This window comes from Quercus suber, unplaced genomic scaffold, assembly GCF_002906115.3.
Source record: "Quercus suber isolate HL8 unplaced genomic scaffold, Cork oak 2.0 scaffold_25, whole genome shotgun sequence".
NCBI classification, from domain to species: domain Eukaryota; kingdom Viridiplantae; phylum Streptophyta; class Magnoliopsida; order Fagales; family Fagaceae; genus Quercus; species Quercus suber.
This window is the reverse complement of record NW_027069490.1, coordinates 231,482-303,570: the sequence shown is the minus strand read 5'-3', so window position 1 is coordinate 303,570 and position 72,089 is coordinate 231,482. Positions and strand designations below refer to the sequence as shown.

The window sequence follows — 72,089 nt, the reverse complement described above, 5'->3', positions numbered from 1 at the left end:
ATTGCAAATTGTACATATGGCAATCATACATAGATGTCATTTCTATGTATATAATTCACACTTCTCAACGTGCTTCTTGTTGCCATATAAATTATTGGGATATGGAAGCCAGTTTTACCATGTTGTTTGTAATATTAAATGGATTTGACATGGCTCAGTCATCCATATAATCAGCTTACAGATGCTTCATATGAGAATAATGGACCAGTTGAATATTCTGATACTTGGAAAAAGGTTTGGCCCTTGTGTTGTATGATATCCATCTGATATACTAGGATTTCTAGGGATGCATGCTTATCAATGTGTTGTCCTCTTGCCTTTCATGTTATACATTTTCTCTGTTATTATTTATTCCCAAAACAGTGATAGGAGTTCAATATTTGTTTTTAAGTTTCTAAATTGTCTTGATGAAAGCTACATCCTTTAAAATTTTGAGCTCACCCTCTTTATATATGTTGCATTCTTCAGGTTATGCAATGGAGGTGAACTGTTAGATAGGATACTTTCAAGGTGCTCTTATTCTTACTAAATATTTTCTTGCATACCATAAAGTGGGAAAAAGATACGCCATATCTGCCTGTTATATAGCATTTTGACTGGCTGAGTTTCCATTTTTGTTTTCTAGGGGTGGAAAATACTCAGAAGAAGATGCCAGAGTGGTTATGGTTCAGATTTTAAGTGTAGTTGCCTACTGTCACCTTCAAGGTGTTGTTCACCGTGATCTGAAGCCGGAGGTAATTGACTCAAAAAGATTGTAAGTTATTTAAACCGTTACATTAGGGAAAAAAGAAAACAAAAGATGTCCTCTTTTTTGGAGTTTTCTCAGCTACGGATGCTTTGAATTCCTTGTTTCGCGCTTACCAAAAAAGGAAAATGTGTCANGTTTTTTTTTTTTTTTTTTTTTTTTTTTTTTTTTTTTTTTTTTTTTTTTTTTTTTTTTTTTTTTTTTTTTTTTTTTTTCTTTTTTTGCCTTTTGGCATTACCTATTTGTATCCAAGGTTTTGACAGTAGGTCTGATTGTGCCCTGGTTCCAAAACTACCCAGTCAGAAGCTTTCAAATCAGGTCTAGTAACCTTGGCTGTAGTGCTGGTATATCAAGGCTGACCTAGATTGAGCTTACCAGCCTGCTTATCTTATAGGCTTGAAGCTTCCAAGATTATTTAAAATAGATAGTGTTGTAAAATACACGCAAAATAATAAAATAGCAAGCACCACAACACACAAAAATTAATGTGGTTTAGCTAAATCCAAGCCTCATCTACAGGCATTACAACCACACCTAAACTTTCACAAAAGCTCTCAAACATAGACTAACCCAAAACCCTAATGGACTCAAGGTGCTCTCAAACGAACACACTAGATGAAGCTTAGTTTCTAACTCTCTCTCTCTAGACAAAGCTTGTCTTTTAACTCTCTCACACTCAACAAACTTAACTAGCAAACCTTCTTACTTCTTTTCTTTTCAATGTGGGAACTACTAGTTTTTAATGGAATTAGTGCACTTCATTATTTTTTAGTTGATGTGGGATTCCAAGAACAATAAGGAATTCTCTATACTTCTATCATTGGCTGGACTTAACAGATAGTCATTATAATTTGATTGGTTGACCAAACCAATTTATTGTAACTTGTAAGGTTGGGCAGGATGAGCCTAAAATATACAACTGTTGTTCCAACCAATTAAATTAATGAGCAACATGCGCCCCTTCATCTGGAATTTGTGATTAAATTATATATTCATCCATGGAGCCATGAATGGAGTTAATACCGTTTACATAATTTACTTGATATGAACATTGGATACGTTGGGAGTAGTAAATATGTGAAGTTTTGCCATTGTGACAGGCTCTTGCAAAGACATTAACTGTAGCTCAGCTTGCTTATCTGCGGGAACAATTCATATTATTAGGTCCTAACAAAAATGGATTCATCTCCATGCAGAACTTTAAGATGGTCAGCTCTTTTCCTAATCTTATCTTTTCTTATTTTAATACTCTATGGAGCCATTATAAATATTGGTGGATTTAGCAGGGTATGGTAAAGAACTCCACTGATGCAATGAAGGATTCACGGGCCCTAGATTATGCCAACATGGTAATGCTGTAAAAAAATCATTAGTTTGTTACTACTGATTTCCTTAATTTAATTAATGTATTTCCTAAAAAAATATGTAATGATAAGAGTGGTGGCTGATTGTCTACTAGTTTATGTTACAGATTAGTTCTATTCAGTACAGAAAAATGGATTTTGAAGAATTTTGTTCGGCTGCCATAAGTGTGCATCAGCTGGAAGGAATGGAGAGCTGGGAACAACATGCAAGGCGTGCATATGAGCTGTTTGAGAAGGATGGGAACAGACCAATTATGATAGAGGAACTTGCTTCTGTATGCTCTTTTTCTCTCTCCTACATGTATTTCTAGTATATATAGAACAATGTGTGTAGAGTTGCCATCTGGTCCCCGCCACCAATCCCGACTTTCCCTTTTTATTTAGCCCAAATAGTTTTTTGGGGCTGGGATTTTTATTTTATTTTATTTTAATTATGACTGTTTCAAAGAGCATGAAAACAATTTTATTTTAGTTTAGTTTCATATAGAAATCACTTGCATTTACTGTTGGTCAATTGTATTTTGTTCTAGATCCTATTACCTAATTAGGTTAATAGTATTTTACCATTTTTGTAATTCAATATATTGGGCTTGGCCCAAGTCAATTAGAGTTAGGGTTTATCCCTAGTAGTTTATATAAGCTTGCTATTTTACTCCAATGGGGACAAACTGACTTGATTAATGAAATTTCTGTTGGAATTTTCCGATAGCTTGGTGATTCCAAGCAAACCTAGCTGGGGAAGCCTATAATTTAGGTAGCTCTAGGTGGTGAAGTCTAGGGTTTGTCTTGTTATTTTTCTTGAACCCCTACACATATATGTTTTGCAAACCTTGTGTTGCTTCAATGACTTGACTATATAACTACTTCAGTTTCTCATTCAAACGTTGTTCCACTCCTCACCAACTGATCCAAACTTAGTAAAACTAAGAAACATTTTTTCCTTCCAAAATCATCACTCTAATAATTTTCTTCAATTATTTTTTCCAGGAACTTGGACTTAGCCCATCAGTACCTGTTCATGTGGTTCTCCAGGACTGGATAAGACACTCAGATGGCAAGCTTAGTTTCTTGGGGTTTGTCAGACTTCTCCACGGGGTCTCTTCCCGCTCATTTCAGAGGGCTTGAAATTGAACTGTGCTACACGTAATTTTTCCCATACTCACTTTTCTTGACCTGAAGTGTCTCAAGGTGACAAACTGCAAGCTTGAATTCTGAGAACTGCCCTAAATGAGCCAGTGATTTGAATTAGTCAAGTGGTGGGATGCTGCAAGCCATAAAACTGTAGCTGCTGTTGCATTTGATGCTGGTGAAACCATGTGCAACATGTTTCTCATATAATTTTTTTCTTCCCACTTATATAAGGCCCCTTTTTTTTTCTTTTTCTTTTTTTAAATGATTGGTGCTGTTGAAATTTAGAGAAATGTACAGATGAGGATAGATTTAAGAATGTATGTAGAATTAGCAGACTGCTTAATAACTGATGTGAGTTTTGTTGTCTTCAGGGTTTATCCCTCGAGTACCCAATGCACTTGATTTCCTAATAAATTCTTCCTGTGATTTACTTGCAACTTTTAGTTTAACCGTCATGTCCTTCTTCGTGGTGACAGCAGGGTGACCAGTTAGTTGATATCAATTATGTACTAATAATAAAGAAAATATTGCTTATTTTCCTTGGGTCTTTTAACTATAAAACTGATGAAAAACAAAAGGAATTATTGTGGCATTAAAGTGTAGCTCGAATTGTTATATTTAAAGGAACTTGTCATTTGAAATCCCCCAATAGTTTGTGTTCACATTCTCTTGTTCAGTTCCTTATATTAGGGACAACTTTGGGAGGTAGTTTAGTAGTTAGAAGCCCTTACAACTCATCACACCTACGAATATGGGAGATCTGGGAGTTATGGTTCATGTAGTAGCATGCACCATTAGTGCCTAGGTGGCCTCATGCCGGGTTACAATGTCATGAAAATAAGCAAGCCTAAGTTCATTTATCGCTTAAAAAGTGAAGATTTGGTTTCATTTATTGGTGTGTCAAATTTCGTGGGGGAGCTTTGTATCATTGCCTTAAAAGACTTTCACCTAGCTTAAATATAATAATTACAAAACTCTTTTTTTATAGATAAAATAGGAGATGATATATTATGGAAACAAAAAACAGATCAAGTTTAATTACATCATGAGAGGTGTATTGCCCTCAGGATTATCTACAAAAAAAGGAGGACAGACATTACAGCATGTTGAACAAAAGTAACGCTTTGAGTGTATTCTCTTATTCTTTCTACTTGATTTGTTCCACTCTTAGCCAAAAGATCTGCAACCCCATTAGCTTCAAGGTAGATATGTTGCAGCTTAACGTCCCACTGTCTCCCTAGCGGGTCCCTGCTGCAATAAAAAACAACCATGGACATTCCAACAGAGGGTTTGGATTGAGATTTGAGAAGTTAGAAGCTGAATAACAAGGGTAGAATCAGTTTCCAAGTAAATAAATCTAAAACCCAATTCCCAAGCCATGAGAAGACCATATCTAACCACCCAAAGTTGTGCAATGTTGTTGGATGTAATGCCCAAATTAATAGAAAAACCTTTTAACCACTTACCATTATGATCTCGAATGACACCACCTGCTCGTGCTTTACCTGGGTTAGTCGTAGCACTATCATCCGTATTTAAAGTGACATAAAGAAGATGCGGAGGATTCCATTGAATTGTTTCCTTAAACCCGCAAAGACGCCTTAAATTCATGGAGAACAAGTACATATGAAAAATCCATAATTCATTAAAATAAAATCAAGCTTACAACAATCTTTAATTACATAAAAGAAGGCTATAACAAAACATTTAAGTTCACAAAGAATAGAAAATATCTCAAAGAACATCAATACATCACAAAGCTCTCTTAAGTTCACAAAGAACAAACAAGCACCTCCTAAAAATACGATTCTCCTTTTATTTATTTATTTTTGATAATCAAATACGACTCTCCTTAAAGGTTAAAAACAATGCCTACTTCCATCACATCAGAGAAGCTATTCAATTAATTGGAAACAGGTGACGAATTTGCAGACACATTCAACACGTCAAGCATAGGGGAAATTTTGCAACTTCCAAGCATTTTCTACCAAATTATATGCAACCATTTTCGTTGTAACAATTATAGGAATTGGGTTAATAATGACAGTAATGCTAGGACCACAACATTTTTTTTTTTTTGAGGAACCAACCCGTAAAGTTTTTGATTATGAAATACCGGTTAAATCAGCCTGAAATACAAAAACAGCAGGTAGGGGAATAGACTCCATCCACACAACATGGTCTAAAACTTGAATAGCACATCTAGCTAAACTATAAGCAACTTTATTACGTATGAGATTAAAGTAATTTATTACAGCCGGTAAAAGACTTAACATCCTCAATCAGTAAACCAATGGGAGACAAGGACTGAACTTCAGCGGATAAGGCTTGAAAGATCAACCATGAATCCCCTTCCAACACTACATTAGCAATCCCAATTTCTGCTGCAAATTCCAGCGCCCTGGTTGCTGCAAAAGCTTCAATTTCTGCTGCTTGATACACCCGTGGCACCTGCTGAGAAAGAGATGCAATAGCCAAGTCACGTGAGTCCCAAATAACAAATCCAATCCCGGACTTATTCTCCGAATCAAATGTGGCACCATCGTAGTTGATTTTAAACAAATCAGTAGAGGGAGGCTGCCAGGATACATGAGAACGAGGTTGTGGTGGAATTGCAGCGGGCTGGACTGCACTAAGTTCGTTGTATCTGTACTTTGTCATTGGTGCAATTTGTGATACGTCACAGTGGGGTTGATTGAGTCGAACTTATGGCCTGTTTGGAAGTTTAGAGAGGGAGGAGAGTAGAGAAGAGGAGAGTAGTGGGGAGAAGAGTAGAGGGGAATAGTTCCCCTCCACCTTGTTTAGATGTTTTTAAAATTAGTAAGAGGGAAATGAGTAATTAGTCATTCCCCTTGTTTGGATGTTTTAAAAATTAGGATAGAGAGAAGAGGAAATGATTAAAATAGATAAATTTACTCATATTTGAAAATAGACTTGCAACATTGGTCTATGATTAATTTAGAAAGGATAAATTAGGGAATTTAATTGGACAATAATTTACCTACTCTACTCTCCCTCCAAATTTCTCCAATTTGGGGGAATTAAAAAATGAGGGGTTAGAGGGAGTTGAAACTCCTCCAAACTCTCACAAACCCCTCCCCATCATTCCTTAAAAAACTTCCAAACAATATAATTGAATTACTCTCCCTCCCTTTACTCTACTCTCCCTCATTTTTTAAACATCCAAACAAGCCATTAGTTTCGCTGTGTCCAGATCGACCAAGCCACCATGGGGAAGAGTTCTGGATTTTGGTGATGTTGAAGTATCCAGGACAGCAGCTCTTTGAAGTCTAAAAAGCTATGATTTCGATGGAAGCCCCATAACTCCGATTCTAGACTTTATCCAGCTTGGAGCACGACCACATTGCATGTAAGGGAGACTTGGCATGTTCTTAACAACGATCACAGGTGGAGCTTGTGATAATAGTTCGCCGCAACAGATTTTCTTTACTAGGCAGAGAGTTGCGGCATGCTCTCCATATGTGGTTCTTTACCTTGTTAGGAGTATGTAAGGACCACAATCCCTTACACAGTTGAGTTTCTTGGGATGATGGTGTTCTCTGTGGTACAAGCTCAGCTTCTACCTTTAAAAAGCGATATCTTGACATGTATACTGTCCATCTTGAGTTAGAGGCCAATAGAGTTTGTCTTCTGCTTCAACACGAGATATGGGGATGCTCTTGATGATATCGGCCTCTTGGGGAACAAAGAGTCCATCCAGCAAGTCATTGTTCTATTGTCTTGTCTCAGTATCCAACAGAACATCAACAACCAGTGAGGAGATCATGGGTGGATGTTTAACAAGCAGCCATCTGTGACTTCATATTTGAATGGATTTTCCATTACCAACACGCCACCTTGCTCCCCTTAAAATAACATCATGACCATGTAGGATGCTTTTCCATGCGTAAGAGCCCGACCTTGAATCTGCTGCTTCCATAATGGTGCATTGAGGGAAAAATAGGGCTTTGAAAATTCTGTAGAATAAAGAATTTTTATCATTTAGGAGCCGCCATGCCTGTTTTGCCAAGAGTGAGTCATTGAACATTGCCAAATCTCTAAAACCCATTCCTCCAACCATTTTTTTATTTCGTCATCTCATCCCACTCGAGCTAATGGATTTTACGCCTATTGCCTTGTTCTCACCACCAAAATTTTTCTAATCAAAACTTCAATATCATTACACAAACCCAATGAGATTTTGAAACAACCCATAGTAAAAGAAGGGATAGCTTGAATGACAGATTTAATCAAAACCTCACTTCCCGCTTGAGATAAAAGCCTTCCTTCCCACTCTTGCAATTTCTTCCACACCATTTTCCTTATATAATTGAAACTCACCTTTTTTTCCTTTCTCTACCAAAGAGGGAAGACCCAAATACTTCTCATAATGTTGGATCTCTTGTACCCTAAGTAAATATTTAATGAGTTCTTTTATATCATCCAGAGTGGATTTGCTGAAAAACAGTACAGTTTTGCTTCTGTTTACTTGCTGGCCCAATGCACTCTCATAGGAAGACAAGATGCTCAATATTTTATTGCATTTATCCGGATAGGCTCTATAAAAAAGGAGGCTGTCATCTGCAAAAAAATAAATGTGTTAGTTTTGGCCCTTTTCAGCACAAGGAGAAACCCTTAATTTCCCCCTCTATAGCTGCATTCTTGAAAAGCCCATGTAGTCCTTTCGTGCATATAAGGAAAAGGAATGGAGATAAGGGATTTCCTTGTCTGATGCCTCTGCTAGGATGAATTAACCCCTTTAGTTCACCATTAACTATAATTGAATAGGTAAAAGTTTTAACACAAATCATGATAAGGTCAATCCACCTCTCGTCAAACCCCATTTTTTGCATCAAAACTTCAAGAAAGGACCACTCCAACTTGTCATATGTCTTGCTCATATCCAATTTGAGTGCCATAAATCCTAAATTCCCTGATTTGTGATTTTTCATGCAATGTAAGTTTTTGAAAGTGACTAAAGTATTATTTGAAATCAGACGATCCTTGACAAAAGCTGACTGATGTTCAGTAATAATATCTAGAAGCACTTTTTTCAATCTGTTTGCAAGTACTTTAGAAAAAATTTTATACAATACATTGCATAAACTAATTGGTTGATACTCATCAGCATGTCCAGGATTTGGTGTTTTGGGAATGAGAGTGAGAAAGGTATGGTTAACCGGTTTAGGGTTGTGGACATAACGGAATGGAGTTGCCACCTAGTTATATAGTCTAGGAGCCATGAATATAGTGTCCTTTTGAGAAAGGACTTTTGATCTTACTACCAGAGTTTGGGTTTGGAGTTTAGGTATGCTTTTGGGAAGGTGTTAGGCACATAAGATCGCCCAAACTTAAAGTTGGCCTTCCATCATTGTGTCTTATATCTTAACCTCATTAAAAACATATTCAACACTTATATCTATACTCACACACACACTAGCATACATCTAAACATACAATCATGGCATCATTCATCCCAAAACACATACTTATCTATCTATCCAAACAAAAGGGAGCCAAACATATTGAAGAAACCCTAACATCCATCTAACATATGAAAACCCTATCATACATCTAAAACAAGGTAGCAACTTGCACATGGCAGCAAAGCATATCATCATAACAAGGAAAACATATTTCAAAACCCTAATCATACATCTAAGCATGTTCCATCATAAGGTAAAAATACAAATGCATGAACATTGCTAATGCATGACTTACCATTTACTTACCTCTCAACAGCTCAGAACCTATGACATCAATGCATGAACATGTGAATGGATGGCATTAAAACTAAGAAACCTTAATCTAAACCCTAATTTAGACATGTGATAACAAACAAACATGTTAAAAGGTGAGCAAGCAATCATGGGGCTTAAAAACATGTGAAAAAGAAGCTACATAGATCAAACATGTGAATGAAGAAACAAAACAAACAAAAATTAGGATTTCTGAGTAACGGCATCACGCACGCTAGAATAGGCCTTCGTGTGCAAGCTAGATCATGCATATGCAGATCCTTACCCAGAAAACCTAATTAATACAGAAATAGAGTAGAAGCAAAACAAGACAGAAAACATAAAATCTAGTAACCTAACATGCTTAAAAACATAAAGAAAGCCTAAAACTAGCCTAAACAAACATATATAAACATAAACTAAACAAAGAAACGGATTAAGGAAAGACTAAAGGCAGAAAAGGAAAAAGAAAACTTTAAAAGAATACCTTAAAGCAAAAGCTCCTAGGCTTGATTTTTTACCGTTCCTTTTAGTCAAATTTATCACAATTCAATAAAATAGTGATTAGTAATCTTAAACTTAAAGGATTGGGGCTAGAAAAGGTCCCAATCAAATAAAAATGACTTGAGGGTGTTTTGTGAATAACTCCCTTTTGATTCACTATTTTCTAGTGAATATTAGGTTTTTGTCGTGGGATTTTTATGTGTTTTGAAAATATACCATGTAACGCTTTTTATAGTTGAAAAAATGGGGTTTGAAACGACTCCTAAACGATGTGAGATTCGTTCCAAACCTTAGCCATTATTGCAAAAACTTGCATTTCTTATGTTTCTGAAACCTTAGCTACTTACACAGGAATGTGCCTACGTACGCATGCTTTGGCTCGCATACGCAGGTTGCGACGTATGTAAGCTGAGGGCTATTTTGATCATTTTATTTCCAAAAATAGATTTTTTTACTCATTTAAAAGGTTATATTTTCCATTTTAACACTCTTTAAGTCAATTTAATATCTAATTGGGCTCTTAACTGGTCTTAGGCCTTAGAGTTCGAGCATCATTGGGGAAGGGGGCCCGAGTTTTAAGGAGTACAAAATGCGGTCTCTACAAGGGTGAATACCTGTATTTAACCACAAGAGGACAACCTGAGTAACATCAAAATCAACAATATTCTAGAAGTGCTGGTAGAATAGCGATGGCATCCTATTTGGTCCAGGGACTTTAAGGGGGGCCATGTCCTTAAGCACTGCTACAACTTCCTACTCATGAAATTCAGTACATAAGACCTGATTCATCTCAATTGTAATACACAGTGAGACTTGGGAAAGGACCCCAATAGCAGGGTTCAGATTTGAGGTGTAAAACAAACCTTAATAGTAGCTAGTTAGAACCAAAGCAATATCAATTGGATTAACTCGCCACTGGTTTGTCTCATTTAGGATTCCCTGAAATGTATTTTCCCAGTGTCATTTGGTGGCTCGGCTGTGAAATTTTTTTGTATTGTTGTCTCCTTTGCTAGCCCATAAAACCCATGATCTTTGGCTCCACATTCGTGCCTCCCTCTCCAAAAGAATACTAATTTCAGCTTTCAACTCTCGAACATGATGATTACACTCCTTTGTGCCTGTTATCTCGGCTTGAGAAATGAGGATTTTTTTTTCTTTTCTAGTTCTCTTCATACATTCCCAAAGCATTTACGATTCCACCAATCCAAATCTTTTCCACATTGTTCAATTTTTGTAAGGACTGTGTTACCCAAAATTCCACCTTTACTAGACTTCCAAGATGCCTCCACCGTTTCCCCACATCTCAAATCAGACAGCCATATATCCACAAAGCGGAAATTTTTTTTCTTTGTAGAAGGAACCAAATCGGAGAGATTAATTAGAAGGGAAAGTGATTTGAAGTATCACAGCGGAGATGATGAGCATGAGTACTAGGGAATTTTAGGAAAAAAGAATTTGTTGCCAAACCCCTGTCCAATCTCTCCCAAATAGACCGTCCATCCTGAAAGTGTTTGCTCCAAGTGAAGCGCTGTCCAATGAACCCCAAATCCATAAATCCACACTTGTCAATTACTTCCCTAAAATGTTTTATTTGATTATGACTTCACAGAGCTCCGCCCAACTTTTCACCTTGCAAAGTACTTTCAGTAAAATCCCCCGCACAAATCCATGGGGTATCTGAATGATGGATGAGACCCCAAAGATCATTCCAAGCTTCATAATGCTTTGCAGTTTCTGGTTCACCATAAAACCCCGTAAAACGCCAAGCAGTCTCAAATTTTTTATTGATGTAGGAATCAATGTCATACTTCAAAAAGCCCTCCACAAAAAGATTAATTGATGATTTCCAGAAAAGTACCAGGCCACCTCCTCTTCCGTTACTCAGAACCACCCATCTATTCTTAAAATCTATGTCTCGTTGAATGCAATCAAGCCTTGCTTCATTTGTCCATATTTCGGCTATAAACACAATAAAGGTATCTTTTGCCTATATGATTTCTACAAGCTCCTTCCCTTTACATAGGTTCCCAAGCCTACGACAGTTCCAAACTAAACATCAGCCTCCACCAAATCCAAAGGTATAACTTCTCCATTCTTCAAAACCTGTTGACATTTGCAGGGTAAATTAGAATGAGTTTCAATCTGTCCCAGGCATCTCTTTCCATTGCAGCGAATAAAGTTTGTTTCTTGGGTGGCTTCTTTGCCTGCCAGTTTTGTTAGCCGAGTCTACTTTGGTAAAATACGTAGCTGAGGTGCATGTGGAGAAACACTAGCTTCCTTCGAATATTTTGATTTCTCAATATGTTTGGTAATAGTTGGCTTGGGATAATTATTTTGCACCATTGATGGGATATTAAATGTTTGAGGGCGACAAGGGTTATCAAAGGTAGTTAATTCCTTTTCAATCTCCCTTAATTGATCTTCAAAACAACCTAGAGGGAAGTGTGTACATTATCATTTGGATGGTTATTGTAAGCCGAAAAAGGAGGAACCATTCCACAGTCTTGAATATCATCCCGAATATTGTGTGCTTCTTTATTAGCCCCCCATAAAAGTAACGTCTTTCCTTATCTAGGAAGGAGGTTGCGATGTTTGTTGTTCTGTAACTGTCACCGGTGGGTGGTGAGTCGGTTCATGCTCCATCGGAAATTGCTGCTTGACATTCCAAGACGTTATGGATCTTGGAATTTGACTGCTTTTGGCTCTGTAAAAACTTGGAACGACGACCACATTTTTTCTGGTTGGCATAAAAGTTGGGGCATGCAAGTGAGAGCTGAATTGTTGCTACTCTACCGAAAAGGAGCCCTTACTCTCAATCGACGTCACGGTCTTTGTCATCTTGATCAAAGCATCCACATCAGTAGCAAATATTAGGTAGTCGTTCATATTTGAAATTAACCCATGCTTGCCGTTTTCAGGAGAAATTAAAACAACCTCGAGAGAGAGGAGCAGAGATATCAATCATTACCCTGACCCGAATAAAATTTCTGCCCTCATTGACTGTAGTTTCTGAACTTCGTAAAACATCACTGAGTATAGCACAAATCTTTTCTGATGCTGCAACATTTATATAGCATATTGGGATATTGTGGACCTGAACCCAGAAAGTAGTTTTCTTGAAATTTAAATCTGTGAGAGGGGAGTTCTTCTCGTATCGTTGCATAACAGTAAGATGTTTGTCAAAACTCCATGGCTCACTCATAAGTACTCGTTCCATATTTGCACTGTCTTCAAAGATGAAGAGGACCTTGTGTTCCCCTTGATTTTGTACCTTGAAGCCGTTCCTCATCCTCCACAAAGGGTTGAAAGTTTTGGTGATAGCATCAATATTCAAGGCTCGTTTTGTTGAAAATTTCGCTGCAATGATGTAGTCTTGAGACTGGAGAACATCAGTGAGACAACATCCTAGGGCTTCTCTATTAGACAGAGTGAGGTGGTCCCAGTTCTTTGTTAGGTCGTCCATGAACAGAAAAAAGAGAATCAAGAAAGAAGAAAGAGCGAAGAAGAGCACACTACTATTTCTCACTAACCCTTAAAAAAAAAAAAAAAAAAAAACCCACAACCCAAGGAATAAACTTGTTAGTCCAAGGAAGACAAAACACACCTTGGCAATGAAGGGACCCCAATTTTACTGCATAAGAGAAGACACAACTTTCTTTGTTAGTGGCAAAAGTTGTGGTTCTAACATTTTCCTAATAGTGACCGTGATCAACAATGTTGCGCAAATAAGTATGTCTGTTTCATTTAGGCCTTAAACTGTAAAGATTTTGTGTTCATTTATTTGCATATCAAGTTATACTGGGAGGGTTTTATGTAGGGTTTTTTTTTTTTTACCTTAAAATACTAAGAAATTCATGATAAAAGTAAGATTTTTATTGTCAGGTTGAAAATTTAGAAGAGTCTGGTATTAATGACAAGAGATAGAATAGGAAAAACTCCTATTGAGCCACACATGTGAGCGCAAGTTTCATATGGGGAAAAAAGTTAGGAAGTTGATGAGTTAATGTAACATAGTAAGTCCCAAATTTCCAGACTTAATTTTTTGGATTAGGTGTTTTGATACCGTATTTTGTCTGGCCCCGTTTCACGCGTCAAACAATGATAAAAATCCAAAAAAAATTCAAAAAGGTGAAAATCATGATTTTTAAAGCCATAAAGGAGCAATAAATAAATACAACATGATCAGATGGTGAATCAAAACATTGCAACAATTAATCCTTTATGATAAGAATTAAGACCAAAAACTTAAATTGGAGATGGTCAAAAAGTTGACTTTTTTTTATCCAATTGATCGATCAGGCTGAATTTTGGACCATCTCGAGGTCATTCCCTTTGAAATGAAAGTTCACAGCCCAAAATCGAAGGTAAAATGGATGAGATATCAATAAAACTCTGAAACCCTAATAAAATATTTTACCTTTTTTCAGGTAAAAATGACTGTTTTTAGACTGATTTTGTGCTAAAAACTGTACAAAATGAGTAACAATTGGAGAGAACCATCCAAACTAGATTGAATTATGATTTCTCAAATACCTCTCATAAAAAGGGCTCGACGATATCTACCATAGGTTGGAAGAAATGAATTTTTCAAGAAAAAGTGTCGCAAAATTTCCTACATTGCATCACCTCTCCTCTAGAAGAGATATCTTGGCGACCGTAGCTCCAAATCAATCAAGACCAAAGTTTATGGAAACTATACATCCATATCTTTCCAGGGATATCAAGTTTGAAGAAATCAAATCTTGGAAAGGCCTCCAAACAGCAGCACGAAAATCAGACTAGAAAGAAGAAAAAAGACAAAATAGCCAAAACTGGGAGAAAAAAATGGGAGCTATGTGATGGTATTCCAAAACACCATCACATAGTTGCCTATAGACATGGCAAACGGTTGGGTCAGGTTTATGTCAAATTAATCAGGTTGCGGGCTAAACGAGCCAGGTTAAAATACGAGCCATTTTAAACAAGTTGAAAATTTTTTTTTTTTTTTTTTTGTGTGTGTGTGTAAAGTGGGCACCTACTATTTTTAGACTATTTGTTTTATTAGTATACATGTAAAGGGAAAAAAAAAACAAATAAACTAAAAAACATAAACCTTTCCACATCTTTCCAATTCTGATAGTTTTGTGCATAACTAAAATTCTTTACACTCATAATAACAAAATCTTCCATGTTAATAACTCATAGGCATAATGCTTATAATTATAAATTTATAACTTGAGAGAAAGATAGATTTTAAGGAGCACAAAAAGTATATATTAAGTTTACACACTTCTGATTCAAAGTTCACTAATGATATGGACTTTTGGACTTTTTCTTTTACTTTTGTTTTGTATTGTGCTAGTTAGACTTAGTCTTAATAACTTAGTCTTAGTATTTAACTCTGCTACTTAGTATTTAACTTAGTTTTAGACATTTAGTGAACTCTGTTTTGTAAATGCTTTTTCCTTTTGTGTTTTTTCCTCAACTACTTAGTATTTAATTTTGTGTTAGACGTTTAGTAGTGTAGATGTGTAACTGTAGATGCTTTTGCCTTTGTATTTATTTCCTTTTAATTAATTAATTTTTAAGAAAAGGGGGCATGGCCACTGCCACTGATGGCTACTAAATGGCTAAATAGTGTCTATGTAGTGCTTTATGCATTTATGTTTATACACTTAGCATAGTGGTATGTAGTCTAAATATTTTTTAGAAAAAAAAAAAAAGTTTAAAAATGGGTCGGCGGGTGGATCTGGTCAGGTCGGAGTTGCCTGCAAAAAAAATGCGGGCCGCGGGTAGGCTTGTTTTTAATTTAGGATAAAACAGACAGGTTTGGACCAAGTCAAAACAGGTGGGTTCGGGTTGAGTTAGCAAATTTTGTCCCGTTTTACCATGTCTAGTCGCCTACTACCAAGCTGCTATGTGATGGTGTCCTGGAACACCACCACATAGCCTCCTACTTTCCACTATAAATAACTCCTCCCATTTTGTAAAACAAATATAAGAAAAATAGCCTAGAAACACTAGAAAAAGATTGGAAATAGACTAGAAACCTTAGAAAAATTCTAAAAAATTCTCTCTCTTTTCTTTAGAAAAATCCTCCCAATATATTCAGCCCCTTTTTTCCTTTGAAAAACAAAATCTTTTTGGGTAGGTGGGTAAGTTGTAAGGGAATCAGTTAGCTTCCATTTAGTTATACCCATTCCCCATTTTTCTTTTCTTTGTAACATCATATATACGAAAATGCTATTTTTGTACATTGTCTCTTTATATTCTTGCTTTTAAATTCATAGTTCTATATTTATGTTGTTGTTTATATTTATCTCTATATTCCTTGTTCATGTTTACTTATTTGTGTATATATTGTTATATTACTGTTGTGGGTTTCCTAGATGGGTAATATACCTTTACCTAGACATTATATGAGAAGTATCCTTAGGGGAAATAAATCTCACCACTTCTAGACATCTAGGAACAATGTTTATTTTTCCATTTATTTACCTTGTTCATATATACTTGTTTATTTATTCCTTGTTCTTATATTTTGTTCTTCCTCATCCCCATTATTTATTGCACTCTTTATTATTTTCTTTATTGTTCTATATATATATATATATATATATACATATATTGTGATATATTGTTCTCTTGTCTCTCATCATCCAAAAAATATTTTCTACCCATTTTTCCTAAATGGGTTCTAAACCTTGTTTCAAGCACAATATGGGTATGTTGCCTTAGAGAATGGTGATGGCTTGTACTCCCATTTCTTCTTTTGGTAAAGGACCCATAAGACTTGGGCAAAATTAGAACTTATTTAGGAGAAATCCCAAAAAATATATATATATATAATTTTTCCAATGAACCTTTAAATTCCAAGTTTTTTACTTTTCCTGTCATTTAATTCCAAGTTGTTTACTTTCCTTGTCATTTAAATTCCAAGTCATTTATTTTTCTTGTCCTTTAAATTACAAGCAATTTATTTTTATGTCTTGTATTTACATTCCTTTACTTTTATGCACTTTACTTTTTTTCCCTTTTAATTTCTAGCAATTACTTATACTTGTTGCTCTTTATTCTTTCTCATATACATTGTTGCCATAAAATAATAGCTTGGGTAAACAAATCTCTAAAGGTACTTTTTAAAAGAAAATAGTTTTCAAAAACACTCTTCTTTTCAAAAACTTTCTTTTCTTCTTTTTCTTCTAAAACCCAGGAAAAAAATTATTTTTAAAAATTTCTTCTTATTTTTTAAAAAATGATTTCCTTTTTTTTTTTTTCGTTAAAAATCCCTTTTAAAAAAAAAGAAAAAGAAAGAAGAAGTCTTTTAAATGAGCAAAGTTTCTAAAGGGAATAATCTTTTCTATAAAAACCATCTGATTTTTGGGATCCAAACCTTTTTTTTTTTTAAAGTAAAACCCATAGATACTCCTTTTTTTTTTGGTTAAAAAAAAACTTCCTTCTTTAAAGCTCTTTTTGTTCAAATTCGTATTCCTTACAAAAAATATTTTCAATACAAGTTCTCTTTTTTACTACAAAAATCATGGGAAAAAAAAAAACTTTTCTTTTAACACATTTTTCTGAATTAACAAAACCCATTTCTTAAAACTTTATCAAAATCATGGATTTCTAAATTAAACCCTCTTTCCTTAAAAATAAAAACTTATGAATCTTTTTTTCCAAAATCCCCTTTTCCTTTGTTTTCTCAAAATTGGTATTCTTGCTTCAAAAAAAAAAAAAAAAAGAAAAAAAAAAGAGAGAAAGTTTTTCAAAACAAATTAAAAAAAAAAAAAAAAACACTATTGCTGCTACTTTTCTCTAAATGAACTCTTCTCAAAAAACCTTTTAAGAAAAAAATTTGAAAACTTGTTTTCATAAAGAAACTTCCCATCTCAAATTTTGCTTATTTAAAAGAAATCTTTTTCTCTAAAAGAAAATTGAAAAAAGTTTCTTAAAACTTCTTCCTTTTTATAATAATAATAATAATAATAATAATAATTGTTGGGACTGAGTTAGAGCACTTCTACTGTTGAGTGAGTGGACTCAAGCCCAGGTAGCCCAATACAATGAATTTGTAGAGAGCGGATTCAAGAACTAGGCCCTAGTAAGCGGACAGTGCCCAGTGTAACGTTCGCCATTGTTCGCCACCGTCGGACGAAGGCGGATCTAGATTATCCTCCAAAGTCTGTCCTCGACACCGGTCCGAGGAGCTTGATAGCGATCTCTCCCATGGGAATCGTCCCCCCTTCTCCCCTGTTTCTCCCCCTTATCCCCTGTTTCTCCCCCTTATATAGTCCTTTTCCATAACCCTTTTCTTTCACTTATTGATCATCCATGCCCCCTTCTTCTAACTGCCCATCTCCTCAGCCACTTTACCAACACACCTATGAGTTGCAGCAACCAAGGCAGCCCTGTTCAGAGGGCACATCTCCATTAATGCGGCCAGGGGGTTAGGTGAGCGCACTTAATGTGGAGGTGACAGTTCATCCTGAACTTGTTTTTCCACCGAGCTGCTATGGATGACGTGTTGGGCTCGGTTGGCTGAGGACAGGGTCTTCCTCAGCAGGGTTCCTGGCAATTTAGGCTTTCACACTTCATCCTTGGGCATTTCTTTCTCCTCGGCATGGGCCTTGGGCCCAATATGGAATGGACCGGGGTTGCTAAATTCTCAGGCCCCACAATAGCCCCTCAAAATCCTACTATCTGTATCCTCGGACGGGGAGGAGGATTTTGATATCCTCAGGCCTTCGTCATGGCTTGCCCAATTTTGGCCTACGTTAGTGTTGGAGTCTTTTCACCTGCCCAATGCATGTTTCTGGCGCCTCGATATACGGTGCACACTCACATTAAATTCTGGCGGATCCATACTCCCCACGTTCAACGGTGTGATGGTAATCAGTCGATAGGGATTTTCTGCTTTTATGGATGGGAAACTCCACCCGGTTGTCTTTAATTGAGGATATAAATACTCATTTGAACCGATTTGCCTCCTTACTTTTGCATCCAAGAACTTTGGCGCACATACTTTGAATCCGGTCAAACCTCCAACCCAACCAGTGTCCCATCTCCAGCATAAAAAACCTGTCCAAAGAGCTCATTTCTGTAAGTCTTCTTCTCCCTTTCTAGCTCGATTTTTCTCTCTGAGTTCTTTCTTTACTTCACCCTTTCTTGAGTCTCTTAGCCGTTGTAGGGGATGGGTAGATTCAAGAAGCTAGTTAAGTCTAAAGAGGCGATGGAGAAATTCATTGCCGATTATAAAATACCTAGTAACGTGGGCCTGAGGTATTATGAGGAAGGGGATTGGTATATTTGGAGGGAGAAGGGTGAGGTGGTGATTCCAATGATCGCCTTCTTAGAGGGGGGATGAGAATCCCTATGGGGCTGGTGACGTGCGACTACCTCAGGCATTTTCAGTTAACTCCCACCTAGTGCGTCGTCAATGTATTTAGGATACTAGGGTGCGTAGATGCCTTGAATGAGAAGATGGGGTTGAGGTTACCCACCATGATGTAAACTAGTGCTATAACCTCCAACACCTGAAGGGTAAGTCTTACTACATGAAGACGAGGGACGATAGGGTTCGGCTCATCCAGTGCCTCCCCGAGTCCAGTAAGGGGTTAAATTTGGACTTTCTTATTGTGTCTAGGGAGTGGCATGACTGCCTCCATTGCCCGACAGTAGAGGGATAGCCAGGTAGGGTACTCGGAGTAGAGGAGGGTTGATAAGCTATGTCTTCATAGTTTGCATCGTTTGGTTGCTGATCAGCACATACTTTTTCTTTTGTAGATCCTCACGCCTTTGAACGGCATTTCCACTTGGTCAACAAGGAAGATTTACAATCCGTTCTTAGGGTGAAGATCTTCGTGAACGAGACCGACAATCAAGTTAAGGCTGCTCACAAGATCCTCGGGTACAATCAGACCCAGAAGTCCTTCCCAGCCCCAAAGCACGTGATCAGGGCTCGTGATTCTCAGGTTCGCCAAATTATAGTGGTGGAGCACGGGTTTTCGTTCTCTGAAGGATCTTCCATCCCGAAGGGTGTTCTGTTGGCAGGTTCTTCCTCGTCCCATTAGGCTGCGGACGTCGTGGGAGAAAGTTTGGAAAAGGAGGGAGAAGTAGTTAATCTTGGCTCGTCTGAGGACGAATTTGGTGTATTTGATCAAGCCTATTTGTTGGAGGATCCCTTCGGTGACTTGGGCGATCCCCACTTATCTGAAGCAGATTTTCTGTCTCCAAGGGTTGGTACTCAGGCCGAGATGGGTTTCAAGAGACAACCCCAAACTAGCCTGTTTGATTTGCTTGAGGGTCAGCCGGGGAAGGACACGCCAGGGAGATCACAGTCCAAACCTCATTCTCTTTCACCCAAGGTTCCTCCTCCCTCGCCTAAGTCTTTGCCTGCATAGATTAGGCCGTCCCCCACTCTGCCAATCTCGGACCCTCGGCCTAAGCCCACCTATCTGAAGAGGAAGAGGCCCTCCAAGGGCAAAGACCTAGTGGATGGGGGGAGATCTCGTTCTTCCCAAGAGGTAAATAAAGTCCGTCGACCTTCCAAGCAGTTGAGGATTGGTGGTCAGGATAAAGGGATAGAGTTCATTCAGCAGTCCGAGCTCTAGGCCTGTTTCCTACTGCCATACTTCATGGGAAGCCTTTGATGGACAACGCCACCCTCAGGGACTTCCGAGGGGGCGAGCATAGCCAATGATCTGGAGTGGTCCCTGCTTCTTCCCATTGACATGGCCGAGCTAGGGGGTATGAGGAGGCAAGAAGTTACCCGTAACCTCAAGAGGTACCTGGGCATGGTAAGACTTCCGATACTTGTTCCTTCGTTTGAATTTTATTCCTCGATGTCTAACTCACAGTGTACTTGTTTTGGTCAATAAGCTATCCAGGCCACCTTTAGGCTGGAAGAGGAGGCCGATAACCAGGATAAAGCTTTAGGCCAAGAGCGCGACAAATGCTTGGATGCCGTGAATACCTTCAGGAAGTCTGAGGCAGATTTCAAGAAGGCAATGAAGAATTTGGAGGAGATAACGAGGGCTAGAGACAGCGCGGCATCTGACCTAGCCGGCGCTATGAAACAGGCCGAGGACTAGAAAGGGCGCTTACGGGATGTTGAGGGTCAGCTGTAAGTTGCCTAGGAGCATATCGCCGACCTAAAGCAGAAGTTGGTCGAGGCAGTGGGGGCCAAAGGCGTTGTCGAGTTCGCCAGGGATGAGGCCTTGAGGGCTAAAGAAGAAGCCGTGTTTGAGAGAACAGATGCTGAGCGCTCTGTAGAGTAAGCAGAGGAAGATGCCTTTGCTAAGGGGGTGGCTAAGACCGAGGCTGCCCTTAAGGCTCAAATCCCTGAAGTATGCAGGCGCTACTGTTCCCAGACTTGGAGTGAGGCCCTCAATTAAGCGGGGTTCGAGGCCTCGTCCGAACTCAGGAGGGCTGAGAGAGTGTACTACCCCCCGCAATTCGCGAGGCTGCCTTCGTCGCCTTCGAAGTGGGCTCGGCCTTACGAGTGACAGATGAAAGCCAGGCCAGTGCTGCCAAGGACCTAACTTCATCTGATAAGCCTGTTGAGGAGACTATGCATCAAGGAGCATTGGAGGGGGCAAGAACCGATAACCCAAAGGCACCCTAAGATGTGGTGAGGCCTCCTGTTGACTCCCAAGCCACACTTGTTATCCCTCAGGTCCCTCCTACTGAGGAAGGGTCCTCCGAAGTAGCCCTTCCGAGCCAGGGTCCCGAGGCACCAGTTGAAACCCCTCAGTAGACCCCTCAGGATAAGCTGTCCACCGAGTTGGGGAAGTAGGCCATCTCGACAAGCTATTCCATCTTGACGGCTTGGGCCACTCTGCTTTTGCTTTCTTTTTCATTTTACTATACTTTTTGTCTTGATTTATCACTGTATATTTCGTTTTGGTTTTAAACACTGTAATGTTATTTTTTAAGCTGAATGCGTGGATCTCCTTTTCTTTTTACTTGGCGTCTATTGTCATTGCGATGAGTTTGGCTACTTACATAACCTAAGCTTCACGATCTTTAAAGCTCAGCACGTTTTTCATTCTAAACTTGCAACGAAAAACGTAAAGCCCCTAGCAGTAGTTCCTACTTGGATTTTGATCGATAATTGAACCACTTTAACACCACAACCCATTTTTGCCAGATTGAATGCTGAGGGAATGACTCCACAATATTGGCTCCACAAGACATGAATGAGATACTGTAAATAGTAAAAAATGCTTAGGAAAGCCATTAGTTGCTGACTATGCTAAAGGGTCAGGTTCAATGTGCCTCAGAATGCTATAAGTGATGCTCATGGGCTTGTGTTTGTTTACTCCTTTGCTGAATGTAGCCAGTCTCTCTAGGGACCTGAGTCCAAGGACCAACAAAATCTTGGCTCAGTTTAGCACTCAGATATTTCTTGAAGTGGTCAGTTTCCCTATAGGCTTAAGTCCGAGGACCATGCAAGACCTTAGGTTAATCTAACACTTTTGTTCTTCTGTAAAGAGCTAGTTTCCCCATAGGTTTGAGTTTAAGGATCATGCAATACCTTGGTTCAGTCTAGTAGCCAGGTTCTCCTTGAGGTTAGTTTCCCCATAGGTTTGAGTCCGAGGACCATGCAAGACCTTGGGTCAGTCTAACACTTTTGTTCTTCTGTAAGTAGCTAGTTTCCCCATAGGTTTGAGTCTGAAGACCATGCAATACCTTGGTTCAGTCTAGTACCCAGGTTCGCCTTGAGGTTAGTTTCCCTATAAGTTTGAGTCCAAGGACCATGCAAGACCTTGGATCAGTCTAACACTTTTGTTCTTCTGTAAGTAGCTAGTTTTCCTATAGGTTTGAGTCCGAGGACCATGCAATACCTTGGTTCAGTCTAGTACCCAGGTTCTCCTTGAGGTTAGTTTCCCCATAGGTTTGAGTCCGAGGACCATGTAAGACCTTGGGTCAGTCTAACACTTTTGTTCTTTTGTAAGTAGCTAGTTTCCCCATAGGTTTAAGTCCGAGAACCATGCAATACCTTGGTCCAGTCTAGTACCCAGGTTCTCATTGAGGTTAGTTTCCACATAGGTTTGAGTCCGAGAACCATGCAAGACCTTGGGTCAGTCTAGCACTTTTGTTTTTCTGTAAGTAGCTAGTTTCCCTATAGGTTTGAGTCCGAGGACCAAACAATACCTTGGTTCAGTCTAGTACCCAAGTATTTCTTGAAGTGGTCAGTTTCCCCATAAGCTTAAGTCTGAGGACCATGCAAGACCTTGGGTCAGTCTAGTACCTAAGTTCTCCTTGAAGTTAGTTTCCCCATAGGTTTGAGTCCGAGGACCATGTAAGACCTTGTGTCAGTCTAACACTTTTGTTCTTCTGTACGGGGTGAAGGACCTCGTCCTCACCTCTGGCATGTTTACTTCTAGAGTGATAACGGTCTCGGCCTTGCCTCGCTGGAAATGGGTTATTCCATGGACTGGGCCCTTGGCCCAGCATTGACCCTGACAGGGGAGTTTCAGGTTTCTATCCTCATGTGTGATAGTAGCCCCTTCGCTCCAGTTTCTTGTCATTTCCAATTACGAGGCATCTTTTGGCTGTTCGAGTTATGCGCCTGAAGCTTTGGTGTGCGAGGCGCGCCCTCATTGATATTCTCGTGGATTAATACAGATCTAGCAAATGGTGGCTTCTTTGGAATTTGGTCGAGATTAATGTCGCTGATAATTCTCCCTTCGAATTCTGTGGGGACCAATTCCCACCGACCTTCGCCCTCTATATAAGGTTTCTTGGGGGAACTTATCCTTTCACATTTCACGACTCCTTTAGTTAAACAGGAACTTTGAGCCCCACAACCCTCTAAGCACCTTCGGTAACCTTGCCAGGACTGTGATCAAGGCTTGAGGGAATGGGGCGGCCCTAGATGAGGGCGAGGGCAAGGAAGCCAAATGTGTTCCTACTTTTCGACCGAGCAAAAAGGGTGGTCCTCCTTCCTCGACCGAGAGCCGTAGCGGCTGTAGTTCGTGTCAGACTTTCAGTGTGGTAAGGCTCGGGCGTCATCCTGGTTATAGTACGCTTGACAGTTAGGAGGAAGGTTCATGAGGGACATAATGCTTTTCTCCGGTATGCGCTCGTACCTGCCCTTCAAGCTAGTAGTGATTCGCGCCTTGCTTACCCACCGATGGAGGTTCGCCAGATTACGTTACGACCAGTGCCCGGGTGTTGCCGCCTCCAATGCTTAATTATCATGAGGCTGGGGGAGAATTAAGGGAACATCATGGGGTTGGGCCATCAGGCACTTTTGCATCTTCTCCTTTCTTCTCGTCGGCACCACCCACACCGACTGGGGGGTTGTTGGTAGCCTTAAAACAAGCCTGCCTCAACCTCCCTTTCTAGGGTTAGCTTTCGAACAGGCCCGTCTGAGTCTCTGTTTGTAGAGTTAGCTTTAAAACAAGCCTGTCTGAGCCTTTGTTTGTATATTGTATACATATATTTCTTTTATTTAATAAAAATGCTGCAATGTTTATTCACTTTTCCTTTTCTTTGAATCTTTTATTTTTCTGCAATAATCGTTTCTTGAACAAATGTGTCGTCGTTTGTTGTGTTTTTTTTGTTGATGGGATCCGAAATTGGTGCTGTTGGCAACGACGAAAAACTGCCTAACTTTGCGTAAGTTAGCATCGTAGGAACGATTGCCCTCTGCGCTTGCTAGCGCACAAGTTCTTCCCATAGAAGGCGCTAATTGTAGGGACTGGATTTGAGCACTTCTATTGTTGAGTAAGTAGACTCCAGCCCAGCTAGCCTAATACAATAAATTTGTAGAGAGCGGGTTCAAGAATTAGGCCCTAGCAAGCAGACAGTGCCCAGTGTAACGTTCACCACTGTTTGCCACTGTCGGACAGAAGCGGATCGAGATTATCCTCCAAAGTCTATCCTTGACACCAGTCCGAGGAGCTTGATAGTGATCTCTCCCATGGGAATCGTCCCCCATTCTCCCCTGTTTCTCCCCTTTATATAGTCCTTTTTCATAACCCCTTTCTTCCACTTATTGATCATCCATACCCCCTCCTTTTGACTGCCCGTCCTTTCAGCCACTTTACCAGCACACCTGTGAGTTGCAGCAACCAAGGCAGCCCTGTTCAGAGGTCACATCTCCATTAATGCAGCCAGGGGGTTAGGTGAGCGCACTTAATGTGGAGGTGACAGTTCATCCTGAACTTGCTCTTCCCCCGAGCTGCCATGGCTGACGTGTTGGGCTCAGTTGGCCGAGGACAAGGTCGTCCTCGGCAGGGTTCTTGGCAATTTAGGCTTTCACACTTCATTCTCGGGCATTTCTTCCTCCTCGGCATGGGCCTTGGGCCCGATATGGAATGGATCGGGGTTGCTAAATTCTCAGGCCCCACAATAATAATAATAAAATCTTTCCCTCATCAAAAAAATGTTTTTTCAAAGCTTTCTTTTCTCAAAAAAATTATTGCATTCGAAAGCAAAGAAAAGGGGCGTAATTCATAAGGGGTACAAATAAGGTGTCTATAGCCATATTAAGGCCTCAATCAGTGTGTCTCTTCAATTGGTGTACCATCAAGGTATTATCTTCCTAACAAGTAATGTTAGAACCTAGGATAATATACAACAAGATGGAAAGATTATAAAGGTTATTTTCGCATTTAAAATAGGGGTATGTGCATGTACCTAGAGCCCAGACAAATGAGCATTGAACTCGACAAGTCCACATAACCCATAAAAATGATCTTGAAAAACTTCCCAATAAAGTAGTGTGAGGTTTACATGGCCATGGGATGTGCAAGGTTCCCATGGTTTAGCATGTGGGGTTGACATGTGATTCCCTTGGATGGTGTAAGAGAGCCTATGGATTACATGCGGTGAAGTAAAAAACCTATAAGTAAGGATAGTTAGTAGTACTTGTTCGTGGCCCATAAATAGAATGGTCACAAAGTGCACAAAAAGGTAATCACTCACACAAAGGGGGTAGATTGTTAGGTATACATAAGTGACAGTGGAATTCCTATATATAGAAAAGGTAAAAGAGTTGAGAATTTCATATAACATTATTGGAACCAAACTCATAAGGTAAGCTTTTGGGTTAAGTGTGTCCCCTGTATGTTAATTTAAGGCCTCATTTAGAGTCTCCCAAATTGTTATATACCTAACAATTCCCTCCACTCCTAGCATTTAACATTCGATTTGAGGAATCTAAAATAATTTCAATTAAAATTTTATGAACACTAAAGGAATTTTTCATTTTCATTTTTAACTAAAATCAAAACACTTTTAAAGAGAGGAAATAACTTTTAAGAGAGAAAAGAAAATTTTTGAGAAAGAGAATAAAATAAATTCACATGAACTTAACATAATATTTAAGAAATCTAATCTGTCACCTTTAGAGCAAATCCTTCTCTACCAGGGATGGACCCAGGTGGGGGCTTGGGCCCCCCTGGGTCTAATTTTTTTTTTTAATAGTGATTATATACTTTACTTTTGTGCTTGAGCCCCCTTTCAAAACCTTAGGTTCCTTTCTCCTCAATAAACTTAGCTAGCCTTACCTAAATAGCAATTATCTAACCCAAAATCTTAACAAAAATAATAAAAACAATCACAATGGTGACAGATTTTAGCCAAAAAAAAAAAAAAACTTTTTTACCACCAAAGAACCAAAAAATTATGTGTTATTGGAGAAGCTAAAGAATTTTTTTTTTTTTTTTGCAATTAAAGTAAACTAGTATGAATACCAGTTGATTGTAGCTAGTTGTTAAAAATAAAATACAATATTTTATTAAGATTATATCTCTTCCTTCAATTAAAAAACTCAAATTCTCTCTCTTCCTTTATTATTTTAATGAGTTGTTTATATTATTTTAAGTACAGTGATATAAAAAAACTATAACACTTGATATTGGGTGTATTGTAAATTGAGGTAATAAAATAGGTAAAGTACCTTTTGAGATGCTAAAAACTTAAATTTTTAACACCACCACTATGAAAGTTCTAACTTCAACAAAAAGAAAAAAAAAAAAAAATCCTAGGCATCCTAGTATTAAAAAAAACATTATATTGTTTTTGTCTTTGTTGGTAAATGATTGCATCTTAATGTATTTGGAAACAACAATTTTGAGTATATATATATATATATATTGAGAAAAGAGTATTTGGAAATAACGATTTTGAGTGTTTATATATATATATATATATATTTGAGAAAAGAGTATTTATATTTTTTTAATACTATATGGATGTTTATTTGGAATTTTCTTTTTTTTATACTCCGGCCTTTGCTAGCTTAAAATCCTAGGTCTGTCCCTGTTCTCTACTAGGAGTCGAACTAAAAGCATGCCTTCTACTTTGACATGGATGAAATCTACTTTAACTTCATAGAATTTTCAAATTTTAATTTGCTTAGAATTTATCATGTGGTTAGGTTTATTATTTATTTTCAAAATATAAATATTTTGTTCTATTTTGAATATATTCTATAAATTTCTTCTTATTTTCAAAAACAATTTTTTAATTTATGCATTGCAGCAGGCGTAGTGCGAATATAGATAATAAACATAAACAACATAACAATAAACATAACCAATATAATAATAAACATCAACATAATATGAACACTAATAATGATGAAGTAAAGGCACATCTTAATTGTAGACTTCTGATTTTATGATGAAGTTTGGTTTCACCTCACTGGATGATACATCAATTGACTGATAGTTTCAGAATTCTTATTAGCCAGGTAGACAAGTCTTAATGCCTCCATTGCCATTGTTGCTCTTTCTACATTTTTTATTATAATAGACAAAACTAATGGAATTGTTTTAAGATTGGAAGTTTGAAAGTAAAAGTAGTCATTATGAAGATTACTTCAAAAGAAATTTTTTATTCAATGACAGATTTAATATAAAATATTTTGGGAAATATTTTGTATTTTTTGGAACAAAAAAATTAAAACGAGATTTTGGTTGGTTAAATGATGGCAAGCTTTAGAGAGTTTTTGTATTAATTTGATTAGTTGTTCATATGTGGATTGGATTATTTTATTGCTCTAATTGTAAATTTTACCTTCCTTACTTTGTCCATCGTTATAATGTCTTTGTTTGCCGGTGTCTTTCTTCTAATTAAAAACAATTGCTATAAACCTTATGTACAAATATGAAAGCCTGTTTTATTTAAATTTTAAACAGTTAATTTTTTTTTTAGACTAAAATATTTAAAATTTAATTTTACGTATTAGCTTATTTAATTATAGTTTAGGTTTTGTATGAATTTTTTTTTACAGATTTCCTTTTAAACTATAAAAAAATTTCTCTAATTTTTGTTGCTAGTCTTTCGCATTTCATCCCTAACCAAACTATCGAATACCCCACCACCGAAGAATTATCTTATTTACTAAAAGTCAAAGTAAAAACAAGTTTTTTTATTTCCATAAGGAGGAAGTATTTAAAAAAAAAAAAAAAATGTACAGAGGTGAAATTTACCCAATCTTTAGAGAATTTTAAACTTTGTTGCGAATTTTTTAGGCAGTTAGCTCTATTTTTCATTCTTATGATCTTTTAATTGCTCAATTTCAATAAATTCTTGAAATTTTTTCTCTTCATTTAAATTTTTTTGTAGCCCATGCATTTGAATGGGGGCATAATACCTTTTTTTTTTGGGATAAACGAATGGGGCATAATAGCTAGTATTGATAATAAGCATAAATACTATAGCAATAAACATAAACATTATAACAATAACAATTAACATTATAGTAACAATAATAATGTTAAAGTGAAGGCATAACTTGATTAAAGGCTTCCAATTGTACAATAACGTTCTACCAAACCTCACCAAATATACTCAAATACAATAATTGATTGAAATACCTTATCTTAGCCATTTTTCCAAAATATGTTTGTGAATTATTGCAACTTTACTCTTCCACAAAAGTAGAATCATCCTAATAGTCTAAGTTTGCTTAGAACATGAGTTCATAATAAACATTGGATGTTTTGGTTGCTTCCTTCTTAAATGCTTGTCTTGAAATAAATAGTAGATTTCTCTTTGGTTGTCTCTAAAGAAACTAGTATCCTCCCATGTGGGTGAAATAAGGTAGATATTAGCCATTCCTCAAGCAAAGAAACATCATTTGATGCAACAAACAACACCATAAAAGAATTGTCAAATTTAATATCTTCATTGTCAACCATTTTTTGAATGACATAGAAATATATCATTCTCTTTATCCCATTTTCTTTTTACAACTACTTGAAAATTTCCTTCACTTCATTGTCAAAGGAAGGAGAAATGTGCCTTATACCTTATTTTTCTTTTCTTGTGCAATGCGTCTAACAGTTGCCTTTATATATGTACGTACATACATCTTTCCCTTTACTATTTTTCCTCTCAATATTAATAAAGGCAACTGTTGCTTTTCCTTTCATTTGTGATTTTTCCCTTCCATATTCATTCCTTTAGAATTACACACCTTTTGCATTTTAGCCTTTTTTTTTTTTTTTTGAGCAATTTATGCCTCTCAACATTACTTGCCTTCGATAATAGTGTCAAAATTTTGATATTCTACGAGTCTCATTAAAGTTGCGATCTTTGGCAAGAGATTAATTGAGCACATTTGTACAACAAATTGTTCAGTTAACTTGTTTAAACATTAAACATTAGGTTTCCTCCATCTTGTAATGACATCGCTACACTTTCTTTTATTTTTTAGCTGGGAATTGTCTAAATCAATTATTAAGATCTTTTTCATTGAACTTATAAATTGAGCAAGAGAAGCCCATTGTTAATTATCCAAGTATGAAGTGAACCATGCTACAACTAAGTATACTAGGTAAATGTTGAGCCCTTAAGGGATTGGACAAGTTTTCTTATCTATAAGGCCCAAATATTTAGGCGCATCTACGGTTTGATGGAATCTGTTTACCTTGTTAGACACAAAAATATTGAGTCTCATAAATTTGTTGTTAAACTCTAAATTTGACCAAGCTTTAACAAGATGGCTGAGTTTGATTAATAAGATTTTACTAAACATTTGGCCGCTTGATCACTATAAATATGATCTTATGGTAAAGTGCATGATACTACCTTCGATTTGACTATCAGTGGGCAAAGATCAGTCTTGAATTGAATGACAAATCACCAAAATACAAATCACCCAATACCTAGGTGGTGTCTGCAGGATGTGACTCCGAATTATGCCTCATGCATGGTGCCAATCTGAATGTTTAATTAGTGTGTAAAACACCTATAAATGTTTAGACTCCCAATTTACAAATTACTAATATAAGCTTATAATCAAACAATGTATGTGTGGAAAATGAAAATAAGTTAAAACAGAATTGGTAAAACAATCTAAACCAAAATTAATCACAACCATAGCAATAATTAAAAGGCAAAGATTAAGGGAAGAGAGATACAAACATAAAGACAACACAACGGTGTGTTATCGAAGAGGAAACCAAAGTCCTCGATGAAAAACCTTTCTGCTGCCCTGCAAGCGGTCAATAATCCACTAGAGAATAAAGTTGGGATATATGAATAGCAGAAATCCCTCCAAGCCTAATCTATCCAGTGCACCTAAGCCTTCCAAGCTTCTTGCTCCAACAGGGTTACGCCGAACCTTGTCTTTTCTAGTTTACCGGATCCCACAATTGCCCATTGCATCACCAAAATGAATTGGTCCCTTTTGAACTGTTTTCCAAGCACCAAAAAGCCTTCTCACAGCATAAAAGATGAACTCTCTCTCTCTAAATAGAAACTGTGCTTTATTGATAATGAATGAATGAAAATACAATTTTCTTCTAATTGTAGCTTATATACAAGTTAAAGCTAAAAAACAGAAAAATAACTATTTCCGTATCATCAGGTAAAGTTGTTACAATCTACTTCCCACTTATTCTTACACGTGTACATGGATCAAACCATAGAACTAATAATCTGATCATAGTGTGGAATTGATTCTATCACATCCTCTATAATCTCACGTGTCAATCCTGTTGTAACCACCCTTTTAGTCTCTTCCTGATGATGCAATATAGGTTGTGTTGCACTGGATTGCATCTGTCCTTGTGTTGTACATGATAGCACACTGCCCTGATGATGTAGTGTACTCTGTGCTGCACTTGATTGCTGCTTGTCCTGATGACTGGTGCAGGCCACGCGCCCTGTACTCTGTTGCTGTGTTGGACTTGCAGCTTTAACACTCCCCCTCAAGAGCAAAGCTCTTGGTTGATTTTCTTTACTTTCATCAGCTTCCTTTGCAGTATTAGGAAACTGAATATGATGACTAAAAATGCTAATAACTCCCAACTTGTTAACCAGCCTTAGAAAATTCTCAACACCTAGTGCTTTAGTAAAAATGTCTGCCAATTGTGATCTTGATGAAACATAGAAAGTTTTAATTGTTCCATCCAAGATTTTATTCCTTACTATGTGACAATCAGCTTCAATGTGCTTTGATCGCTCATGAAACACTGGATTGGCTGATATATGTAGTGCTACCTGGTTATCACAGTAAAGTAGCACTGGTTTGTGATGTGGAACACATAAATCTCTTAACAAATACAATATCCAAGTCAGCTCACATGTAGTTGTAGCCATGGATCTGTACTCTGCCTCTGCAAAAGATCTAGATACTATATCTTGTTTCTTTGATCTCCAAGAGATCAAAGCATCACCAAGGAACACACAATAACTTGTCAAAGATTTTCTAGTATCAGGGCAGCCTACCCAATCTGCATCACAGAATGCTTTAAGTTGCAAGTCTAAGTCTATGGGAAAGAACACTCCTTGACCAGGTGTGCCTTTGATGTATTGGAGAATCCTGATTGCAGCTTTCATGTGTGGTACTCTAGGTTGAGCTAAGAACTGACTAAGCCTATGCACAACATAGGTTATGTCTGGTCTGCTCAAGGTTAAGTACATTAGTTCCCCAATTAATCTCTTATATTGTCCTGCATCTTTAAGCACCTCTCCATCAGACTTAGACAACTTTAGTTGCTACTCCATTGGTGTTTTGGTTGGTTTACATCCAAGCACACCTGCTTCCTTGAGCACATCAAGTGCATATTTTCTTTGGTTTATACTAATTCCTTTAGCACCTCTAGCAATCTCAAGTCCTAGAAAATACTTGAGTGAACCAAGATCCTTGATACCAAATTTTTGATCCAATACTTGTTTTAGATTAACCACACAAGTTGCATCATTGCCTGTGATTATCATGTCATCAACATATATCAGCAAGGCAGTAAAATTAGAACCACTAGAATGCACAAAGAGTGAGTGGTCTGCCTGTGATTGCTTGAAACCAAGTGCTGAAATAGTAGCAGAGAGTTTAGCATTCCACTGCCTTGATGCTTGCTTCAAACCATAAAGTGATTTTACCAATTTGCAAACCATAGGAATTGATGAAGTGCACTCCCCCTTACTGTGATAACTAGGAGGTAGATCCATGTAGACCTCCTCCTCAAGATCTCCATGAAGGAATGCATTATTGATATCAAGCTGATGTAAAGGCCATTTCTGAGCTGAGGCAAGAGTAATGAGAACCCTGACAGATACTGTTTTGGCCACAGGAGAGAATGTTTCCAAAAAATCAAGTCCCTCCCTTTGAGTGTAGCCCTTAGCCACTAGCCTAGCCTTATATCTTTCCACACTGCCATTAGGATTAAGCTTCACCCTATAGACCCATTTACAACCAATGGATCTCTTGCCAGGAGGTAAAGGTGTAAGAACCCAAGTCTGAGTTGCTTCCAAGGCCTGAATCTCTTTATTCATTGCTGCCTTCCACAAGGGATCTTGGACAGCTTGAGAAAAATACTGAGGAGTAGAATGACCTTGGCTAACAGTTATGAGATAGGATTTGTATTGAGGATCCAAATGGCAATATGTGAGGTAAGCTGATAGATCATAAGGAGACCCTGGAGGGTGAGTAGCTGCAGAAGCAAGTGATGAACCAGAGGCTGCATTGCAAGCATAATCTTGCAAGTAGGTTGGTGGTCTATGAACTCTAGTGGATTTTCTGAGTGGTTGATCTTCAGCTGTAAGGTTAGGACTAACAAAAGGTATAGAATCCAGCAAAACAGAAGTAGAATCAGATGGCAAAGAATCAGGTAAAGGAACATGATGTGTAGATATAGGAATAGATGAAGGAGAAGGAGTAATGTCAGAACAAGAGGCAGATTGGTCATTGTGCATATCAGGAACACTATAAGGAGTGACAAAAGGTCCTAAACACCCTTCAGAAGTACTATCAACCTCAGAAATAAAAGGATCTGCAGCAGGAGGTTTAGCAATATCAAAAGGAAAAATAGTTTCATGAAAAATAACATCTCTAGATATGAAAATAGTCCTAGTACCTAAATCCAACAGTTTGTACCCCTTAACACCAAAAGGATATCCTAAGAAAACACATTTTCTTGCCCTTGGGGAAAATTTGGATCTATTATGTGAAAGAGTGGATGCATAACAAAGACATCCAAAAACCTTTAAGTGACCATAATTTGGAGCATGACCAAAAAGAACCTCAAAAGGAGTTTTATGATCTAAGCATGATGAAGGTGTTCTATTTATCAAATAAACTGATGTAAGAATGCAGTGTCCCCAAAAATACAAAGGCATGTTGGATTGGAACATAAGAGCCCTTGCCACATTTAAGATGTGTTGTGAAAATTTGGATCTATTATGTGAAAGAGTGGATGCATAACAAAGACATCCAAAAACCTTTAAGTGACCATAATTTGGAGCATGACCAAAAAGAACCTCAAAAGGAGTTTTATGATCTAAGCATGATGAAGGTGTTCTATTTATCAAATAAACTGATGTAAGAATGCAGTGTCCCCAAAAATACAAAGGCATGTTGGATTGGAACATAAGAGCCCTTGCCACATTTAAGATGTGTTGATGCTTTCTTTCCACAATGGCATTTTGTTGTGGAGTTTCAACACAACTTAGTTGATGCAAGATACCCCTTTTAACAAAGAAATCAACCATGATAAACTCAGTACCATTATCTGTCCTGATGGTTTTGACCTTTTTTAAAAATTGTGTTTCAATCATAGTGCAAAATTGTTCCAAAATAGATTGTGTTTGAGATTTATGCTTGAGTAGGTAAACCCAAGTACATCTTGAGCAGTCATCTACAATTGTTAAAAAATATCTATAACAATCAATAGTAGGAGTAGAAAAAGGACCCCACAAATCACAATGGATCAAATCAAAACATTCAAGTGAAATATGAGTACTAGATGGAAAACGAAGCCTTTTCTGCTTAGCCAAAGGACAAATTTCACAATGAACATCTTTATTAATGGTTGAAAGAGGTACATTATTATTTCTTATCAAAGCCAATTTGGCATTTGACAGATGCCCCAACTTGAGATGCCAAATATTTGGCTGAACAACAAGATTATTTACAAACATAGTACTAGGCTGATCAGCAAAGTTATGTACAGAACCAGCTGCAGAAAAACAAGTTCTTGAGGTTGATAAACTCTCTTCCAGCAAGTATAGGCCTTTGAACTCTCTACCCAGACCAATTGTGCTCCAATGAGCAAGGTCTTGGATGAAACACGTAGTCCCAAAGAAAATGAGACAACAAAGTGTGGTCTTAGCAAGTTGACTAACTGAAAGAAGATTAAAACTAAAAGAGGGAACACACAGGACATTGGTAAGTATAAGAGTTTTGGACACTTTAACAGTTCCTACATGTGTTACCAATGCTGTTTCACCATTTGGAAGATTAACAAAGGTATTAAGAATGGCAGTAATAGAAGAAAAATAGGATATAGAATGGACCATATGGTCAGTGGCCCCTGTGTCTATAATCCAATTTGTTTCCCTAAAGTTTTGCCTATCAACAGTTTTAGCAGAAAAAATAGAATACTCTAAAGTGGGAACAAAAGGCACAATAGAATTGATACCTGACATTAGAGCTGAATTAAAGTTGAGATTGTTTTGTGTAGAAGTTCCAACCATCTCAGAAGCTGCACTAGAAATTCCTTCACCACCAGTGACTAAACAAGAAGTGCTCACACTTGCAGCATGATGTCTATCACCACCACCAGCACCTGATTTGAGAAAAGTCAGCAACTGCTCACATTGTGCCTTAGAGATAGGGCACTGATTGGATGGCACTAAGGCATGCTCTGCACCATTGACAGAATTGCAAGAAGCTTGATTGACATTGGCCTTCCCTCTCGATTTATAACCTGGAGGATATCCATGCAACTTGTAGCACTTATCAATTGTGTGCCCTTGCATGTTGCAATAAGTGCAATAAGGCTTGTCTTTCTTAGCATTTCCTTTATTCCAATTGGAATTTCCTTTTGAATTGGTAAACATAGCCATTGAATCGGATTGTGAGGCAGTTAAGTTTCCATGTCCAATGTTCTTGTGTGATTCTTCTTGAAGTACCAAAGAATAAACCTTGTTCATTGGGGGAAAAGGATCATACATGAGAATCTGACTTCGTAAAGTCTCAAAATTCTCATTCAAACCCATTAGAAACTTCATCACATAGGCCTTCTCATGTGAAGCCCTTAAGATCCTCATCGCACCACAAGAGCACTTTGGCAATGGCTCAAAATTCAGCAATTGATCCCACAATCGCTTGAATTTGGTGTAGTATTCACTAACTGTCATCTGATTCTGTGAAATGTGAGATTTCCCTCTGCAAATTGTAAACTTTAGGTCCATTTCCTTGTAAGTACAGGCGCTTCAATTCCAGCCACATCTCCCTTGCTGTCTCGCAGTACATGATGTTACTAGAGACATCAACATGCATAGAATTAATCAACCATGAAAGTACCATGGTGTTGCAACTCTCCCAATCCTCATATAAAGGTGAATCATCCTCTGGTTTTGAGATCTTGCCATTCACAAAGCTAATTTTCTTCTTGGCAGTGAGAGCAAGCACCATTACTTGTGACCAAGAGTGATAATTTCGCATACCAAGCAAAGGTTGAGTGACTAGAATATTACTTGGATTCTCATTGGAATTGAAGAAATATGGATTAGGACCATTGGATTCACTGGCAGAATGTGTATTTGTGTGTGTGGATTGGATGTTGTGAGTTGTAGTAGAAGCATCAGTTTCTGAGGAAACCATTGAAGGACCTCGAAGATGAGAGAAAGAACAGAGTAGAGAATTCTAGAAGATGAAATGCTCTGATACCATATAAAAGATGAACTCTCTCTCTCTCTAAATAGAAATTGTGCTTTATTGATAATGGATGAATGAAAATACAATTTTCTTCTAATCGTAGCTTATATACAAGTTAAAGCTAAAAAACAGAAAAATAACTATTTCCGTATCATCAGGTAAAGTTGTTACAATCTACTTCCCACTTATTCTTACACGTGAACATGGATCAAACCATAGAACTAATAATCTGATCATAGTGTGGAATTGATTCTATCACATCCTCTATAATCCCACGTGTCAATCCTATTGTAACCACCCTTTTAGTCTCTTCCTGATGATGCAATTTAGGTTATGCTGCACTGGATTGCATCTATCCTTGTGTTGTATATGACAGCACACTACCCTGATGATGTAGTGCACTTTGTGCTGCACTTGATTGCTGCTTGTCTGATGACTGGTGCATGCCACGCGCCCTGTACTCTGTTGCTGTGTTGGACTTGCAGCTTTAACACGCAGATATGGGTATGGTGAGATAAGGATTTGACTAATATACCTCTCAAGGACATATCAATGGAGAGGGTGATAATAGAGGAATTTGGAGAATCAAATGATGAAGATTGTGGATGAGTCAATCTTGCTTTTCTCTAGGGTTTCTCTCTCAAAATTCTCTCTAGAATCTCTCAACATTTCGTGGGTATAAGGGTATTTATAGTATGGTATATAAGGAATGCGAAAAGTCAGTTATAATCAAACAGGCATTTTGGTGACTTGAACTCGTGACTGGAACGAGTCACGAGTTTGAGTCATGAGCTATCTGCCTGGCTAAATTGGAGGTTTTGTCCTATAGTGCAACAGTTGGCATGACCCTTTAGCTCCCCCTACATGCTTCACACGTGTGCCACTTTGGCCACTCGCCAATCACGAGACTCTTTTTGAATGCACACTCTTGAGCTTTTCTTCACACTCTCTCACACACTACCCTTACATGATTCCCACCTAAATACAGGGTTTCTAAATGCTGAATTACAAGTGAATTTGGCACGGAATAAAGCAAACAAAATGATTGAATAAATTCAACCTTACACAATCTTTACTGACAAAGGATTGATCAAAGAATATAGCTCTCAACACTCCTTAGGTGAGCATGTGGTCAATAATGGCTTAAAAAGACCTTTGGCAACATTAAATAGACATCTCGAGCTCCTTAAAACCTCTAACTCATGTGGTAAGGTGTAGGAAAACTCTAGAACACAGTCATGGACCTTCTTAATCGTTAACATTGCATCCTGGGTGAAGAAGCTTTATTTTAAAGCCAAGGAAGAGCTTAACTCATTCGAACTGTCATGCATTCCTCACTATTGCCAGGTGAAGCTTTATGAACCTCTTATACATTTTATTGTAGAGTTTTGGTTTCCTCCGAGACATGTGTTTTGCTTCAACAATGTGGAGTTTTGTCCGCACCATGGAAGAGTTTGGACTTTGGAGATCATGAGGCTCCATAACTTTGGTCACGTTTTACTATCTTTGTCTTAACTTGACTTCATCAACACATTGACTAGTGTCAACGCCAAAATCTTAACAATGAACAATCCCTCAATTCACCTATTGAGGTATTGTTCATTGTTAAGATTTTATGATGAATTGTTGAGGCTAATGAAGGATGGATTGAGATCCTCTAAAGTTCCTAGGATACTTTACTTAATAGAATTCTTTAAATTCGAATTGTTCTATAAGATAAAAGGCTAAGATTATGCCACAACATCAATCTACTAACAAAAAAATTAAAAAAAAAAAATCATTTTCTGTAAAAAAAAAAAATAAAAAAAAAAAAAAAAAAAAAAAAAAAAAACTCAAACTCACAATAAAACCAAAAACTGACTTCTCTACCCCGCCTCTTACTACCCACCTCTGGAGTCAAAATCCTCGAAAAACCTAGGCCAGTGAGATAGACCCATGGCTCATGCCCCACGGTGAACTCCAATCAAATACTACTTCTTAACTCACAAAAGCAATACTATAAGTAATATGGCGTTTGGTACGAGAGAATCCACATTACTCCTGACATCCAAATTTCTAGGAATGTAATTTCTTGCAATCTAGATGCCTAGGAATGTAGTTATTCCAATGTTTGGTTTCATTGGGAATCTCTTAAAATTCCTAAGAATGTGAGATGATAATACTTGGTTTTATTCCCAAACATCTTAAATGAATTATTTATTTTTCCTATTCTATCCTTAGATTTGAATGTGAACTACCAAATCATTTAAAAAAAAAAAAAATCTTCATCTAAATAAATAATGAAAAAAATATATATAAACTATTAATTATGTCTATCCTATTTATGTTATTTTGGCGGGAAAAGATAAAGACAAAGGAAATGATATTGATCATTTGTTTTATATTTTATCTTAATTGCTTAAATGATAAAGAAAAATGGTTAAAATGTCAATTTATGAAAAATACAATCCTTTAGGTTTGGGAATCTGGATTCCTACATGTTTTAAAGGGAATCTACATTCCTACCAAGAGGGGTTTAAAAGGGGAATCCAAATTCCCCTGACATCTAATTTCTTAGTGTAATTTGCAACCAAACATGAGAATTTTTAAACATTTTTGGAAATCCTAAAACATTACACCGTATCAAACGCCACATAAATATAATTAGATAATATGGATATTAGACTTTGTTGTCGTAGCTGACTGCTTAACTTTTTCAATAATTTAACTACGTTCACCCATGGTAACAAAATGCAAAAAAAATTAATTAATCTTATTCAGTATTAATTTATTTAATAACATAAAGCAAAACAAATTAATTAAAACTTTTTCAATGTTTTAGGCTTTTAGCTCTATGAAAACATAAAGCAAAACCAATTTTAGACAATATGACAGGACTTGCTACTCCAATGGATTCGATTTTATTTATTTATTTAGGGCATCATCATCAAGGGAGACAATCTCGTACCGGAGGCTATACCGGTTTGATCACTGGAACGATATATTTCAGTACCAGTCAATACCGGTGTACCATTTCGAGTTTACTGTTATTTTTTTATATTTATAAATATATATATATATATGTACATGTGTGTGTGTGTGTGTGTGTGTGTTATAATAAATATAAAAGTTTACCATAAAACATTACTTCAATTCAAAACAAATTATTTATGATTTTAGACTTTAGCATCAATGAAAAGGAAAAAAAAAAACACACACACACACACACACAATACAAAAAATAAAAAGCTTAATTGTTCATTGCATACTAAGAAAACAAATAATACTATTAAGTTAATGCAAATAAGTTACCATTCTACCCTTACAAAAACTCAAAAATTAGAAAACTAAAAAAAAAAAAAAAAAGATTTTTTCTGTACCGATTGGTACGCCTGGTACCAACCAGTATTGCCTAAAATCAGTCGGTATTTAAACCAGTATGAAATGTTGGCGTTTCGATACTGGTATACATACCAGTACGATACATACTAGTCAATATGCTCGGTACCGGTACAATATCGACTACCTTGATAATCGTTAGTGGCAGCAAGGAAGCGGTGAAGGAAGACAATTTGCTCATTGGGTGTGGCTAGCATTTTTCTTAGCTAAATATTTTGCACTGGTTTGGTGAGACTGATGCGCAAATTTTTTGGAATAGACTAATATGTGAGTTTTTTGGAATTTTTAGCTATGGGTAAGACTTCGGTATAATACTTAGTTGCTGTTCCTTAAGTTCTCATTTTAAGATTCTACCATATGGAATTTTTTTCATGAGATAAAAGTGTATTTTTTAATTAAGTAATTACATGGTTAAACCTTGAGAGAGAAACCTAAGGAACAACACCTAAAATACTGTATCTAAGTTCTGTCCTAGAATTTTTAGCTATGGGTAAGACTTATGTACAATACTTAGTTGCTGTTCCTTAGGTTCTCATTTTAAAATTCTGCCATATGGAATTTTTCTCATGGGATAAAAGTGTATTTTTTAATTAAGTAGTTATATGGCCAAATCTTAAGAAGAAAACCTAAGGAACAGTACTTAAGGTACTGTATCTAAGTTCTGTTTTAGAATTTTTAGCTATGGGTAAGACTTAGGTACAATACTTAGTTGTTGTTCCTTAGGTTCTCCTTTTAAGATTCTGCTATGTGGAATTTTTCTTACGGAATAAAAGTCTATTTTTTAATTGAGTAGTTACATAGCTAAATCTTAAAAGAGAAATCTAATGAATAGCACCTAAGGTACTATACCTAAGTTCTGTCCTTTAAGTATATATTTGCTAAAACATTAAAATAACTACACGGATGTGAATGCTTTAACAACTCTAGATAACCTTGATGGTTTTGGTCTGATTTAAGCCAAATTAGCACCCCAAAACTCTAGTCGCAAAATGTAATCAAACGTGTAAACATGTGGGACCCCTAACGTAGTGGGCCTATATGCTGTCATGGACGACGATGAGGCAAGAAAAGAGCACTGAAGTCAATTGAATTTAATAAGTATCTAAAAGAGAGGTTCATACACGTATATAGTATACACATAAATTAGGTTGAAGTAGAATTTATATATTTTATTAAAAAAAGTCAAATTAGCACCCTGAAACTTTAGTTGCAAAATGTAAGCAAACGAATAAACATGTGAGACCCTTAACGTAGTGGGCCTATATGCTGTCATGGATGACAATGAGGCAAGAAAAGAGCATTGAAGTCAATTTAATAAGTATCTAAAAGAGAGCTTCATACATAGCATACACATAAATTAGGTTGAAGTAGAATCTATATCTTTTATTAAGAAAAAGTTAATTTAATTTAAATGGGTTTTGCTAATGTGCTAGTATCTCGTGTGCTAAACACATGAGACCTACTTCTCACAAGCAGGTCATGTGGGGCCCACCTGCCTGTGAGAGGCAGGTCTCATGCGCCTGCTAATATTTTTATATATATATAACCGAAACCTCCAAAATTCTCACAATTTTTCACGTTAGTACAATATTTAAATAAAATTATCATTTTATTTAAATAAAATTATTTTTGATTAGTATAAACTTAACAAAGAGTAAAACACTATCCCTCTAACAAGTTCAACTTAAACTCAAACTCAAACATTGATAATTTATCCCCAAATTTGCAAGGTTAATCATGAACAATATAAAAAGCAAAGCAAACCTCAAAAAAAAAAAATTTTAAGCTGAGTAGAGGTATGAGTTCTTCTAATATTATTTTCTTCTCCTCTAGTTTGTTTTAAAAAAAAATTATGGTTTTTCATCTATTTTTTAAAAAGTAATTTTAACATGAATCACCAAACTCTTTTTAGCTTTTTTTACAAGATAAAAAAGTTTGCAATAATAGAAATTATTCTTTTGAATGAACTCATCTTTCTCTTATATTTTTCTACTGTTTAGTCATATATATTTTGTTTTTTTTCAATAATTTTTAAACAGCGAATCATCTGGTTCTTTAATATTTTTTTGTCTTTCAGAAGTTTTAATATCTGAATTTTTGAGTTATTTTTTTACAGTATCTAAAACTATCTAACAAATTTTTTGTAAGTTATTGCACGTTCAAGTAATGATTTTTTCATTAAATTGTAACACAAATTGAAATCATACAAGAGCAAATCAAGCAATGATATAGTTTTTTAAATTTTTTATAAAATTATTTTAGTTTACTTTACAAATAGTTAGATTCTGTGTACCGTACATATTAGCGACTAGTTTTTAAAATTTTTTTTATTAAAAACTGAAAAAATTATCTAAAAGAAATTAATTACTTTTTCACTGTCTTATAAAAAAATTTCCTAAAATATATTCCTAAACATAATTAAAACCCACTTCCGCAAAAAACACAAAACACTGTTGTGCTTTTCAGTGTTCTATTCATCCATCTTTGTCTTCTCTCTTTCTCTGCAAATCCAATGCCAATGGCATTTCACAGACCCACAAATCCCAAACCAAAACCCAGATCCCAAATCCTCTTTTTCACCCTCGCCATAGCAGCCATTGCCCTTTTGTACCTCTTCTCTACTCTGATGTCCACAAGTGGTTTCTCATTTTCCTCCTCCTCAAAAACTTTGAATATGGTTTTCAATCCCAATAACCGTAACGGCCACGAAAGAATTCACAAAGGACACGAGAAGTACTTGTACTGGGGTGACAGAATCGACTGCCCAGGGAAGCATTGTGGCTTCTGCGAAGGTCTGGGTCACCAGGAGTCCAGCCTCAGATGTGCCCTTGAGGAAGCCATGTTTCTTAAAAGGTGTGTGCTTTTGAGTGTTTTGGTTCTTGGATTTGTTTTTGTTTTGTGTTTTTATTGCTGGGTTTGGGGTCTTATGACCTGTTTGATTCCTGAGAAAATGTGGCGAAAGAGACTGTTAATGAGAAGTGTTCTTATGATGTGGGAAAACACACTTTTTTGCTAAAATTTTCTTTTAGTATATAAGTATGTGAGCTTTGCCGTGATAAATTGTTCATCTTTAGGTAAATTAACAGTAAAAAGTGTGTGAGCCTTTGTAATTTGGATGAGTTCAATGTGTTTAGAATATAATTTGAACAGAGTCAATTTTGGTTAGGATATATCTTAGTTACAGTTGCATAGGTTCTCCAATTTAATTCAACCGTGTAGTTGCATTGGCAAAGATAATATTGATTTTTTTTTCTTTGTATTGTTTTACAACCATGTGATTGAATTCAATTGGGGAACCTAAGGTACTGCAACTAAAAAACTGTACCTATACTTAAAAAAAAAAAAAAAAAAAAAAACTGTACCTACATTTTGCCTGGTTGGTTAGTTGTATCATGTAAATGAATCTACTTTACCCATCCAAATTGAGGTTAGTATAGTTGCTGACTTTGTCCTAGCTGGTTTTACAAGATATGTTGTCATTATGGTTAATTAGGACAGTTTTTCTGGGAATTTCATTCTTGGAATTTGGTAGTGTTGAGTGTCCTGCAAATGGCAGCATATATTATCATAGTTGTTATTCTGATTTTAATAGTTTGCTGCAATTTTGTCCATTCCTATGCTATGTAGTTCTCATTGTACTGAGTCGTTTATCATGGAATTCTTCACTAACTTGATATTTATGATGTGGGAATATAGTAATTTTATGAAATGTTGCCCAATTGTTCACCTCTGTTTCTTGTTGCAGAACTTTTGTCATGCCTTCTAGGATGTGCATCAATCCTATACATAACAAGAAAGGAATCCTTCATCATTCCGAAAACATAAGTTCAGAGGAAAGGTGAGTTCAATGAGACTTCTTTTGTCTTTTGGTTTCAGAAGAAAATGCTTTGCTGTTATCAATATGTTATCTTCCCCGATGCCAAGAGCCTTGTAGCTTAGAGGCATTGTCTGATCTTCTTTATGAGGAGGATCCTCCTGCCCCCACTTTTTGTAACAAATGAATTATAAAAAGAATGTTATTGTCCCTGCTTTTTTTTTTTTCCCATTTTTTTTCTATCTGCTTTGAATTTGGAAGGTTCTGGAAAGATGCCTTCTAGGTTTGGTTTTATAAATGCAGTTTGCATTTACTTTCTATTAATGTATACAGTAATTATCAATCAGAAAAGTAAATTGATCTACAATCTGAACTGGCTTCCTTTAATTTGGTAGGTGGGCAGCAAGCTCTTGTGCCATGGACTCTTTGTATGATATGGACCTCATATCTGATACGGTACCTGTAATTTTAGACAATTCAAAACTATGGTATCAAGTACTATCTACGAGTATGAAGCTAGGACCTAGGGGAGTTGCCCACGTGGAAGGAATTAATCGTGTTGATCTTAAAGAGGACAGTCATTACTCAAATCTCTTGCTCATAAACCGAACTGCAAGCCGTCTTTCATGGTGAGTTGACTGTTTTTCCCCCTTGATGGAAATTTTTTTCCTTTTCTTCTCAAACATTGTCTGGGTATTAAATATCAAACTTGATTGGGTCTTCCTTGAACTCCATGCCTATGATTTAGTTCGGTCGATTTTGATCGAAAGAAACATTGAATCATCAAGGATAGGGTATCATGTCTTTCATGCAATCAAATTTCAGTAATCAGTGTGGTTTTTGAAAATTTCTGTCATGCTCAGTTGGATTTCATATGATATAATTATTATTATTTGTTAGAAAAGAATCCAGGATATGTTTCTGCTTAGTGTACCTGTTGTAAATCATGTAGTCCTTGCAAATCCCTGCAAATCAGTCATGATTTTAAATCTCTGTTGTTTTTGTCAAGGACTCGGCGTTCTGATAATGATAGCTCTTCAGGTTTATGGAGTGCAAGGATCGAAACAACCGTAGTGCTATAATGTTGCCATATTCTTTTCTCCCTTCAATGGCATCAAAGGAATTAAGAGATGCAGCTGATAAGGTATGTATTATATGAAATCCTGTTGAAAATTTCACTCTGCATTCTTTTTCAAGGCTTGATTGGTGTAATTTTCAAGATGTCAATTTCCTTTCTTGCTGTGGGGACCAAACAACATGAATATCTATACTCTCTATGTTTTGTTGATCATATATTGAATAAGACTCTGAATTAATTTCACAGTTTATAGCTTAATGATATTTAAGCCAATTTGAGCCCTCTGTCACTTAATTAGCACTCAAACTTTCAATGTATATTTTATTTTATTTTTAATTTTGATTGGTTCAACCTTTCAGTTTTACAAGCCTTCAATGCAGTTTTATGCTGATTGTATAATGTATATACATCTGAGCAATTTGATGTCACTGCTAACTGCTTTTTGAAATGTGCGGCATTTTGTTCAGTACATTGACCTGAGATTAATTCAGGCTATTTGATTTGGCCATTCCCTGTCTTCCATATGAAGTGTTAGAATTGAAAAGTACATGACTTAAAATGTGCCATGCATGCATTTATACTGCACATGCACTTATTATTAAATTTTTTGCCAAGAGCCTTGTAGCTAAACTAGTTGGCACCTCCTAGTGTGTCCATGACATCTAGGGTTCAAATCCCCCTTTCCCATTGAAACTATTGAATTATAAAAAAATATGTAAATGTATAGGATGTTCTTTTACGTATTATTTAATCATCAAACACGTCATTATTCAAGATAACCCTTGAGGAAAAAAACATGCCATAAGCTCCTGTAAATGTTGTAACTAGAAAATAATGCAATGAAATGTGTAAAGAACCTCTTGGGGCCAATCAATAGTTATTATATTATGAATGACTTCTACTCTTAGGAGAAGATTGATGCATTACGTGTTTGGGGAAAGCAAGAAAATAAGAAACAAAAGGAAAACCCTAGGCTTCACCACCTAAGGGTGCTAGGAATCACCACCAAGTGAGAAACAATTCTAATCAGATTTTTTTTTTTTTTCATTCAAAATGCAATGCCATCCAAGTTTAATTGATGGGTAAATTAAGGCCAATAATGGGCGGGAAAGGCTTCATTATACCTGTTTACTCAGAATTAAGATCAATAATGAATGGAAAGGCTTTATTCTGGACCACAAAATGTCACTTCCCAAACCAAAAACACCTTTTCCACATCTATGAAAAGTGTAACATTAAGGTCCACAACAAATAAATAATTGTAGTTAATTTTGTATCCAAGCTGTTGAGGATTGGAGGTCGTATTATCTCAAGGGCTTTGTAAAATCTTTTGAAGTTTTTGTTCTCTGAGTATGCAATCTGAATTGTACTAGTGAGCTCCAGCTCAATGGCACCTCCCCCATTGTTGTAAGGTGGAGGTTGAGGTTGTGGGTTCAAAATCCCCGGATGTGAAACTTACCAATAAAAATATAATTTGTGTCAAAATTTCCAGTGCCTTGAAAAATGATATTCAACCCTACATGACAAAAAATCTTTTGCAGCATTTGAGTTATATGCTTATATTATTATCTAATCTAGTCAATGAAGAAGAAATGGTTGGTAAATTTTGCCTATCTCAAATATCTTGAGGCCTGAAATGTCCTCCGAATTTAATTGAACTCTCAATTTGGTCTGTGACTTTTTTTTATTTGGTCAGTTTGGCCCCTAAATTTTCACACAGGTCAATATGATCCTTCCATCAGGGAGCAAATTGATAGCTTTCACAAACCATATATATAAAAAATACAATTTCATTGAAACAAAAAGGCATATACAATACATGGGATGCATACTAGAATAAAGCCCATCTTGTGCAAACTTTAAGGGACCAATCAGTACTTAAAGGACTCGTTGTAAGGCTACTGTAACTCAATGAAATTGTAATTTGAGAATTTCTGGTTGATTTAATTGAATCAAATTTTAATTTTAGATTAAAGCAGAAGGTTGGTAATTAAGAGTTTGTTTTTTCTTTGTTTTCTCCTTCTTGTATTTTCTGGGTTTGCTCTATGTTCTTCTTGCATAGAGTAGCCTTTTGTTTATATAACAATCTTACTTATCAAAAAAAAAAAGAGTTTGTTTTCCTGAAGAGACAGATATCAATGGAATGAAGACTATGTAGCTAAAGTGGATGTGTGATTCCAAATTGTTAAATATTATGTGTACCCTGTTTTGGTAGTGGCGGTATCAATACCTTGCTCAAATCTCCTAAAGAACTAGAATAAGAATACTTCTTCAGAGTAGGGGAAGGGCTGGATAGGTCAAGGGTGAGTTGTAGCAGGGATGTACATTGAAATCTGTGTCAAGATATGAAATGTTCGTCAGAGAGTAAACATCAATTTGAACATGTGCATCTTGAGAAAATTGGTGGTCTCAATAGATTTATGAAATATGGAACAGCTAATTGAGTCATATTAGTGATCTCCTTCGAAGATTGATGGCTGTGTTTGGTATGTATATTTACGATATTGAAGGATCTCTTTTTCTTGATTGTCTATCCAACTTTAAATAGTTAAAAAACCAACAATTATTCATTGTCTATCCAATCATAAAATGCAGTATAAGTTTGAAAGCATGTTCAGCGTGTTCAATCTCTGTCAATATTCTGGTGCTTATTTCTTCCCACATTCCTGAAGTCATAAAATTAATTGAAGATGTTTACATATAGCATGTGAAATGGGTCTCAGGCTGCAAAGCACAAGTGGATTTGGCTCACAAAAATCACCACTTCATGTCAAAGTGCCAAACATTAAGACTTCCAGATCATCTTTCATAAAACCTCAATTGTGCCGGATGAGCACTGGGTAGTGGCCTATATTATAGCTATATGCAAACAATGCAGTGAAAACTTTGTTGAAAAACCTTGGTATGAATTGCAGTCACCCTTAAAAAAGGCTCTAATGGTGATGAACCTCCTATCCTAGATATAGCTAGGACAAGGTAGTGTAGGTATCTAGATTATAATTCAGAATTGTTGTTGATTTTATTTTGTTAAGTTTGTATTATATAGCATTAATACTACTACTAGGAGATTTTTTTTTTTTTTTTTTTAATAAAAAAATAATAATATAAATTAAGAGAGGTTTAGGACAGGAGTTTTGTTGTTAAATAATTAATTTTCAAACTAATTTAGGCTAATCAGTTTCTCCTTGCTCCAGTTGCTGCATTAGTGCTTTTTCTAAAATACATTTATTTGCATACTTGAATCAAGCTCTGACCAAATTCATGTCCACAGATTAAGGCACTCCTTGGTGATTATGATGCCATCCATGTTCGTCGTGGTGATAAAATAAAAAACAGGAAGGACAGATTTGGAGTTAAAAGAAGCCTGCATCCCCATCTGGATAGGGATACACGTCCTGAGTTTATCTTACGTAGAATTAAAAAGTGGATCCACCTGGACGAACTATTTTTATTGCTTCCAATGAGAGGACTCCTGGATTTTTTTCCCCACTCTCTGTCAGGTAAACACTGTGCCCCCCACTGTGTCTCTCAAGGACATTAAGGTCTTGAAGAGTTTTCACTGCAGAGAATATGTTCTGTCCTAAACATAAATATCATTGCTGCGCTATTATTTGATGTCTTGATGGCAGTTCATCTTGGAGGATCTGGCAGAGTTGTGGCAGTAGAAATAAATCACAATATATTGCCTTCGTAGGTGGATAAGATTGACTAGGCTTTCGTTACACAAATGTGATAACTCTTTCCTTTTTAAGATGAACACCTTTAAGCCTGCCCTGGTGTTCTAGAAACCATGTACAATTTACCTTTCATCATAATTTTTCTTATGCATTAACATCACATATATTTTCTCCCTGTGAATTTGTGGTACAACCTTAACTATATATCTGAGATTGGCCATGTAAAATCATGCTCAGTAATTCTACTATTGACAGCATATATTCAGAAGGTGCCACATAATCCAGTTTGGAGGATCCAAACTGGTTTGCATATAAACATTGTCCTATATATATTAAAAACCTATCAATATATACAGAAGGAAAAAGCATGTTCTATTTTATTTTTAACTGAATTCTGGGGTTTCAGATTCTTTTTTCTTTATTGTCATGGGGGAAATAGTGAAGTTTTGTGTTGGGGGGGGGGGGGGGGTGTTGTTAATTTTACTTTTTGTTATCCTGTACTGTTAGTCTTTGTCTGAAGTTATTTGGCGGTACTTCTGGCTCAAAATCAGATGTCTTGAGGCTTCAAATTGTCATGTCAAGACCTGCTGACCTTGATTCCTGTTGATCCGTGTTTGCAGGTACAAATTGGCATATTCATCAAACTATAGCCGGATTCTGGATCCTTTGATTAAGAACAACTACCAGTTGTTCATTGTTGAGAGGGTTATCATAATGGGAGCCAAAACATCCATCAAAACATTCAAGGAGGATGAAACTGAACTCAGCCTCACTGATGACCCAAAGAAGAACACCAAATCGTGGCAAATACCTGTTTATACTATGGATGAAGAGGGAAGGTGACAAGTCTTGCATAAAGAGTTTTCTGATTTATCTACCACCAAGCTCATTATTTCCACTCATTCCCATACAACACAAGCACATTAGTTGCATATCAGAAAGCTAACAGAGAAAAATCTACATTGGGAGGAAATGAGAGGCTGACCACTTAAAATTGATGTTGTAAATTGTGGTACAAGTTAAAGATAGGCTTGTATGTGTTCACGATAATTATGTATATCTTTACAGAACATGCTCATTTTTGTTCCTTTTTACATATTTCTGCACTTTCAAGTGTTCACTAGCAATATGTTAATTCATGCATTCTTTTCTCTCATTGTATGAGACCTTTGGCTCAGAATTAACACTCCTGCATTTAGCTGTTACTCTGTAGGCCGTCTCTAGAAGCTTGGTTCTTGCCATATAAATCATTGCAGTCCTCAAACTTTTCTTTGTATTTTCTGAGATAACTGAAGTGGATAGATGGTGAACATTAGTATTACCATGTTCAAATGGTAGATTGACATTTGTATGTAGTCCTGGTAATTGTTCAAATGGTAGATTGACGTTTGTATGTAGTCTTGGCCACCCTGATGCAACAAAGAAACCCACTGAGCAAGACCAAAAATGTTGGAGGCAGACCTCAATATGCTGTAGTAGGAGCCTGCATTTAGCTGTTACTTCTGACAAAAGCCAATTTTGGTTCAAATGTTGTCTATAACTTTCCTTATATTATTATTTATAATTTTGTTTTATTCTTTTTTTGCTGAATTTTATAATTTTGTTTGTGGATCCACCTGACCGTTGGCCTAAGAATACATAATATGGAATAGAAATAATTGTTGTAATCTCACGTTCTTGGGTAAACATTTGTACTCTCGTCCAATTGAAAGCCAAGCCATTATCATCAGTTACAGTTTGTGGTAGGCTAAAGTAATATAATGATCATTTCTTCTTAGGAACTAAATCACATCTTCATTAAGAGCTATGTAGTTTAAGTTTTTAACTTTAAAAAAAAAAAAAAAAAAAAATCACATCTTCATTTATATCAAGATGATGATATATATGCTTTTGCCTCTAGTCACTTAGTGATACAGTTTATTGCTGCTATAACATAGCTATTTCTTTTCCTTGAAGTAGCCCTTACTTTTCCTATTAAACTGATTGCTAATCCTCTGAATGGCCATGATTTTAATTCTAAGGCATTATAAGTGCATCCACTAGGATTTTCCAATTATGAAATAATTGGCTTTCTCCAATCGCAATGTTTGGTAGTTGAGAAACTTTTGGGAAGAAAAATATTCTTTTTGCATGTTATTTAATTGGCTTGGCATAGATAAATTAACGTGACATGATATGAGTGGTTGAAGTAATCCATCTAACAAACATGGATGGCACTTAATGATTACATCAACGTTGAAGAATAATGGAACCATGTTTCCAAATGCTAGGTTTAAGGGTCAAAATATATCCCAAATTATTATTAAAAAAAAAGAAAAAAAAAAAGAAGTGATCCCGAACTTTTAAAATGGTGTAAATTGTAATTTTGTTTTTATTGAAAATTGCCAAAGGCCTCGTAGCTGAATTTGCACATCTCCATATACAAAATGCTTAGGGGTCTAAGTGAGAAATGGTTCGAGCTGCGGGGTTAACAGTATGTTGTAATTATTTCTCAAAAAAAAAAAAGTTTTTATAGAAAGTTTGGTTAAAATATAATTCTACTTGAGAGGGGGAAAAAAAAAGAAAAAGAGGTTTTAATAAACTACACATAAAATAATGAAAGTTAAAAATGGCAAAAAAAAAAAAAAAAAAAAAAAAAATGGTTGAAAAATAATTCTACTTGAAAGGGGGAAAAAAAAGAAAAAGAAAAAGANAAAAATCATGCTTAATATTTTAAAATACATTTTAGTTAAAAATTTAAAATAATGAATTTTAATTTTGAAATGGAGAATAATTTTTGAAACATTCCCTTAAGCAAAATGACAGGTTAATACACAACATTTTTAATTTAGTCAATCAAATGTCAAGGGGGGAAGTGTTTTTTTCTTTCAAATTTGGGGTGAAGTGTTATTTATCCAAACATCAAAAGAGATGAGTGTAATTAACCCTAGATAAAATATAATTTTTAACTAAAACAAAAGAAGTAAAGTAACTTTCAAGAATGGAAAAAAAAAATGTAAAAATTGAAAAAAAAGCATGTCTGAATTATAACTTCAATTTATTGTATCAACCAATAATAGCTAGCTTTGTTGCTCAAACGACATTTTTTTAGGATTTAAAAAACTTTGTTGTATCACAAAAAAAAAAAAAAAAATTAAGTAATTAATTATTTGCATCAACATTATAATCCATGAAGAAAAAAAATTAGTCCTTGCATTATGAGACCTTCTGAATGTAGCTCTTAATAATAACCTTAAATGGTTTCCTTAATAATTATCTAGCATGCAGTCTCAAGAGACCCTTGAATACTTCGAGTTGGTACAGTTCTTTCACCATCTCTTCTTATCACAAAAAAAGGTTCAATACCATGAGAGACATATATTAAAACATAAAACGAAAAGAATCCAATACACACACACACACACACACACACACACACACACATATATATATATATATTTCACTTACTTTCAAAATAGTCCCTTAATGCTGTTAAATAATATTATTATTAGCAACGCAATGTGTTATACCATGTTGTATATGCTAGAGTGGATGCGGAAGACGAAGCATAAAATAGGAACATCAAGAACACGAGAGTTACATGATTCAACCTTATGGCCTACATCAACGGAGGAATCCCTTAAGGGTTACATCTTTATTGTATAAGAGTGTAGTACAGTAACCTGTGTTACAATGAACCCTAACATAAGTATATATAGGCGACTAAACCCTAGACTACTAGTACAAGTAGGACTGGGCTTGGCCTATTACATTGGGCTAATATATGTCTAATATATATCTCTAACACCTCCCTTAAACTCAAGGTGGAAGCTTGATGAAGACTTGAGGTTGGATAAACATGAGAAGATCACTTGGAGATGCCTTGAAAATGCCTTTGAAGAAACCACAATGAAGAATATGCCAATTGACCAATTTTGAAGCCTCAAATGAAGAAACGGAATCCAAATTGGAATCTACGCGAAAAACTGAGCAAGATAGGTCCTTTCAGAAATTTTAACTTTTGATCAAAAGTCAACGCAAAAGTCAAAGTCAACGGATCTGGTCAAACTCAACAGTCAGAGCTCACGGGTCAGATCCGGATGGTCCGGGTCGGGTTGGTCCTAGTCAAAGTCAGCTAGGTGATGTGGTGCTGATGAGGTGACACTGGCAAGCTACATGGCTGATGATGTAGCTAGAGTTGACGTGGATCAAGCTGACGTGACTTTTTGCTGACGTCATCAGATGACATCATGGATGACAGATGGATGATAGGCATCACAAATTTCGGCGTGTGGCTTGCACGTGGGTGTTCAATTGGCGCTAAGGTTGAATCATGTAACTCTCGTGTTCTTGATGTTCCTATTTTATGCTTCGTCTTCCGCATCCACTCTAGCATATACAACATGGTATAACACATTGCGTTGCTAATAATAATATTATTTAACAGCATTAAGGGACTATTTTGAAAGTAAGTGAAATATATATATATATATGTGTGTGTGTGTGTGTGTGTGTGTGTGTGTGTGTATTGGATTCTTTTCGTTTTATGTTTTAATATATGTCTCTCATGGTATTGAACCTTTTTTTGTGATAAGAAGAGATGGTGAAAGAACTGTACCAACTCGAAGTATTCAAGGGTCTCTTGAGACTGCATGCTAGATAATTATTAAGGAAACCATTTAAGGTTATTATTAAGAGCTACATTCAGAAGGTCTCATAATGCAAGGACTAATTTTTTTTCTTCATGGATTATAATGTTGATGCAAATAATTAATTACTTAATTTTTTTTTTTTTTTTTGTGATACAACAAAGTTTTTTAAATCCTAAAAAAATGTCGTTTGAGCAACAAAGCTAGCTATTATTGGTTGATACAATAAATTGAAGTTATAATTCAGACATGCTTTTTTTTCAATTTTTACATTTTTTTTTTCCATTCTTGAAAGTTACTTTACTTCTTTTGTTTTAGTTAAAAATTATATTTTATCTAGGGTTAATTACACTCATCTCTTTTGATGTTTGGATAAATAACACTTCACCCCAAATTTGAAAGAAAAAAACACTTCCCCCCTTGACATTTGATTGACTAAATTAAAAATGTTGTGTATTAACCTGTCATTTTGCTTAAGGGAATGTTTCAAAAATTATTCTCCATTTCAAAATTAAAATTCATTATTTTAAATTTTTAACTAAAATGTATTTTAAAATATTAAGCATGATTTTTTTTTTCTTCTTTTAGTTATGCAAAGATTTGTTGCAAATGTTTTGGTGTTTGATAAATTTTGCATTTTTACTCTAAATTATTAGTTATATTTTTTTACTAACCATAGTTAAACTTTTGTGAAGAAATTCATATAGAAATTTAGAACATTTCATTGCTAATATAAACAGAAGATGAGGAATGTTAATTTCTTGAAATTTCAAGGGATAATTCTCATATATATATATATATATATACAGGGGCGTAGCCAGGAATTCGTACTTGGGGGGGCCAAATTGCAATATTGATAGAAAAATCATAATTCATAAATTTATAAATAAAAAATGATCAACTTTGATATATTGTCATATTCTTAAATATTAATGGAAGTACAAAATGCAGTCTATTTTACCATACACATATACAAAAATTTGCATACTTTTATTTTAAGCACCATCAACCCATCATTATCCATAACACTGAAAACTTTCTTATTTTCTAATGAATTATTCAGCTCCTAATTTCAAATTAAAAAAAAAAAAAATGATGATATGAAAAGAGATATAATATATTATCATATAGCAATACAACAAATTGAACAACTTAATAAACAAAGCATATTCATAAAACTAAATGAACATTATCATATATATAAAAAGCATAAATCTAAATGCCTATATAATGTTGAAGAAACAAACAAACCTGAAATACTGAGACACAAGAAGCTGGAACTAAAAGCAAATATGGATAGTTTTTTTTAGATGAAAGGAGTTTATTTGATTTCTACCCTTATTGAGAAGAGAGTTAATGTGTTTTTCTCTCCTGTGGTGAAGTTTGTGACAGTTAGAACACTCTTAGCTATGGCTGCTGTGTTTGGTTGGCACTTGTCTCAACTAGATGTCAATAATGCTTTTTTGCATGGAGAGTTACATGAGGAAGTGTACATGGTTCCTCCTCCTGTTTTTGGCAGCAAGGGAGAGGTGTGCAAACTCACTAAATCACTCTATGGTTTGAAGCAGGCAAGTAGACAGTGGTTTGCCAAGCTTTCATCCACTCTTCTTGATCATGGTTTTCTCCAATCTAAGTCAGACTATTCTGTCTTCACTAAGGTCAGCAAGTGTTCAATTCTCATCTTGTTAGTTTATGTGGATGACATCCTAATAGCAAGTAATGATGTGGAGGCAGTTAACTCTTTCAAGGTTTTTCTAGATACCAAGTTTAAACTCAAAGATCTTGGTACCTTGAAATATTTTTTGGGTCTTGAAGTTGCAAGGACTGAAAAAGGAATCAATTTATGCCAGAGAAAGTTCATTTTAGAGTTACTTTCTGATGCTGGTATGCTAGCAAGCAAACCTGCTAATGTGCCCATGGATCAATCAGCTAAGTATAGGAGCTCAATGGGGAAGATGTTCCTGATCCATCCTTATATAGAAGACTTATTGGCAAGCTGCTATATCTGACTCTAACTAGGCCTGATATTTGCTACTCAGTGCATAAGTTGAGTCAGTTTATGAATTCCCCTAAAACTCCTCACCTCCAAGCAGCTTATAAGGTACTTAAGTATCTTAAGAAGACACCAGGGCAAGGCTTGTTCTTATCAGCAAGTTCTGAAATGAAATTAAAGGCCTACTGTGATGCTGACTGGGCAGCTTGTCCAGATACAAGAAGGTCAGTTTCAGGCTTCTGTGTTTTCCTTGGTGACTCTCTTATATCCTGGAAGTGCAAGAAGCAACAAGTGGTGTCCAGATCATCTGCTGAATCAGATTATCGAGCAATGGCCACTGTCACAAGTGAAGTTGTTTGGTTATTGGCATTGCTTAAGACTTTTGGTTTTAATCACACTCAGCCTGCTTCATTGTACTGTGATAGCAAGGCAGCTCTTTATATTGCTGCAAATCCAGTGTTTCATGAACGCACAAAACATATAGAGGTGGACTGTCATTTTATTCGAAGCAAGCTTCAAGATGGAGTGATCAAAACCTTTCATGTTCCTACCAGACACCAGATTGCTGATTGCTTCACAAAGGCACTCGGATACAAACAATTTTACTTCCTCTTATCCAAGATGAATCTCATCAACATCTATGGTTCATCTTGAGGGGGAGTATTGAGATATTTCATGATTGTAATTTGCATAGTGTTAATGATTTGTATCTGTTACCTGTAAGTTTTGTATATAGAAGTAAACTACAATTGCATAGCTGTAGGATAGAATAAATGGTCATGAAACGACTGCCGTTTATAGTCTACAGATAGGTCAGTTAGTTACAAAGCTTATTACACGTGTACAGCAGTCATTAGATGGTTAGTTAGTTATTTTTCTGTTTCTCCTTTTCTTGCCTCTGTTCTCACTATATAAAGAACAGAGTATGCTAAGCTTAATATACGGAATTCATTTCATACAAGTTCAGTGTTATTCAATTCCTTTCTCTCTCAATCTGTTTACACTCCTCCATTGATGAACCTTCGGAGCTTGTGTAAAATCAACAGAGGCTAAACAGCAGATGAACTTGATACTGTCTGAGATTGATGGACTTCATATAAAGATCGAACAGTCCGCCCAAGGCCTTTTGAAGTCCGAAGAAGAAATTAAGCAACATCTAAAAAAGGCTATCAGGGGTATGGAGCAGCTTGAGAGCTACAGGAAACGCCTTGTGGAAGCCTTTGAAAAATTTGAATTTGAAAATTTGCTATTACTATGGCTTTTATGTAATTTTCAACTTCGTTTATGTTTTTGACTTGTGTGTTAACACACTGAGTATTGAATAATTTCTTGCATCACATGCCAAATTCGTTCAAATAGAGTTCCCCATAACAAAAATTTATTGGAAAAACTTGAACCAAAGATGATCCACAATTCCACATATCAAAATAGTAGCTAGATTAATAACACTCTCAGAACCACTAGCATATATTCAAAGATATTACCGGAGTAGCTAAATGTGACATAACTGATCAAAAAACTTTCCATGAAAACAAAAGAAAGAGGTCTATGGAGAGTGACTACACCTCTTCTATAATTCTCTCTCCACATATTCGGGTCACATCAATAAAATTCATACTTCTAATTGTAAGGTATACTAAAAACAGGGTTCAATATTAACAATATGTCATGATCACTATCCTCTGTTGGGTCTAACAAATACTCAGCAAAATAAACTCCAACTAATCATGATTTATTAATTACACAAAAAATGACTATGTTAGCCCAAAATTATGCATTTCCAGATTGTTATACATCTCAATGGCACAATAAAATCAAATAGGTCCTGTCCTGACCATAACTTTTGTTTGGTGCGTCCCTATAATTTAAAAGGAAAAAAAAGAAGAAGATGGGTTCACTCCAATAAGATCAATTTGAATTTTATTTTAATCTTTTGGCCCGAGTAATTACAGATTGTGAAAATTTCAAGTAATCTATGTCTGTCCTCTCCACTAACCCCATGCAGGCATTCATGCATTGCCAATTTTATGTTTATTGTCTCAGTGTGTGATGAGAATGACTTAGTAGTGCTTTATGGATTGTGTGATTGAATAAATTAAACCATTAATCCTATTTGCTTTTTTAAATAGGGTCGCCTGACAAGTAACTAAAGGAAACCAAAGGATGGAGAAATCCACAGTGGCAAGAAAACAAAGGAATCCAACAAAGCAATCCACCATCATCCAAAATGTGAAGCAAAGTGTGGATTGACTGTCAGAAAAATTAAGAAGTATAAAGAAAAAAATTAATGACATTGGAGACCAAAAACATATCAAAGACCAAATAATAAAATTTATGACCAAAGAAATTAACAAGCCATCGGATACTTGCTTTAGAGGTTATGCAGGCAATGTCTGATCCTATTAGGATTGGCAAACCATCACCATTGACAAACGAGCTAGAGGCACTGGTGAGTGGTGTCACTAAACAAGATTGCATTGGCTCAATCTGACGAAGAGTCAGAAACACTCTGATTTCTTGTTGATTTGTTTGATCAGTGTACCAAGGAAAACCCAGCAGATGGTCATACTGCTTTCGGTACAAGCAATGTTAAAAGTTCAAGAATTTAGGAATGTCAACAGTTTTAGTAGTATGGATTTTGTATTATTCCTGTTGTGATCAAATATATAGGTCTGCCCAAAAATCCTGTGTAATCTAATTTTTGCCTAATCTAATTGAAAAATCTTGATTGANCCTTATTGAGAAGAGAGTTAATGTGTTTAGAGCAATCACCAATGAGAGCAAAGAAACATGAGGCAGTGTAGGCTTGTATCAAGAGGAGAAAAAGTAGTAGTGATTACATCTATTTTCTTTGAGAATCTCGTAGGTGGCTTCTTGAGATTGAGATTGATGGGAAAAAAAAAAAAGAGTAAATTTTTGTTTGAAAATGAGTGGTACGGGATGATATTTTGAGGGTGTGGATTATTGTCTATTGGATATTTGGATTGATAGCAAATCATTTGGACAATTGGGAGAGCCAACTAGTATTTTATTTGAGGACTTTGGGTTATCTATTGGACTAAGTAGAGATCCTAGAAAGAATTGGAGGGGCCGGTCATTATTTTCTAGAGGGCCATAGCCTTTTACTTATTTTTTGCTATCAGACTCATAGCTTAACAGTAGAAGAAATCAAAATTTTGGGGGGTCAAGGGACAACGTAGCTCCGCCCCTATATATATATTTGTTAAAGGCTGATGCCTTTCCTATAAATATAAATCTTAAATACTATATATTCCAATCAAATGTGATGCTTTTTTTTTTTTTTTTAATCATATGGTTCAATTTTTTTTTTTTTTTGAATTTAAGTTTTTCTTTGTTACATTTTATATCGCGTGAGGTTTTAGTTTGTTAAATTTCTTTGTTATATCGAATGCAAACAAGGATTTTATAAGGTTTGGTCTAACGGCTTATGTTTATTGGTGAACACCCTTGATGGCTACATGTTGTTTATGAAGTACAATTCAGTTTACAATAAACTTAATATAGATTTTATATATTAGAGAACCCTATACTAATCTTATGCTAACACTAGTCCAAGGTTAATTAATTGTTTGTTTTACAAGAACGTGAAAAAGAAGCTGAATTAGCTCGTTTGGTTAAGCAAGGGGAGCTGGAATTAGAAGAGGCTATTGAGATATTTCATGATTGTAATTTGCATAGTGTTAATGATTTGTATCTGTTACCTGTAAGTTTTGTATATAGAAGTAAACTACAATTGCATAGCTGTAGGATAGAATAAATGGTCATGAAACGACTGCCGTTTATAGTCTACAGATAGGTCAGTTAGTTACAAAGCTTATTACACGTGTACAGCAGTCATTAGATGGTTAGTTAGTTATTTTTCTTTTCTCCTTTTCTTGCCTCTGTTCTCACTATATAAAGAACAGAGTATGCTAAGCTTAATATACGGAATTCATTTCATACAAGTTCAGTGTTATTCAATTCCTTTCTCTCTCAATCTGTTTACACTCCTCCATTGATGAACCTTCGGAGCTTGTGTAAAATCAACATGGTATCAGAGCTCGAACTAGTTCAGAGACCATCTCATTCTGGTATTCTCTGAACTAGTTCAGGTATTTGCTTTTCTCCTTCCCTTGAACATTCAGTTTTTTCTTCTGGTGTCAATACTTCTCACATCAGTCCATCTGACTGGATTCTTGACAGTGGTGCAACAGACCACATGGTACATTCAATTCATTTCTTTACTTCTATCACTTCTTCTGTTCAGATTTCAGTTAAACTTCCTAATGGTGACGTGGTTAAAGTCACTCACATTAGAACTGTCAAAGTCTCTGCCACTTTAACTTTAGAACATGTTCTTTGTATTCCAAATTTTACTTTCAATCTTATCTCTATCAGCAAGCTAACCCAAAATCCTTCTTGCTGCTGTCTTTTTCTTTCTCATTATTGTTTTCTTCAGGACTTACTGCATTGGAAGATGATTGGGCTGGGTAAGAGACATAGAGGTCTATACATTTTGCAGTGCACTGATTCCTTCACATTACCTGTTTCTGTTTCAGAGTTCTATCCAGTTTGTCTTCTTTCCTTTGTAATAAAAGAGTCAATCAATGTAATCTTGATTCTTCTCATGTTGTTGATACTTCAAATAATGTTGTTAGATTGTGGCATTATAGATTGGGTCACCCATCTTCACAAAGATTAGCCTTGTTGAAACACTTTGTACCTGATCTGATTTCTTACAATAATAGCAATTCTTTTGACTGTTTTGTTTGCCCACTAGCTAAACAACACAAATTACCTTTTCCTAAATCCACAAGTGTTTCTTCCTCTTGTTTTGACTTGGTTCATGCTGATATATGGGGCCCTTATTCCAATCCATCATTAAATGGCTCAAGATACTTTCTTACTTTGGTTGATGATCATAGTAGTGTACTTGGGTTTATTTAATGAAACTTAAATCTGATGCTTCTTCACTGATTCAAACATTTTTCCAAATGATTCTTAATCAATTTAAGGTGTCCATTAAAGTGCTTAGGACTGACAATGGTCCTGAGTTTGCTGTTTCTTCCTTTTATGCATCTAATGGCATTCTACATCAGCTTTCTTGTGTTGAAACCCACAACAAAATGCTGTTGTTGAACGAAAACATCAACATTTGTTGAATGTTGCTAGGGCCTTAAGATTTCATGCAAACTTACCCTTGAAATTCTGGGGGGATTGTGTTCTTACAGCCACATACCTTATCAATAGGCTTCCTAGCCCTCTTCTAGGTAATCTTACTCCTTATCAGAAACTTTTAGGGCATTCTCCATCATATCAACACCTTAGATCCTTTGGTTGTCTTTGTTATGCCTCTACCTTAACTAGGAATAGGTCCAAGTTTGATCCTAGGGCAAAGGCATGCATACTCCTTGGATATCCTTTTGGTACACAAGGTTATAAATTGTATGATCTGTCCACCAAAGTTGTTTTCATCTCTAGAGATGTTATCTTCAAAGAATCAATTTTTCCTTTTAAACATTGGTTGCCTAAATCTATCCTCTCCACTCTTCCACTTCTCACAATATATTTCCATCTCAAGCTTCAATTCCAGAAACCACTTCTTCTATTTCTGCTGAATTTTCACTTCCTCAACCTTTTTTTTTTTTTTTTTTTTTTTTTTTTTTTTTTTTTTTTTTTTTTTTTTTTTTTTTCTGGTTAAGAGTACTCCAAACTTCTGTGGCCGCATCCTATTGTTGGGTTGTGTTTTACTGCCGGGGTTGACTGTAGATGGTCTTAGCCTTTCTATAAGGCCAAATGTGAGAATGACTCCACATTAGCTGTCCTGTAATAATGGTTCCATTCCCATGGAAATTCTTCCTCCTGCAAAGAATATTTCATCCTCAACATTGTATATTCAACTTATTAGGTTAATTTTCTATGCCAATACACGTGTTTGTGTTTGAGGGTTTCAGGTTGAATTTTTTCCCTTCATGCCACAAAGATAAGAAAGGCAGTTAATGCCCCTTAAGGGCACAGGTCAAAGCAGATTAATCAGTTTTCACAGACATTTTTTTTAGTACAAATCGGTTGCCTCTGGCTGTTTGCCTGTTTACATTGATGGTTACACTTATAAATGGACTTCAAATCACTTTACTTTAATGCTGCTATGCTATTTATTTCAGCATATATAGATGATGAAGATTCTGTTTCTATCTTGTGGAATCTTATATTGGTATCTTTCAAGTTCTTTGTTAATTCAGGTTATAACCCAACAAATCCTCAAGTCATTTTAGTGTCATGTAATTACACTTCTTCTTTTTTTGAAACAGAATTTAAATTCAGTTAGGTATTCTATAATTAGCTTCCAAGATGATAACCCCCTTCTATTTATTACTAATTACTTTACTGATCCACAATATAATGGCAGACACCAACAGATACCCAATTGCCAATTTATTATTGAACTTTTACTAGCCTACAAATCTTTATCCCATGCCTATCGAGCTATTTCAATTAGTGCAGTAGATTCATTTCCTTTGACAGATACAACAAAAATAACATACTCTTGAGTTGCATTACATATCTTTTTCATTCAGCATTTGAAATGAGATCTAGAGAAAATGCCTCAATCTATGATTCATGGCAACAAAATAAAAGATCAGTTTTGAGGCATAGCTGATGCAGGACAATCAAGAGGAAGATAAAAGAACAAGAAAATTAAAAGACAACCCTAAGAATTAGCACCTAAGAGTTTCCTAGAATCAGCAACAAGAAACTTAGGCATAGGCACCTAAGGTGTTAGGAACCAGCACACAACAATTTGGAAAATTTCCAACCTGAAATTTCATTAATCAATTGTCTTCCATAAATACAACCATCTAGAACCCATTTATAGAGCTTTTACAAATAAAAGATAATCCTATCTAAAAATTAATCCCTTTCTATAAGATAATCTATTCTCCTATAAGACAAAGAAGATTTGAAAATAATTTTGGTTGTGCTCCCTCATCAATAGCCAAATAGCACTGCAAGCTTCAAGGGCATGTAGCCATGTACCAGTCCTAGGCAAATAGAAGCAAATACTATTTGGTGTAAGGCATACTGAGAAAATACTTTGGATAAAAATGAACTTCAGCTACATTTTCCTCAGGTGGTCCTTGATTTCAATACTCAATATTTTCAATCTGATGGCAATACTTTCCACTGCCCAACATAATCTTGACTGTATTTCAGTGTTACATGAAAAAAAGATACAGTTTGCATAATATAACAGTAATTAGAACACTGCAGATTTAGCATTGTATTCTATCATCAATATTTCATACATTAAAAGCAAGATCTTCTCCTAATTGTTGCATTGCTTTCATAAAGTTGCCTGAACAAATATGTTCTATCACATTTCTGTGTTCTTCAATTAATTATTAATATTGTACACACAAACACCAAAGTAGTAAGAAAAGTTTTCATCTTGTGCAAGCGACGACATGGATATGAGCTATGAACAGTCATGCTGTTAGACATGGAGAGAAATCTCTTGTAAAAAACAGAAAAAGGAATGGATTTTAGTTTGCTAAAATTTTATTTTGATCCATTTATCTTAGAAGGGTTGTCAAGTTCTGAGTATCATTGTAAAGTTTCGAATATACATGTTTCCTGAAGATATGAAGAAATAAGAACAGGTGAGACACTTTATAATGTCATTCTCCTCTAAGATTTCAGGTCTAAATTCTAGACATACACTGCACATGACAAATACACTTGAATTGAGAAATAAATTATTTTCAAGAAAATTTTTAAATTTTGAATTAAATTGCTTCATCCTATGGTAAAAGAATATTTGGAATCTAGTACTTGGGGTAAGCAGCATGTTGGGTGCTAGCATGCTTCAAAACAGTAGGATGATTTATGTCCATTTTTTTAATTTTCGGGAAAGAAACTTGAAACTGCATGGTAAAGGAGAATTTCGAGTCTTGGACAATAATACATCTGATAATTAACTTTCCAACAAAAAAAATAAATTTACTGGTTTGTATGGAGATTATTGATTAGAGGGTTTAAAATCTCATCCTTCTCTGGAATCGTTTTGCTTGAGTTGCCTAAATGGAGGAGTGAGAATTGTCTATCCAGAGTAGATGATAAAACCAGCAATTATTGATTGTCTATCCAATTATAAAATGCTGCATAAAGTCAAGTCATCTGTCCAAATTCTGGTTCCCATTAGTTCCTACGTCCTCAAAGGCATCAAATTTATCAAATAGAACATGAAATGGGTCTCATGCTGCAAAGCTCTTTCCCAAGTAATTGAAACCATCATACTTCATCCAAACATTAACATGAATTTTGATTAATCAACAGAGTCAGTATTATTTTGTAACCCATCGGTAAGCATTTTTCAGAAGGGAGATCAAAACCAATCAAGCTACTAGTAAAAGAGTACAGTAAGCTATCCTTATCTTTGTTACAGCTAAATGTAAAGAAGAATAAAAGGAAGTAAATGCAAATAAGTAAGTATAAGGAAGTGTATTTATCAAAAAGTATAAGGAAGTAATTTTCAAAATTTAGTTGATCAAAATGTATTCTTGAAATTGTAGCCAGGCTCTCTCGGCTGAAATTTAGAAATTCTATTTTTTTTAAACAAATAAACAAATCCTTTCAAGTTTGAATAATACAAAATGTCCTCTCTAATGAAATCCCATTAGCCAAACTCACTTGACCAACAGAGAAACAAAAAACCAAATCCTTTCAACAATACTATAAATTCTCCTCCTTAATGAAAACCATATTAGCCAAAATCATTTGATGAACAAAGAGGGACAATGATGAGTTTTCCTTTGCAAGGCAATCCTGTTGATAGCAGCAAGATTCTTCAACCTCTCTGCAATTTTCAAACTCTTTTCTTGCCTTCTTCATCAAGTTACCCTTCTTCAAGTTCAAGTTAGTGATCCCATTGCATCCCCCTCTTTTTTGTGATGGGTTTCACCACTTCGCAAACCTTGAGTTGCCTACTCAGTTTCCTCTCATTCTCTTTCTTGTAAAGTTGCCTAATCCGATCACTCACTTTGTTCTCAAACTCCGCAGTTTCCTTCAGTATTGCTTCATATAATGTCTCCCACTTTAACCACTCCTTCCTTTCCCTCATCCCTTGGACCACAACGTTAGCACTTGAAAGTTGAAACCCCAAATTCTCTTCCTCAGAATTTCTTCCACAAATTATCAGTCACAATGCTCACATCTCTTCCTATGGATTTGGAACAATTCTCCACATACATCAACTGATCAATATTGCAGTGTGGAAAAACCTTAAGAATTGAAACATCATATGTGAAAAATACCTCTAGACGGAGCTTGTCACCCACAAGACCAGCTTATCCTCTTCTCAATCTCAACCTCAAGTAACTCTGACATAGAACCAGACCCATCTTCAGTTTCATTGCTCACCATGTTTCTCATAGCCAAATTTTGATTCTCAGCCATATTTGATTAGTTTCTGATCAAGAAGATTAGAAACTTTCACCGCAAGATTACTGCTCTATCCGTAAAAAGCAGTCTTTTAAGTCGGTCTCATATATACCCAGCTATACACCGACTCTCATTCTAACCGTCAAAAATGGATTAATGGGCCGGGAAATAATTTAAAATTTAAATTAAAGCCCAATTCTTTTCTTTTTTTTTTTTGTTGAGAAACTGAAAATATCTAGTGGCCCAAAATTAAAAGGCTCCGGTTCTTGAAAGTATCAAAGATTTTTTTTTTTTAAAGAGTTTTAACCTATGACGTTCGCTTCTGATGATAACTCTTTATTATCAGACCAAGATATCAATCAATTTTTGTTATTGATTTACTATTTTAATTCCGGTTTTCTTCTTATAAGTAAATGTTAAATTGAAATTTATTTCCATAAGTGTGTGAAAAACAAAATAATTTAAGATTTGTTTTTGAATAAATTGAACATTTGAAGCAATCAAATTATACTGAATCAAAATTTTCTCCATTTGCTTCTTTAAGACTAAATTCCAAAGGGAAAAGTTAATGGATTGGTTTAGGAATCCTTAGTAGTAATATTTCTAACCAGTTAAAAAAAATAAAAAAGGGTTTGGTTATCACTTGTCACATAACAAAAATATTTTTCCAATGCTCTTTGCTATTTAAGTGTCAGACATATGTTTTTCATTGGTATTCCATTATATTGTTTCGTATCCCAATTTTTTAAGAATTGACATGTTAGGTCACGTCTTGTTTGTGTTGGTATTGGTGTCTGTGTCCATACTTTATAGGTGAAGATCATGCTTATATTTTCACTCTTCAAATATCAATTATGTTGCAAAGTTCATATTGTCAAACTTCAATCTCCACAAAAAGCTTCACAAATATCTCTATTTAGTGCTAGGCCTCATCTCCCAATATGGGTTCAAACTGAACCTTCAAATCAAAGAAGACATAAGGAATCCGATTACCTTCCAAAATTCCATACCTTTGCCATTTGCCAATGTATATTAAATTATTAATTGATGTTCTTGTGCCTTACCAAACAAAAGTACTCCAATCAAATGGGAGCTAAATGCACCTTCTTGGCCTACCAGTCTCACCTGTCTGATAACAATATTTGGCTAGGTACATAACATGGGACTAGTAGTCTAGTATCCTCTTTACACAATTTTTTTGTTTGTTGGACACGAACACATGCTAATGGATCCCACTGCTACACTTTTTAACAGTAGTGGGCTCCAAGTCTTAAGGATCGGATGCCCTAGAATATCTTTCTTCCAAACCATTACTGGTCTTGTACGGCTCAAATGCCCTTCAAACATTTGTTGTCCTTAAAATAAATAATAATCTTTAGCTCAATTTTTTTTTTTTTTTATAGCTTTTAGCACATTATTGGTAGATGAAACACGATTGCCATGATGCTTTTCTTAACTAAATAATCTTCAAAGATCATTAAGAATCATAAAGAGGTTTCGGATATGTTAATTTAGGCCCAACGATCTTCATTAGGATACTTAAATAGGATAGTGGATACAAGGAAGAAAAAGATTGCATGGAAAGATATGTATATTGTATACCCAACGTATTAGAAATGAGCTAAAAGCCTAGTATCTCGGTAATATTTCCCTATTCTCTCCTGAGTTTAAAAACCGTAGCATTTTTATAATATTTCCTTATTTCTAAAAAAATATAAAAGATTTCCGTGAGTTTTGTGCGTAGGATAGTAAAAACTTTTGTATTGGAGATTAGGGTTTAATGTGTTATTTTGAGAGAAAAAAACTATACTACTACATCTTGTATTTTTCCCAGTGAATATTGAAATCACTAAAACTCTGTAGACTTTGGCAAATTGCCAAATCACATAAATATTGTCTTGTGTGATTTTTTTTTCTTTGGTACGTATTTTTCTCTATTTTGCATCTCACAGATCTAGAAATTTCATGAGTATTTCCTACACAATTCTTTCTCTTCCTCTTACTCTCTAATTCTCTCTCTTCCTTTTACTCTCTGACTGTCTTCTGTCTTCCTCACAAGCATTACTTGGTGGTGAGCTTTGGCGATGGCTGGGTTTGGGTTTCTGTTTTGGTTTTGGTGGTTTTTTGATTTAATGGGTTTTGATGGTTCTTGAGTTAATGGGTTTTGGTGGTTGGAGTGGTGGTGACTGATTGTGGTTTTTGTGGCTGGTTGTGGTGTTGCTTTGGTTGCTGCTAGTGGTGGTGGTTGCTTTGGTTTATGGTGGTGGTTTTAGTTTCTTTTGATGGTGGTTGTTGAGTTTTGGTGGTTGAATGGGTGGTGGGTGATGCATGCATTTATCTGAGGATAGATTTGGGTGGTGGTAGGTGGTTGAAAGAGAGACAGAGAGGAAGAGAGAAATAGAGAGATAGGGGAAAAGAGAGAGAAAGATGAGTTAAATTATTTTATTGGGTAGTGTATATTATTTTAATGAGTTATATGGAAATATAGAGAATGAAATGTAGGGTATATTATTAAATGAGTTGGTAAAATAAATAAAGCAGTCTTTTGGGTTGTAAAAAAAGAAGAAGATATATTTTATATCATCAAATATTACTTTATCTATTTTACTAACTCATTTAACAATGCACCCAACATCCGAGTTTTTATTTTTACATACAATCCAATAAAATAATATAAACTACACAATCAAATAATATTAAAAATTGTTTCTCTCTCTCTCTCTCTCTCTCTCTCTCTCTCTCATGGTGGTAGCTTTTATGGGTTTTGGTCCTAGTGTGGTGGTGGTGTTAGGTTTTGTTGATGGAGATGGTGGTGAGTTTTGTTCCCGGTGGTTATGGGTTTTTTTCGCAGTGGTGGTGGTGGGTTTTGTTCGTAGTTTTGGGTTTAATTTGTGTTATTTTTTGCTTTGAATATTTGTGTTTGTGGGTGTTTGGTGGTGGTGGGTCTTGAGGTGGAGATGGGGTTTCTGGTGGTGGTGGGTTTCTCTTGGTATTCTTTGAGTTTTTATGTGGCTATGTTGTGTGATGGGTTGTTGTGTGATGGGTTGTTGATTTGGGCTTCATTTAAGTTGTTGGGTTGCTTCAAGAGGAGTGACTTGGTGAGAGAGACAAAGAGAAAGAGAGAAAAAGTAGGAGAGGGAGAAAGAGAAATTAAATAAAAAGTGAATAGTGCTGATTTGGAGGAAAAAATAAGAACTGAGATGTTTGGTGAGTTATAAAATGGAATGATAAAATAGATAAAGTAGTTTTTTAAAAAAATATGTATTTTTTTAGATGTGAATGCTCTAATAAAGGTTGTACAAGTACTACCTTTACCATAGCAAGTATGTAAAATTTTTTATATGTGCATACTTGGATAAAGCTCGGTTTTTGTGGTTTGGGGACTTGGGTTGTAAAATAGATTTTTTTGGAGTTTAAGCAATTCCAATGTTAGCTCTCTTATAAATACTCAGATGTGAATGCTCCAAATATAAAACCCATAAAATCACTTAAAGCCATCTTATAGGAAACAAAAATGTTATTTCAGTTATTTTAATTCTACATAGCAAACAAATGAAGGCGTATGTTGCAAGCATGTTTAAGGCAAACGTTTTGGAAAAGAGGGCAATGATATGGAAATGTCCTTATATTTTAGACAGAGGGAACAATTCAAGAAAAATGCACCAAGAAAAAAGAGAGGATTTCCTTTTCTATGCATGGGTCCTAATATATTCACATTCGAGAAAATTAATAAAATATTCAACAAGTAATAGTGTATTAGTGCATGGGGAATTCTTCAAAGGGAAATTTTCGTTTATTAAAAAGGTAAATGAGTGATCATTAGATTCATTACTTTCTAGTGATCTCTATAATGTACCACTTCATCAGCATCAAATAAGAAGAATAATTTTTACTACACTATAAAGTTAAAACAAATTTTATATCATGCAAAATAATAATAATAATAATAATAACACTGCGTTAAGCTTGGAAAATCGGAAAAATCACAACTACTCAACATTATTCCTAAGGGCATGTTTGGCAAACTGTAATAAGTACCGTAATCTAATAGTTATTTGTATGGTTCAAATATTCAATAGTTAGGTAATGTTTTTATTAGGCAAAACTACACTATTGGTCCCTGAAGTTTACCCTGTGTGCGCAATTGGTCCCTCAAGTTTGAAGTGAGTACAATTAGTCTCTTAAGTTTTAAAACTAAGTTGTATTGGTCCTTTTACTAACTGCTGTTAACGGTGTTACTTACGTGGCTAACGGAACAATGACTTGACATTTTTTTTAAATAATGTGGCATGTTTTTAATTAAAAATTAAAAAAAAAATAGTTTCCACATGAAATTGAAAAATCATATTGACTGGATTAAAAACAAATCTGATATTTTAAATTCCTATCAACAATCAATCCACCATCATCAAGCATAGCCACTGCATTGTAGGCGAAGGATTTGCTCTGGCGGCATCATTTTGGCTAGCCGAAATATCAAATTGAAGAAAAGGATCTGAGATTGAAGAGAAGGATCTAAGAGCACCCCAACTCATCTTCTCTCACATTCCATACTATTCAAAGAAACTCACACACGCATTCAGTTCCCTCTTAAACCTTCTTCGATTCCAAAAATTCCCTTTTGTCTCTCTCGCTTTCTTCAATGGCCAGAAGAAGCAAATCTTTCGCTGCAGGCACCGCCAAGAAGATCACATCTCAGAGCAGCAAGGCCGATCTCCAGTTCCCCGTTGGCCGTATCGCCCGTTTCCTCAAAACCAGCAAGTACGCTGAACATGTCAGTAGTGGTGCCCCTGTCTACCTCGCCGCCATCCTTGAGTATCTCGCCACCGAGGTCAGTTTACAGTTTTTTACAGTTACAAATTCTGTTACTTTCGTTTCTTTTAAAAGTAAAAGTTTACTTCTTTGTTATCGATTTTAAAAAGAAGTTTTGTGTGGTGAATTTTTCATTTTTTTTAGGTTTTGGAATTGGCTGGGATTGCAGCGAGAGACAACAAGAAGACACGCATAGTGCCATGTCATATCCAGTTGGCGGTGAGGAATGACGAGGAACTGAGTAAGCTTCTTGGGTCTGTGACCATAACAAACGGTGGTGTTTTGCCCAACATTCACAACATGCTCTTGCCTAAGAAAACCAGCGCCAGTTCCAAGAGCGGCCCAATCGATGACTAGACCGGAGGAGCTTTCTCAAAGATCTATTTTTAATCCAAATTTGTTTTTAATCCGGTCAATATGATTTTTCAATTTCACCTAACGTGAAAACTATTTTTTTTTTATTTTTTTTTAATTAAAAACATGCCACATCATTTAAAAAAATGCCAAGTCATTGTTCCGTTAGTCACGTAAGTAACACTGTTAACAGCAGTTAGTAAAAGGACCAATACAACTCAGTTTTAAAACTTAAGGGACTAATTGTGCTCGCTTCAAACTTGAGGGACCAATTACGCACACAGGATAAACTTCAAGAACCGATAGTGTAGTTTCGCTTTTTTATTACAAGAAATAATTATTCCTTATGAATAGCTATTCTTTAAAATAATGAATAACTATTCCCCTCTAAAAGGATTGTAATAGCTATTTCTTAGTAAATATAATAATTTTTAACACTAATATATTTCCAAATAAACAAACTGATATTCACCTAAAAATTATGGAAATAAAAAATCATCAAAAAATAATTCATCTCTCTAAAATTTAAAATATATTATTTTCTAGACAATATAATTGTATGAATGAGATATTTCCTAAAATAGATCATAAGTTTTATTCTAATTTTACAACTCACAACCAAACTGATGAATATGTTTAGTTATTTCATTACAACACATTTTATTCCCAGTAATAAATATTACCATTCTTTTTGTAATCCACATTCAAAATACTAAACGTGCTCTAAAGAAATATAAGCCGACATCACATGATACCAACTAAATTTTAGATATGTTTTTGAATGTGTGTAGGCATCGTATTGAAGATTGTCTAAACCATGCTATTAAATTAACTGGAAAACCTTAAAAAATCTCAATTCCAAAAAAAATGAACTGCATGTCCCAAAAGATTTCCCACAAGATCTCCAAAATAGATTTTTTTTTTTTTCTTTTTATATCTTAATTCAAAAAATTGAAGAGTCCCGAAATGCCTCCCACAAGATCTCCAAAATAGAGCCATCAATAAGATGAATTATTTAACTTTACGTATGCGCCTTATCAACTTGAGAACTAGAGACCCATCATCAATTATGAAGAAAGAACATGCCTTTGACAACGATTTCATGCACACGCCCAAGAACCAAAGGGAAAAAGAGGGCAATGAAAGTTACCAAAGGAGTGGCAGTATTGACACACGGCATATTACCACAGGACTGTCATGCAGATTCGGTGGCTTGACGTGACGTGGATATCCATGTCCATATGTGTATGTGTCAACCAACGGCAGTGGAAATGGACAAGATAATTATTTGGGGGCTTTTATTAGTGCCGCACGGCATATGATATGTTAAACAATGCGACAGAGTCTATTATCATGACTCATTTTCACTGCAAATATCTATGAGAAAATGAAGACTCTACGGCACGTGATGGGCACAATCAATCCTCTTCTCAGCCTATCAGTATTTCTTTTTTGAACAAAATTTAAGTATAGTACTATTTTTTATAGATTTTCTTTTTAAGATTTTGTCACATAGAGACTTATCTAAAAAATATATTTTTATTCTATGAAAAGAAATTCACATAACATAATTTTAAAATGAGAACTTAAGGAACAACATTTAAATACTGTACCTAAATCTTATATTTCTTTTTTATATATTTTTACTATTTCATTTCATGCAGTAAATTTTAGGTTTTACTTGAAAAGAAAGTAAAAAAAAAGAGTCAAATTCAGAAAAATTAATATATTCATAAGAATCATTTTAAGCATTTTAAAGTAATACTCCTAGTTTCTCCACACAAAAAAAAAAAAAAAAAGTGATACTCCTATATATTTACATATACTGCTCCGTAAATTGGATTTCTAGAAAAGCAAGTAATGCAGCAGTATAATAATTTACATATACTACACCGTTAATAAATATTTATTATAATAATTAATAGGTATTGTGTGGCATCCGAACTGTTGGGCCCACTCAGCCCCTAGCCTTCGCTCCGACCGCACAGTCATTGGGCCCAATCCTCATTCGCCCTAAGGCCCAACCCTCGCTATCGCAGTTCGGGAGGGCCGAGCTTCACTACTAAAGTTATGCTCGGCATATTTTTTACCGAGCATGTCTGGAAGTGTCAGTGAACGGCGCATCGTCTTTGTTTGGCTCAGAGAAGGCCCTCTAAGCGCCACTACTTAGCTCTAAACTGAAGTGGGCACCAAGTCCCAAAGCCACCCAAGCCTAGACTCTCACTTACCATCCCCCTAATTGGACCCTCCGTAGCACTAAGCGCGCACCAACTCTGCCGAGCTGCCGACGGGGGTGGGAACCAAGTCCCAAAGCCACCCATACCTGACCTCTCACTTAGAGAAAATCTTACTGGACCCTCTGTTGCACAAACTATGAGAGCATTGATAACCTACGTCTGAGCTAAGCACTATAAATAGGAAGTGAGGATAAGAGAGAATGGTTGGTCAAAAAAAAGAGGGGAGAGAACAGTGGCAATAGAAAAGTGAAACAGAGAGAATATCCGAGGGGAAGAAGAGGAAGTAGTGTGTTGCCGAGAAAGAGAAAAGTGATCTCATTGAGTCCTTAGTTGGAGAACTACCCATAGTAGGAAATTCAGCCTAACAAACAAATAAGTTATGAGCCCAAGTGAGGCTGAGCCCATTGGCCTCATTTGCGACCCGCACAATTGGCGCCGTCTGTGGGAAATTCCTACGCTGCTGTGGTTCAGCTGAGGCTCGCACACGAGATAGATGTCCGGAACCCGTTTGGGGAGTGATGCCGAAAGCGGCTCGGTCGGATCCTCTCGGGGGTCGTCTTGGCGAGAACGAAGGCAGAAATGGCGCGAAGACAGGCGTCAGGAGAGGGCAGAAGAAAGTCCCGGACTTGGAGAGGGCTCGTACCAAACCAACGGACGGTATCCGGTGCATCGGGGCGAAGGCGGTTTGACAAAAGAGACGAGGAGCTTGAGCGTTTGCGAAGGATGGTGAGAGATTTAGAGTTGGAGGCAGAAGACAGGCACCAGAGAATGAATCAGGACAATCGAGCAAGAAGACCGGGTGCCGGGGAGGAGCGACAAGGAGCAGGGTCCGAACAATTTGGTTACCGCCGTCATCGAGAGCGCTCGGCTTTGCGAGAATCTCACCTACACAGGGGTCAGCGTCGAGAACGCTCGCGATCACGAGAGTATCCAGATCGGGGTTCGGATTCTCCGGAGGAAAAGCGGAACCACAACGTGGCCATGGACGCAATGAGCCGTGCGTTGCGCCAAGCTGCTCGGTCGCCGTTCTCAACTGACATCGAGCACGCCCCAATGCCGGACAGATTCACACGCCCCCCGTTCAACTC

The 72,089-nt window shown here is 35.9% G+C and overlaps 4 protein-coding genes and 1 non-coding gene across 5 annotated transcripts in view; 3 read left to right on the top strand and 2 right to left on the bottom strand.

The window, feature by feature from the left end:
- Positions 1-3,677, top strand: part of LOC111998056 (CDPK-related kinase 1) — a 6,215-nt gene extending 2,538 nt beyond the window's left edge. Inside the window, exons 3-9 of the mRNA XM_065767415.1 lie at positions 469-510; positions 626-754; positions 1,012-1,063; positions 1,846-1,953; positions 2,032-2,094; positions 2,217-2,384; positions 3,097-3,677. Of these exons, the coding sequence (XP_065623487.1) occupies positions 469-510; positions 626-754; positions 1,012-1,063; positions 1,846-1,953; positions 2,032-2,094; positions 2,217-2,384; positions 3,097-3,234 (700 nt within the window). The 3' untranslated portion in view covers positions 3,235-3,677. The remainder of the gene's footprint in view (positions 1-468; positions 511-625; positions 755-1,011; positions 1,064-1,845; positions 1,954-2,031; positions 2,095-2,216; positions 2,385-3,096) is intronic.
- Positions 3,678-5,364: 1,687 nt separating this feature from the next.
- Positions 5,365-5,901, bottom strand: LOC111998065 (uncharacterized). The gene is made up of 2 exons (XM_024030183.1): positions 5,496-5,901; positions 5,365-5,369 (listed from the first exon to the last, which is right to left on the bottom strand). Exons 1-2 carry the CDS (start codon positions 5,899-5,901, stop codon positions 5,365-5,367), a joined length of 411 nt encoding a protein of 136 aa, XP_023885951.1.
- Positions 5,902-35,058: 29,157 nt separating this feature from the next.
- On the bottom strand, positions 35,059-35,535 carry LOC111998064 (uncharacterized). The gene has a single exon (XM_024030182.1). It carries the CDS (start codon positions 35,533-35,535, stop codon positions 35,059-35,061), a length of 477 nt encoding a protein of 158 aa, XP_023885950.1.
- Positions 35,536-41,386: 5,851 nt separating this feature from the next.
- On the top strand, positions 41,387-48,748 carry LOC111998073 (uncharacterized). The gene is made up of 6 exons (XR_010626381.1): positions 41,387-41,820; positions 42,713-42,805; positions 43,177-43,410; positions 43,823-43,925; positions 47,131-47,359; positions 48,157-48,748. It is a non-coding gene; the product is annotated as an uncharacterized LOC111998073 (transcript).
- A 19,492-nt stretch (positions 48,749-68,240) lies between these two features.
- LOC112012740 (probable histone H2A.3) lies at positions 68,241-68,794 on the top strand. Its single transcript, XM_065767674.1, has 2 exons — positions 68,241-68,429; positions 68,555-68,794. The coding sequence occupies exons 1-2, from the start codon at positions 68,241-68,243 to the stop codon at positions 68,765-68,767; spliced, it is 402 nt and encodes a 133-aa protein (XP_065623746.1). The 3' UTR covers positions 68,768-68,794.
- The last annotated feature ends 3,295 nt before the right edge of the window (positions 68,795-72,089 follow it).

Excerpts from the sequence above, each read along its gene's own strand:
- LOC111998065 (XM_024030183.1), bottom strand. The coding sequence starts at position 5,901 with ATGACAAAGTACAGATACAACGAACTTAGTGCAGTCCAGCCCGCTGCA.
- LOC111998064 (XM_024030182.1), bottom strand. The coding sequence starts at position 35,535 with ATGGTTTCCTCAGAAACTGATGCTTCTACTACAACTCACAACATCCAA.
- LOC112012740 (XM_065767674.1), top strand. The coding sequence starts at position 68,241 with ATGGCCAGAAGAAGCAAATCTTTCGCTGCAGGCACCGCCAAGAAGATC. Across the intron at positions 68,430-68,554 it reads TTGAGTATCTCGCCACCGAG|GTTTTGGAATTGGCTGGGAT; the intron begins GTCAGTTTACAG and ends CATTTTTTTTAG.